The sequence below is a fragment of the Triticum aestivum genome, chromosome 4B (assembly GCF_018294505.1).
Source record: "Triticum aestivum cultivar Chinese Spring chromosome 4B, IWGSC CS RefSeq v2.1, whole genome shotgun sequence".
Classification (NCBI taxonomy): Eukaryota; Viridiplantae; Streptophyta; class Magnoliopsida; order Poales; family Poaceae; genus Triticum; species Triticum aestivum.
This window is the reverse complement of record NC_057804.1, coordinates 184335080-184407168: the sequence shown is the minus strand read 5'-3', so window position 1 is coordinate 184407168 and position 72089 is coordinate 184335080. Positions and strand designations below refer to the sequence as shown.

The window sequence follows — 72089 nt, the reverse complement described above, 5'->3', positions numbered from 1 at the left end:
TATTCTTGATGGCTTGCCAATCATCGGGCAAGTCAACCAAAGTCCATACTTTGTTCTCATACATGGATCCCATCTTAGATTTCATGGCCTCAAGCTATTTTGCGGAATCTGGGCTCATCATCGTTTCCTCATAGTTCGTAGGTTTGCCATGGTAAAGTAACATGCCTTCCAGAATAGGATTACCGTACCACTCTGGAGCAGATCTTACTCTGGATAACCTACGAGGTTCTGTAATAACTTGATCTGAAGTTTCATGATCAATATCATTAGCTTCCTCACTGATTGGTGTAATTGTCACAGGAACCGGTTTCTATGATGAACTACTTTCCAATAAGGGAGCAGGTATAGTTACCTCATCAAGTTCTACTTTCCTCCCACTCACTTCTTTCGAGAGAAACTCTTTTTCTAGAAAGGATCCGAATTTAGCAAAAAAGTCTTGCCTTCAGATCTGTGATAGAAGGTGTACCCAATAGTCTCTTTTGGGTATCCTATGAAGACACATTTCTCCGATTTGGGTTCGAGCTTATCTGGTTGAAGTTTCTTCACATAAGCATCGCAGCCCCAAACTTTAAGAAACGACAACTTTGGTTTCTTGCCAAATCGCAGTTCATAAGGCGTCATCTCAACGGATTTTGATGGTGCCCTATTTAACGTGAATGCGACCGTCTCCAAAGCATAACCCCAAAACGATAGCGGTAAATCAGTAAGAGACATCATAGATCGCACCATATCTAGTAAAGTATGATTACGACGTTCGGACACACCATTTCGTTGTGGTGTTCCGGGTGGCGTGAGTTGTGAGACTATTCCGCATTGTTTCAAATGTAAACCAAACTCGTAACTCAAATATTCTCCTCCACGATCAGATCGTAGAAACTTTATTTTCTTGTTACGATGATTTTCCACTTCACTCTGAAATTCTTTGAACTTTTCAAATGTTTCAGACTTGTGTTTCATTAAGTAGATATACCCATATCTGCTCAAATCATCTGTGAAGGTGAGAAAATAATGATACCCGCCGCGAGCCTCAATATTCATTGGACCACACACATCAGTATGTATGATTTCCAATAAATCAGTTGCTCGCTCCATAGTTCCGGAGAATGGCGTTTTAGTCATCTTGCCCATAAGGCACGGTTCGCAAGTACCAAGTGATTCATAATCAAGTGATTCAAGAAGTCCATCAGTATGGAGTTTCTTCATGCGCTTTACACCAATATGACCCAAACGGCAGTGCCACAAATAAGTTGCACTATCATTATCAACTCTGCATCTTTTGGCTTCAACATTATGAATATGTGTATCACTACTATCGAGATTTAATAAAAATAGACCACTCTTCAAGGGTGCATGACCATAAAAGATATTGCTCATATAAATAGAACACCCATTATTCTCTGATTTGAATGAATAACCATCTGGCATCAAACAAGATCCAGATATAATGTTCATGTTTAGCGCTGGCACCAAATAACAATTATTCATGTCTGAAACTAATCCCGAAGGTAGATGTAGAGGTAGCGTGCCGACCGCGATCACATCGACTTTGGAACCATTTCCCACGCGCATCGTCACCTCGTCCTTAGCCAATATTCGCTTAATCCGTAGTCCCTGTTTCGAGTTGCAAATATTAGCAAGAGAACCAGTATCAAATACCCGGGTGCTACTGCGAGCATTAGTAAGGTACACATCAATAACATGTATATCACATATACCTTTGTTCACCTTGCCATCCTTCTTATCCGCCAAATACTTGGGGCAGTTCCGCTTCCAGTGACCAGTCTGTTTGTAGTAGAAGCACTCAGTCTCAGGCTTAGGTCCAGATTTGGGTTTCTTCTCTTGAGCAGCAACTTGTTTGGTGTTCTTCTTGAAGTTTCCCTTCTTCTTCCCTTTACCCTTTTTCTTGAAACTGGTGGTCTTATTGACCATCAACACTTGATGCTCCTTCTTGATTTCTACCTCCGCAGCCTTTAGCATTGCGAAGAGCTCGGGAATAGTCTTGTCCATCCCTTGCATGTTATAGTTCATCACGAAGCTCTTGTAGCTTGGTGGCAGTGATTGAAGAATTCTATCAATGACACTATCATTAGGAAGATTAACTCCCAGTTGAATCAAGTGATTATTATACCCAGACATTTTGAGTATATGTTCACTGACAGAACTATTCTCTTCCATCTTGCAGCTATAGAACTTATTGGAGACTTCATATCTCTCAATCCGGGCATTTGCTTGAAATATTAACCTCAACTCCTGGAACATCTCATATGCTCCATGACATTCAAAATGTCATTGAAGTCCTGGTTCTAAGACGTAAAGCATGGCACTGAACTATCGAGCAGTCATTAGCTTTGCTCTGCCAGACTTTCTTAACATCGTCAGTTGCATCTACAGCAAGCCTGGCACCCAGCGGTGCTTCCAGGACGTAATTCTTCTGTCCAGCAATGAGGATAATCCTCAAGTTACGGACCCAGTCCGTGTAATTGCTACCATCATCTTTCAACTTAGCTTTCTCAAGGAACACATCAAAATTCAATGGAACAACAGCACGAGCCATCTATCTACAACAAACATAGACAAGCAAAATTCTATCAGGTACTAAGTTCATGTTAAGTTTAAGTTCAATTTATCATATTACTAAAGAACTCCCACTTAGACAGACATCTCTCTAGTCATCTAAGTGATCACGTGATCCAAATCAACTAAACCATGTCCGATCATCACGTGAGATGGAGTAGTTTTCAATGGTGAACATCACTATGTTGATCATATCTACTATATGATTCACATTCGACCTTTCGGTCTCCATGTTCCGAGGCCATATCTGTATATGCTAGGCTCGTCAAGTTTAACCTGAGTATTCCACGTGTGCAACTATTTTGCACCCGTTGTATTTGAACATAGAGCCTATCACACCCGATCATCACGTGGTATCTCAGCACGAAGAACTTTCGCAATGGTGCATACTCAGGGAGAACACTTCTTGATAATTAGTGAGAGATCATCTTATAATGCTACTGTTAATCAAAGCAAAATAAGATGCATAAAGGATAAACATCACATGCGATCAATATAAGTGATATGATATGGCCATCATCATCTTGTGCTTGTGATCTCCATCTCCGAAGCACCGTCGTGATCACCATCATCACCGTCGTGACACCTTGATCTCCATCGTAGCATCATTGTCGTTTCGCCATCTATTGCTTCTACGACTATCGCTACCGCTTAGTGATAAAGTAAAGCAATTACAGGGCGCTTGCATTTCATACAATAAAGCGACAACCATATGGCTCCTGCCAGTTGCCGATAACTCGGTTACAAAACATGATCATCTCATACAATAAAATATAGCATCACTTCTTGACCATATCACATCACAACATGCCCTGCAAAAACAAGTTAGATGTCCTCTACTTTGTTGTTGCAAATTTTACATGGCTGCTACGGGCTGAGCAAGAACCGTTCTTACCTACGCATCAAAACCACAACGATAGTTCGTCAAGTTAGTGTTGTTTTAACCTTTTCAAGGACCGGGCTTAGCCACACTCGGTTCAACTAAAGTTGGAGAAACTGACACCCGCCAGCCACCTGTGTGCAAAGCACGTCAGTAGAACCAGTCTCGCGTAAGCGTACGCGTAATGTTGGTCCGGGCCGCTTCATCCAACAATACCACCGAACCAAAGTATGACATGCTGGTAAGCAGTATGACTTGTATCGCCCACAACTCACTTGTGTTCTACTCGTGCATATAACATCTACGCATAAAACCAGGCTCGGATGCCACTGTTGGGGAACGTAGTAGTTTCAAAAAAAATCCTACGCACACGCAAGATCATGGTGATGCATAGCAACGAGAGGGGAGACTGTCGTCCATGTACCCTCATAGAACAAAAGCAGAAGCGTTAGAACAATGTGGTTGATGTAGTCGTACGTCTTCAAGGCCCGACCGATCAAGCACCGAAACTATGGCACCTCCGAGTTCTAGCACACGTTGAGCTCGATGACGTCCCTCGAACTCCGATCAAGCTGAGTGTCGAGGGAGAGTTCCGTCAGCATGATGGCATGGTGACGATCTTGATGTTCTACCGTCACAGGGATTCGCCTAAGCACCGCTACAATATTATCAAGGAGGACTATGGTGGAGGGGGGGCACCGCACACGGCTAAGAGATCAAGAGATCAATTGTTGTGTCTAGAAGTGCCCCCTGCCCCTGTATATAAAGGAGCAAGGGGGGAGGGGGTGGCCGGCCAGGGAGGAGGCGCGCCAAGGGGAGTCCTACTCCCACTGGGAGTAGGACTCCCTCCTTCCTTGTTGGACTTGGAGAAGGGGGGAAAGAGGAGGGAGAGAGAGGAAGGAAAGGGGGGGCGCCGCCCCCCTCTCCTTGTCCTATTCGGACTAGGGGGGAGGGGCACGTGGCCCTGCCCTGGCCTCCTCTCCTCTTCTCCACTAAGGCCCACTATGGCCCATTAAGCCCCCGGGGGGTTCCGGTAACCTCCCGGTACTCCAGTAAAATCCCGCTTTCACCCGGAACACTTCCGATATCCAAATATAGGCTTCCAATATATCAATCTTCATGTCTCGACCGTTTCGAGACTCCTCGTCATGTCCGTAATCATATCCGGGACTCCGAACAACCTTCGGTACATCAAAACTCATAAACTCATAATATAACTGTCATCGAAACCTTAAGCGTGCGGACCCTACGGGTTCGAGAACTATGTAGACATGACCGAGACACGTTTCTGGTCAATAACCAATAGCGGAACTTGGATGCTCATAGTGGCTCCTACATATTCTACGAAGATCTTTATCAGTCAAACCACATAACAACATACGTTGTTCCCTTCGTCATTAGTATGTTACTTGCACGAGATTCGATCGTCGGTATCTCAATACCTAGTTCAATCTCGTTACCGGCAAGTCTCTTTACTCCTTATGTAATGCATCGTTCCTTAACTAACTCATTAGTCACATTGCTTGCAAGGCTTATTGTGATGTGCATTACCGAGAGAGCCCAGAGATACCTTTCCGACAATCGGAGTGACAAAACCTAATCTCGAAATATGCCAACTCAACATGTACCTTTGAAGACACATGTAGAGCTCCTTTATAATCACCCAGTTATGTTGTGACGTTTGGTAGCACACAAAGTGTTCCTCCGGTAAACGGGAGTTGCATAATCTCATAGTTGTAGGAACATGTATAAGTCATGAAGAAAGCAATAGCAACATACTAAACGATCAAGTGCTAAGCTAACGGAATGGGTCATGTCAATCACATCATTCTACTAATGATGTGATCCCGTTAATCAAATGACAACTCATGTCTATGGTTAGGAAACATAACCATCTTTGATTAATGAGCTAGTCAAGTAGAGGCATACTAGTGACATTAAGTTTGTCTATGTATTCACACATGTATTATGTTTCCAGTTAATACAATTCTAGCATGAATAAAAAACATTTATCATGATATAAGGAAATAAATAATAACTTTATTATTGCCTCTAAGGCATATTTCCTTCACTAACATAGTTGCATCATATGATTATCCCTCATAGTGCGATGAAGAATCACTCCAAAGTCCCTATCTAGCGGAGAACATAAGAATAAATTGTTTGTAGGGTATGAGACCACCTCAAGGCTATTTTTTCTGTTTGATCTATTCAAGAGCTCGTAATAAAATAACACAAAGCTATTCTTTCCGTTCGATCTATCCTAGAGTTCATACTAAAATAACACCAAAGCAAATTCATATTCATAATACTCAATCCAACAGAAGGAACTTCAAAGAGAGCCCCAAGATTTCTACTGGAGAAACAAAAGACGAGAATGTGCATCAACCCCTATGCATAGATTACCCAAATGTCACCGCGGGAATCCGCGATTTGAGTGCCAAAACATATATCAAGTGAATCAATATGATACCCCATTGTCACCTTGAGTATTCAATTGCAAGACATATATCAAGTGTTCTCAAATCCATATAAGTATTCAATCCGATAACAACGAAATCTCAACAGGAGAAACTCAATTCATCACAACAAGATAGAGAGGGGAAAACACCATATGATCCAACTATATTAACAAAGCCCGTGACACATCAAGATCGTAACATCTCAAGAACACGAGAGAGATAGATTAAACACATAGCTACTGGTACAAACCTTCAGCCCCGAGGGTGGACTACTCCCTCCTCATCATGGTGGCCGCCGGGATGATGAAGATGGCCCCCTGTGATGATTCCCCCCTCCGGTAGGGTGCCGGAATGGGGTCTAGATTGGAACTCGTGGATACAGAGGCATTGCAGCGGCGGAACTTCTGATCTAGGGCTACCCCGAAGGGTTTTGGAATATTTGGGATTTTATAGGGGGAAGAAGGGGTGCGGGAGGCCACCGAGGTGGGCACAACCCACGTAGGTGCGCCTGGGGGCCCAGGCGCGCCCTGGTGGGTTGTGCCCCCCTCAGGGCACCCCCAGGTGCTGCTCTGGCCCATCCTGGGTGTTCTGGTCCATCAAAATTCTCCAAGGAGTTTCGTGGTGTTTGGACTCCATTTGATATTGGTGTCATGCGATGTGAAAAATGAGCAAAAAACAGCAACTAGCACTGGGCACTGGGTCAATAGGTTAGTCCCAAAAAATGATATAAAGTTGCTATAAATTGATTGTAAAACATCCAAGAATGATAGTATAATTGCATGAATACTTCATAAATTATAGATACATTGGAGACGTATCATAAAGAAAATTACTAATTTAAGTACTGTTGCAAACACATTCATATTTTATTTTTGAATTATAACTACTGTACACTAACTTAACCATGGCTTATATCACCGATACAATCCATAGATTCATCAAAACACACATAACAATGCATCAAAAACAGAATCTTCCAAAAATAGAATAGTCTGTAGCAATCTGAACATTAACCATACTTTTGTAACTCCAATTTTTTTTGAAGAATTAGGACAAAATAAACAATTTTAAAACTAGTACTATGTAAAAATTTCAGAAACTTTTGACTTTCCAATAAAAAATGTAAATTCACGCACTACAGCCAAAGTTTCTGTTTTTGCACTGCACAAACCAAACAAGAAATTTAATCATCCTAAAGGCAAATCTTGGCACATTATTTTTTATAATGCAATGAATTTGTACAAGGGGATAATTATTTTTGTTGAAACTTTTCTGTAATCAAGGTTCACAAAGTTTCCAGGGGCACGAACAAAGTTCAAGGCTAGCTCCCACTCTATATTTTCTTTTTGTTTTTGAACTTTATAAAAGCACTCAACAGAATAAAATGACTCTCTAAAACTTCCAGGTTGTCTCCCCGGCAGCGCTTTCTTTAAAGCCATTAAGCTAGGCATGAAGTGCTCAAGTAATTGATCCACCCAAATCCCAAGGTATATCAAAGCCAATTTTAATTAACAATGATTTGTAATTTAGTATTGAGCACAAAGCAACATATATCATGCAATAACAAAGTCTAACTCTCTTCTTATGCATCGGCATGTCAAAAAAAGAACAATTCATGCACATCAAGTAAGGGTCAATACATAGCATAAACACTTTCTTGCAATTTTATAGTATTGGAAACGTAGAGAGGCAGAGATGTAGTTCCTCTCTCATAATAATTGCAAGTAGGAGCAGCAAGCACATGCATATTATATTCATCAAAGTCATCATGTGTAATGGTAGAACGCAACCCATCAATGTAATCCTTAATAAGAGCAAACTTCTCCAATATAGTGTAGTTGGGAGAATTCAAAAAGATAATAGGACTATCATGTGTGGGTGCAATAGCAACAATTTCTTTCATAACGTAAGGAACTATAGCAAGTTCATCTCCATAAGCATCATTCATATTGGCATCATGGCCACAAGCATAGCAAGCATCAATTTAATCAAAAAGGGATATTTCAAATGAATCCAACGGATCATAGCAATCACCATAGCATTCATCCTTCGATAAGCATGAAGGAAAATTAAACAATGTATGAGTTGAAGAGTTACTCTCATTAGAAGGTGGGCACGGGTAGCTAATTCGGTCTTCCTCCTTTCGTTCTTCGCTCTACTCGTCATCTTTTTCATCCAATGAGCTCATAGTGTCATCAATTTCTTCTTCCATAGATTCCTGCAAAATATTAGTCTCTTCTAGGACAATGGAGACTTTCTCAATAAACTCATTAATATCGACATTATATTCATAGTTCTCATAGCAATATTTAAGTATAGCATAATTTTCAGGTCTATAAGCAGCATCATCATAATTTTCACACTTTTCAAAGAAAGATTCAATTTCATAAGCACCCTTAAAAGCAACAAATTATTCTATTCGTTCCACATCATAGTAATCATATATGCCATTATCATAAGAAGCCAAGGTTTCATTATCAGTAAATTTACATGAAAAGGGACGTTGTGGATCCTTCATCCTAGAGTAACAAGTATAATCATATCTCAAGCATAAATTCCAAGCATACCAACGCGAAATTTCAATTTGATCCCATAACAGTTTCCCTTTTTGAGTCAAGCAATAATCCCTAAAGTATTCACGTTAATCCAACGTGTCTCCCATTATTAAGTTGAATCGGGTTTTCTCAGGATAATCAAAGTAGTCTTTAATATTTTTCACATAATGAGCATCGAGGGTTTTAGGAGGTTCCCCATCTCCATGAGTAGCAAGTACAACTATTTTTTTTGGTATTTCGTGTTCCATATCCATAACTAAAGATATAAAACAACTTAGAACAAAAAATAAAATCTACTTAGTGATACAGCAAACAAGCACACACGAGAATATTCACCCCATGCTATTGCTCCCCGGCAACGGCGCCAGAAAAAGGTCTTGATAACCCGCAAGTATAGGGTATCAATTGTATCCTTTCTCGACAAGTAAGAGTGTGGAACCCAACGAGGAGCTAAAGGTAGAACAAATATTCCCTCAAGTTCTATCGACCACCAATACAACTCTATGCACACTTTACATTCGCTTTACCTAGAACAAGTACGAAAGTAGAAGTACTTTGTAGGTGTAATAAGATAGATTTGAAACATAATAAAGAACACGTAAATAAAAGCTAGGGGCTGTTTAGATAAAGAAACAACTTAGTTAGTTTTAGTAGAGAGCTTTTTGTCACAAGAAAGTTATTTGTCCCCAGGCAATTTGTTGGTGCAATATTTGCCTACCTTGTGTTTTCGAGACTGTTGATAGAAACATGCATGAAATGATTTGTTTGCTAGTGCATACAGAGAGAAAAATTCCATACACAACAAAAGATAATGCTGCCTCTCGTGCTGAGTTTGAGGAACTTCACCGAAGTATATCTGCGTTGTAGAGAAGAATGAGATGTAATTGTTGAAGCAATAGAGTCAAGAAGATTGATGTGAAGAAATTGACCCCTCGAAAGTTCTCTGCTCAAGCAAAGCTTTTGATAAGGCACTTTCGTCCAAAGAAATTGACTACAGCGATGGAAGTCAAAGGCAAAGTGAAGATGTAGTATTAATTTTGTTGTTCTTCTTTCATTCATTTGAGTCATAGGGCGTCCGTACTATTAAGAGAGGTATTGGTTCTCGATGCTTAGATCTATTGTGATGCTTAGCCATAACCTATGACATACGCGAGAGAAATCTCTTTGTGCTCCGAGAAAATAATTGCCAGCAAGAGACTGTGATCTTCTTTGTTGTGAGAGATTTCGCTCAGACCAAGGAGTTAGCATTTTTACCGTTGTGCTCAAATGCTCAAATCCGACAGTTGGACCCGTGTAATTCGGCCATTGGCTGAACCCGATGTCTAATTTGGTCTTTTCCCATCAGGGATGGTAGTGGCTATAAATAGCCAGCCAGCTCCAACTTTGTCCGTTGTCCGCTCCGCTTGAGATTTTCCGAAGACTGATTTGAGCAACCCCTCTCCGAGTGATTTGAGTTTAAGATCTACCAAGAGAAAACCAAGAGCCCAAACTTAGACAGTGGTTTAGCATCACAGTAGTTCTGAGTGAGAGTCCTTGTACCTATTACTCTTGAGAGCTGTCCACTCTCTAGATGGATAAGTTTTAGCCTCGAGTGTTGAATAGTTGTTGTCTTCTCCGAGCCAGATCTTCAGCAACCAAGAGTGATTGTGGTTCGCGAAGGTCGATCGAAGGTTTGGAGATCGCCGACAAGGATCAACCACGAGTGAAATCAACCTGAGTCTGATCAGCTCTGTGTTGAAGGAGAATAGGGTGAAGAGAGTTTATCTTCTGTGTTAAGTCACAGCCCCTCCAACCAGATGTAGCCCTTTGGCAGAAGGGTGAACTGGTCTACCAAATCTCTCTGTCGCCATCAAGCACCACTGGTTCTATTTACTCTACTGCATTTCCTTTAGTAGTTTATATTCATGCTCTGTGACAATAGTTTACTTGATCATATCGTTCAGTTTGTTATCAACTTGTGTTTCAGTGTTCACCCTATTTCATTGTCTTCATTTGTATTCATTCGTTACCATCTTTTCCCTAGGATTCACCCGTGAAATCTTTTCATAGTTTTTGTATCAGTGCGTACCATGCTATGTCTCATTATACTACATCTGTTTGCATGTTGCATTACTCTCATCGTAGTTAAACCTGTGATTCATCAAGCTCGTAGTGTTGTCAATGCTTTCATCGATGAATATGCTTCTAACGAAGAAGATTGATTAAGTTTATTTCCTTTGATACTACTTTCACTGTTGTGAGTGGGATAAGTTTCAAAGCTTTCGAAAGAAAATTTGAATCTCCCATTCACCTCCCTCTGGTCAATATACTCTCGATCCTAACAATTGGTATCAGAGATGGTACTCCCTATCTCTGTTTATTAAAGGTTTAACGCCCTTGGAGTTTTGAGTATGTCGTATGCAGCTAGATCCTCGCACTCTGAAATATTTCCTATCTTCAATGGAAATGACTATTTGTACTGGAAGGAACGAATGAGAATCGGAATTCAAGCTATCAACTATGATCTGTGGTAGATTGTGGAAGATGGTTATACCATTCAGCAACAAAATGATCTGACTTCCGATGATAAAGAAAATCTGCAGTTGGATGCTCAAGCAAAAGATATCATTTGTGGTAGTCTATCAAAATACATTTTCTTTCGGTTCCAAAGGCTCAATACTGCAAAGCAAATTTGGGATGCTATCAACAACGCTCATGAAGAATTTGTTGCCAGATCAAATCCTCACATTCAAATGCTTTATGCCATGTTCAGTGGATTTAGAAGCCTTCGTAAAGAAAGTGCCATGGAACTCATTGATCCATTGACAAACATTGTCGAAAGACTACATCAGCAAGGAGTAACTGGTATCACCGATAGACATGTAGTCAACAAGCTTCTGAGTGCACTTGATGAATCTTTCAATACTATTGTAGCTGAAATCAAACAAAGACCTGACTGTGAAGAGCTTCACTATGTTGAAGTCATGACACTACTGTCAATTCATGAATAAAAGATGGAACTGGAAAATGCCAATCAAGAATCTTCTTCGGAAAGTGAAGAAGAAATTCTCTCAAACTATGGAAGTTCGGAAGATGAAGAAGATGTCGAGAATCAACACACCATCACCAGAGAACTTGAAATGCTCACACAAAGGCTAAGTGATCTAATGTAACACCCCAAGACCAATGCGCCAGGTGTCATCCAATTTTCGCCGTTGTTGCCATGTCATTCGCTTGTGTGTTGCATCTTGCCAAGTCATCATGTGCATTTCATCTGCATGTTTTTCAAAACTTGCATCTGTCCGGGTCCTCCCAGTTATCTCTGTTGTCCGTTCGGAGTCCAAACACACCCTCTCGCGCCCGCGGCACCTCCAAAATATTATTTTATAAGTGGCCAAACAATATTCTCGGAATGGGGTGAAAGTTGGTGTGCGGTCTTATTATAGTGCAGGTAGACCGCTAATCAAATTTCGTCGCATTCGGAGTCCGTTTGATAGCCCAACCGTTAAACATACAGCCGCAATATAGGCGGTATAAACGTCGGATGTTTTCGGTCTCCAAAAACCATTGTCGGGCTGCAGTTCATCTCTCTCCCCTCAGCCCAACCCCTCTTCATAGCCCATCTAGCCCCCTTTTCCTATTTAAACCCCCTCCCCTTGCCATTTTGGGCATCCCTAGCCTAACCCTAGTTCCCCCTAACCTCCAGCCGCCTCCCTCCTCGGAATCCGCGCCGATCCACCCAGCCTCCGCCACTTAGCGCCGCCTAAGCGGCCAGCACCGCCGCCCTCCTCCAACTGGGCGCTGCCACGTGGCCTCCATGCCTCTCCCTTCGCCGCGGCCCGCCCAAGCCCGCACGCAGCCCGCGCAAGCCCATCGGGGCCCAACCGCGTCGCTGCACGCATGCTGCCTCGCTCCCAAGCTCTAGATCGGGAGAGGAGCTCCCGACCCAGAGCCCCGCTGCCTTAGCCCCACCGCCGGCGAGCGAAACTCGTCGGAGATGGGTGCTCCGCCGCCCCTGCTCCTCCTTCCCTCCTCTACCTCTCCTTCCATATCCCTCTTTGTCATGGTCTTGCTTCCTCCCGTCCTTGCAGGGAACCGCCGCCGCCGCCTTGGTCTTCCCCGACCACGCCGCCATGGATGCCCGCCTCTGGTTGGATCCGGCCGAGAACGGAGCCCCGCCGACCTCCCGTGACCAGATCCGCCTGCTCCCGAACCCACCGACCTCTCCCCGTCGCCGGCGTCGTGTCGCCCTTGCCGGCCGCCGCCGTCGTCCTGCTTCGAGGAGGAGCACGCCCCGCTCAACCCTCTGCGCCGTTGACCGTGCTGCCATTTGGGCCTCGCTCGTGACCCAGCAGGCCCACCCATCTGCATCCGGCTTCCCCCGGCCTGCTTCCTTGTCCTGGGCCGAGCCCACATGGTGAGCGCCCGCCCAATCCCGCCCGTGCGCTTTTTAGCTAAATCACGCTCATCCTCTGTTTTTTTCAAAATATGGCTAAGTCCCTGAGAAAAACATCAGCATGTATGCATGTTTGTGTGGCTGTAACTTTGTGGATGTGGCCAAATGTCAAAATGTTCATCTCAGAGTGCTCTTCATGATGGAGTAGTTTGCATTCATGATATTGTTCATATTGATGCCCTAATCTTCGCTGCAAAACTGATGATATAAACTGTTGAAATCTGTTGCCTGTCAACATTATGTATGCATCTTGCGAGTGGTGTAACTTTGTGCGTATTGATCCTATGATGATGTTCTTCATATGCAAATTTTCTGTTCTTCACGATCTGCATGTTGGGGTGCTTTGCATTCATGTTAGGTTGCATTTTGACATGTTAATCCCTATTGTAGAAGTGCTTGCTGATATTAAATGCTGAAAACTGTTATAACTTGCCTATTTGTCTTTTTTATATCTTTTTGTGTGATTTTCTTTTGAGCATCATGTCAACATGTTTTAGGAGCATAATTATTCCATCTTTGCGGTGGTGAAATCCATGTATTTTTATATGCCCTGTAGTGAGTGCATCAAACTTGTGAAGTGGGCTACTTGCTGTTAATGTTCTGTCAAGTCTGAATCTGTTATACTGTGATGCCATGTTTGCTTGATGCTACCATCAAATCCATGCATAATCTGGAGATGCTTAGTTGAAATGTTTTGTTTTGCATGTTATTATCTATCATTCCATGCGTTTTGATGCCCCATATATGTCCTTTAGCATATGTTTTGATTGCCATGAACTTTCCTAAATGGTGTTCCAGATTTTTGTTAACTTCATGATGCCATGTTGTGAGGTTGATAGTAATTAATCTATGTCTCTTTTGAAGATGCTCCAATTACATGATTTGAAGTATGCCAAGATTTATCTGCTCAGATGCCATGTTTGATAATTTTGGACTTCATATGACCCCTGGTCCATGCTTGTAAACATGCTATGATAATGTTGCTGTTTTACACTTGCTGAAACTGTTTCAACTTTCAATCTTGTCATGTTGATTCCCACTAATCCATTAGTCATATGCATATGACGCCTTGATGTTATTTTCTATTTGTCATGTGTGCTTTGGTTCCATGCCCTTTCTTGCTATGTATAGTTCCTGTAGCATGTTGTTTTGATGATTGCAAAGTGCCTAGTTGCTGTTTTGGGCAGATTGTTGTTATAACTTGTTTGGAGTGTGTGTTGCACTGTTGCTCCGTTTTGAGCATGCTCTATCTGAAACTTGCTTAGAATTGAATGTAGTTTCATATTATCTTGTTGAATCCTTGTTTTGAGCATGTGTGCTTCATATTTGAATGTATTTTGCATCAATGCCATGTTTAACTTGTGTTGCTCATATCTTCTAGGCCATAGCTCCGAATTAAATGAACTTTACATGTAACTTGACTAGAATCTCGTGTAGATCATCATGGTGAATCTTGACTTGATATTTAACAACTTGAACATAATGTGTTATTCAGATCTGGACCAATTTCAAAATTTGCATATGGGGACTTACCGAATTTGTTATATGTTGTTTCCGGCGTCATCTAAACTTGCTTTGATGTGTTGTTCTTGTATGCATCATCCCTTGCCATTAGTAGCATCATGTAGCCTTGTCATGCATTATACTTGGTTGTGCATCATGCCTTGTTTATGTGTTGTGTGTTTACCATGTTGTTTGCTTCTTTCCGGTCGTGCTCCTTCTTGATAGTTCCTGTTTCGTTGCGATCGTGAGGATTCGTTCGACTACGCTTGGTTCATCTACGCCCGTTCGTCTTCTTCATGGACTCATTCTTCTTCCTAGAGGGACTTCAGGCAAAGATGATCGTCACCTTAGATCTCACTACTATCATTGCTATGCTAGTTGTCTTAATGCTATCGCTATGTCGCGCTTCCTACCACTTGTTTATCAAGCCTCCCAAATTGCCATGATAGCCTCTAACCTTTTTCACCATCCCAGCAAACCATTGTTTGGCTATGTTAACGCTTTGCTCAGCCCCTCTTATAGCGTTGCTAGTTGCAGGTGCAGTTGCAGGTTGTTCCATGTTGGGACATGGATATCTTGGGATATCACAATATCTCTTATATTTAATTAATGCACATATATACTTGGTAAAGGGTGGAAGGCTCGGCCTTATGCCTGGTGTTTTGTTCCACTCTTGCCGCCCTAGTTTCCGTTATACCGGTGTTATGTTCCTTGATTTTGCGGCCCTAACACGATGAGGGTTTATGGGCCCCTCTTGACAGTTCGCTTTGAATAAAACTCTTCCAGCAAGGCCCAACATTGGTTTTACATCTGCCATAATAATAATTGAACTAAATAATTAATTGGCATAGGGCGTCATGAACCCGAGGATTCTTTTCCACATATAGGGGGGCCAGTGCTGATGGTGCTGGTCCAAACTAGAGCAGTGTGCAGGGCCGCCCCGGGGCAACCTGGGTTATTTTGGCACCTGTACGCGTAGCTCATCCGTCGTGGCCTGAGACGAGATACGCGCGGCTACTATCAAGGTGTCGGCACGTCGGGAGGTCTTCCTGGATTAGTTTTACCATTGTCGAAATGTCTTGTGCACCGGGATCCCGAGTCTGATCAGATGTCCCGCGATGGAGGATTGTCTCCGCGGATCGTGAGCTTGTCATGGGCTAAGTTGGGACACCCCTGCAGGGTTTAAAGTTTCAAGAGTCGTGCCTGTGGTTATGTGGCGGATGGGAATTTTTAATGTGCGATTGTAGAAAACTTGACACTAGATTTGAATTAAAATACACCAACCGCGTGTGTAACCGTGATGGTCTCTTTTCGGGTGAGTTCAAGAAGAGAACACGATGGGGTTATGTTTGAACATAAGTAGTTCAGGATCACTTCTTGATCATTACTAGTTTGCGACCATTCGCGTAGCTTCTCATCTTATTCTTGTACTCGTAAGTTAGCCACCATACATTGCTTAGTCGCTTGCTGCAACCTCACCACTTATCCATTCCTTACCCATTAAGCTTTGCTAGTCTTGATACCCATGGTAATGGGATTGCTGAGTCCTCGTGGCTCATAGATTACTACAACATCAGTTGCAGGTACAGTTAATGCGATGATCTGATGTGAGAGCGGCGTTTGCTTGTTCGGAGTTCTTCTTCTTCTTCTTCTTTGCTCAGGGAATAGGTTCCTGGTCGGCATCCTGGGCTAGCAGGGTGGATGTCATTTGAGTTTCTGTTTATGTTTCATCCGTAGTCGGATGTTGCTCTCATGAATGATGTTGTTGTATTCATGTGGCATTGTATGCCTTTTGGTTGTATCCCATCTATTATGTAATGGTATGATGTAATGATATCCACCTTGCAAAAGTGTTTCAATATGCAGCTCTATCCTCGGTGGGACCTTCGAGTTCCTCTCGGATAGGATCACATATTGGGCGTGACAAGTTGGTATCAGAGCCTCGACCGACCATAGGAGCCCCTTGTTTGATCGTATAATTTGGCCGTTGTCAAGTCTAGAAAAAAAACTTCTTCGAAGTTTAGTTATATCAGAGAGTAGGAATTCTTTTTACTCCTCAGCCCCTTCGTCGCTCAGGTGAGGAATCTTGACATAGGTGTTTTGAATTACTCCTCTTCCCCTTCAAATTTTCTTTAGGATCACGCAGGTGTTTTTGTTCGATGTCTATCCTTTGTTCAACCGGTGCATTTCTCGTCAAGTTGATTCAATCCTTCTTCATCTTTGCAAGATCAATCCTCAATTCTTTCTCAATTTTGTTCTCAGTTGTCTTCTTTTTCCCACCCTCCCACCATTTTTCTTCTCGGAGCCGGAGTTGTAATTGAGTATCCATCCTACTCATGTGAAGCCTTTGCATTGTTTCCTCAATTATTCCAACCGATGTTTTCCTCTTCAAGTTATTTGCCGGTTCCCCGTTCCAAGTTGTAAGTGCATCTAGTTCCCCTTAGTGATTTTGGTGTATTGAAGACTTATAGGTTAAGGGACTAATATGTTTGTGAGTGTACACAAGTTCTATAAGTCAATGAGGAGTTTGATATTTACAGTGAAAGTCGACCCCTAAAAATGAATGTCTTTGGCTGAAGACTTTGGTTCTCCTGAAGACTTTGAAAGTGAAGAAATTGGTGTGACCGTGAAGACTTGGATATTCATGCAAGGACTATGAAGCATGAAGACTTTTGTTTTCGCAGTTTCATTTTCTTCTTCTTGAGTCATAGGAAACACCGTACTATTAAAGGGGGTCGAGGTAATACTAAGGAAACTGATTTCCAAGTGATGCTCATCTCAAAATCCTACACCTACCCAATCCTTCGAGTGAAGCCATTGGAAATCTCATATCAGTTCAGTCAATTTCTTCTGTGACAGAGACAAAGATCTTCTGGTCTCTGAGGAATTTGTTCTGACTGAGGAGTTAGGAATTTGCTAGTGCGAACTGCCTACACAGTGAGGAACATGATAGCCCTTAGGAATTCGAACCTCAAATCCGACCGTTGTTGTGCCACGCGCCATCTGTCCAAAGTATCCTACCACCTAACGGTCATATCATTGAAGGCATTTATGTCTTATCATGTCGGGTTGCTCCCTAGGCTATAAATAGCCGCCCGCTACAACCACTAGCTAGTTGGCTGCTCTAAGAGAAACTGACACTTGTCATTTGAGAGTATCCCCTCCGAGGACTTTGAGCGAAAATCATCAAGTGAGGAAAACCCAAATCCCAAACCCAAACCTACTAACCCAAAGTGATTGAGCATCACTGAAGAGATTGTTCCTGTGTGGAACCGACGCTTGTTACCTTTGAGGATTATGTATCCTCCAAACGGTTAGGCGTCATGGTCTGAGTATCCAAGAGGAATTGTGGATCGCCGAGTGACCGAGTCTGTGAAGGTTTGGAAGTCACCTATGAAGACTTACCACTACTGTTGGGCGAGGTCTCTGTTATCTTAGCTAAAGGAGAATACGGTGAGGACTGTGTGTCCGGGACTGTGTGTCCTCGAGTTTAAATACTCAGTCGCTCCAACCAGACATACAATTGTCACAGCAGTTGGAACTGGTCTACCAAATCATTGTCTTCACAAAGCCTACTGGTTCTATTTTCTCAACCCTTTCATTTCCTCAGTTATGTGTTGATGAACCTGATCATTACTATTTGAAGACTTTGACTGAAGACTCTCTCTAATTCCTCAATCCTATTTCTTCAGTCAGTTTGTCTTCATCCTGCTTATCCTGTGTTTATGCTTTCTGTACTCTGCGTTTGTCTTTCATTTCATCATGATGACTATGTTGTTGCTCTGTTATGCTTATACATGAGTACTTATTCCGCTACAAGTAGTTCTTTGCTTAGGAATTTCCTCACCCTGAAATTCCTCAGTGAAGAATTCATAAAAATCGTCTATTCACCCCCCCCCCTCTAGTCGACATAATGCACTTTCACAACTTGCCTTTGTTCTTCCCGCCCTCCCACCCCTTTTCTTCCGAAGTCTACATGTCTGACTGAGGAGTTAGGAATTCGCTAGTGCGGATTACCTACACAGTGAGGAACATGATAGCCCTGAGGAATTCGAACCTCAAATCCGATGTTGCTGTGCCACGCACCAGCTGTCCAAAATAGCCTACCACCTAACGGTCATATCATTGAAATGCATTTATGTCTTATCATGTCGGGTTGCTCCCTAGGCTATAAATAGCCGCCCCCTACAACCACTAGCTGGTTGGCTGCTCCGAGAGAAACTGACACTTGTCATTTGAGAGCATCCCATCCTCCGAGGACTTTGAGCGAAAATCATCAAGTGAGGAAAACTGAAACCTACAAACCCAAAGTGATTGAGCATCACTGAAGAGATTGTTCCTGTGTGGAACCGATGCTTGTTACCTTTGATGACTGTGTATCCTCCAAACGGTTAGGCGTCATGGTCTGAGCATCCAAGAGGAATTGTGGATTGCCGAGTGACCGAGTCTGTGAAGGTCTGGAAGTCACTTGTGAAGACTTACCACTACTGTTGGGCGAGGTCTGTGTGATCTTAGCTCAAGGAGAATACGGTGAGGCTTTGTGTCTGGGACTGTGTGTCCTCGAGTTTAAATACTCAGCCACTCCAACCAGACGTACAACTGTCACAGCAGTTGGAACTGGTCTACCAAATCATTGTCTTCACCAAGCCTACTGGTTCTATTTCCTCAACCCTTTCATTTCCCCAGTTATGTGTTGATGAACCTGATCATTACTATTTGAAGACTTTGACTGAAGACTCTCTCTAATTCCTCAATCCTATTTCTTCAGTCAGCTTGTCTTCATCCTGTTAATCCTGTGTTTACGCTTTCTGTACTCTGCGTTTGTCTTTCATTTCATCATGATGACTATGCTATTTCTTTGTTATGCTTATACCTGAGTACTTATTCTACTGCAAGTAGTTCTTCGCTTAGGAATTTCCTCACCCTGAAATTCCTCAGTGAAGAATTCATAAAACTCGACTATTCACCCCCCCCCCTCTAGTCGATGTAACGCACTTTCAATTGGTATCAAAGCAAGGTACTCCCTTGTTCTATGTGACTTTGGTTTAACCACCTGGAGTTTTAGTTATGTCGACTGCAGGTATGATCAAGGTCTCGGCTGGGTTTCCTACCTTTGATGGGATGGACTACCCCTACTGGAAGAACAAGATGCACATGCATCTTGAGGCGATTGATAACGATCTCTGGTATGTTGTGGAAAATGGCGTTCCCTCTGTCACTCCGTCTGTGAATGTTGCTGATGTGAAGAGATTCAAGCAACTCGATTCTCAAGTGAAGAATATCATATGTGGTCATATGAGGAAAGGACAGTACGGCAGAGTGAGTGCTCTGGAAACTGCCAAGCTCATTTGGGAGAGGCTCTCTAAGGTCAACAAAGGAGTCTCAACTCAACATGACTCCCGAGTTGATGTTCTTTCGCAATCTCTTCAACCGCTTCAAAAGACTCGACAATGAAAATGTTTAGCAAACCTTCGATCGCCTCACTGGCATCTCAAATGAGCTTCAAGCACTCGGTGCCACTGACATCACCGACCATGAGGTGTTGAAGAAATTGTTGAGATCACTTGATTCTTCATTCGACACCCTTGCATTGATGATTCAAGAGCGAGCTGATTATAAGTCACTAGATCCTGCTGATATCCTCGAGAGGCTAAATACTCATGAGTTCCAGCTTGCTGAGAAGAGAGATCTCTATGGACCGAGCTACAGAAGACCACGTGCACTGAAGGCCAAGGCAGTATCTAAGTCTGAAGCTGAAGACTCTGGTAGCAGCCTTGGTGATCCTGAAGAACTGAGCCAGGAGCTAGCAATGCTCGTGAGGAAATTCCATAAGTTCTCTCGCCGCGGTTGCTTTGGAAAGTCTTCAAGAAATGATGATTCCTCGTCTCGTGACTACAAAAAGAGAACTTGCCACAAATGCAAGAAACCTGGTCACTACATGTCTGATTGTCCTCTGTGGGAAAAGGAATCAAAGAAGAAGAAGTACAAAGATGACGATTCTGATAACTCAAAGAAGAAGAACAAGAAGAAATCTTCAAAGTCTTCATCATCAAAATCTTCAAAGTCTTCATCTCACAAGAAGAGCAGTTCCAAGAAGGCCCAAGCATTCATTGGCAAGGAAATGGACTCTGAAGCTGAATCTGAGGACAATGGCCATATTTCTTTTACTACTCACTTTGCATAAATTATTTATTATGCAACATTTTTTTAATTCCTATTATTACTATTATCCCCGGTCTCCACTATTTTTTGTGCACAGGAAAATGATCCAGCCGGACTATATCCTTTGACGTCACCTCGGCTGGACGGGGGGCTTCGTCAACACTTCATTACCCCATGCCGGGGACTTCGGCATCACTCTGCCGTCCTGCATTGACCGTGCTATGTCACCACTTCGGAGTGCCGAGCTCCTTGCTCCGCCACCTCGGGACCGGCTTGGGGGATGGAACCTTGTCCCGCATCAAGCTCGGGCCGCGTCATCAATACCGAACACATTAACCAGCTAAGTTGCCTTCATGCTCAAAGTTTTAAATTTCTAACTTGTGTTCGGTTCGACCAAGAATTATACTTTTTTGTAAAAAAATTGCTTGTAAAAATTTTCCTTGTTGATACTTTGTTCGCACACACTTGACGTGCTACCCGCGCTCATTATACCTGGGGGCTTCTTTAACAGAAGCTTATTAATACGGGCTTTATGCCCAACACATGTGTCACACTTCTGCATGTACCTTTTATTCACCATTATATGCATCGATATGACTTAAGTTTTGGCCAAGCTGGGTTGCCTGGCTCCTGTGCTTACCCCTACGTTCCCGATTGTTCGGCTAGGTGGTAAAGGGAGCACCTCTGCGATTGTTACTGCCGGGTCAGCCGGATGTGTACCTCAGACTGGGTGAAGCCGAAAGCTAGCGTTCTTAAGGGAATACTCGGTCGGTGAACTAAAAGATGATTTCTTACCTATTTATTTACCTGCCCCCAGATGTTTTTCTGCTCTTTTCGCAGTCCGGACATGCACTTTAGGGCATGCCTCCCAGGGAAAGGAACCCCTAACGGAACTGTTCTCCCTGGAAGATGTTTCTTACTAACCATGTAATATAACATAACTAGTTGGGCACTTGTCTGATAAAGCACTAATGACCCCTACGCCTGGTCTCCACGCATGCCCCGGTTTTTATAACCGCGAGGGTATTCGGACACACTCCGGACTATTGGGTCCAGAGGTTGAAGCGAAAAGGTCCGCTACGACAAACGATCTACAATCCGGCTAGAAGGCATTCTACATGTCACCTTACATTTTATAGTGAACTTTTACCCAAGCCACTTGGGGGCTCTTATGTTTATTTGAGCCGTTTCATACTAAGTGTTTTTCTTCTTAGTCGTTGCAAAGTTAAAGCACGGCAGAAGCACTTTTTTTCTAAAGTCCAATTTTCGGATTGGCACCGAACACTTGATCTTGTTTGGACGTCATGTTTTTACTGACGTTTTTTGGTTTTCCAAGCTTTTGGCACTTTTAACTATTTGTGTGTTTTCAGCACAAGTCTCGCAGTGCAACGCCGGACACCTTTAGAGATTCGGCAAAAACATTCTCGCATATTGCTATATATGCATCAGCTTCGAATTGTGTCTTCGATCAATAGTTGGGTTGCCCGGCTCCCGCGCTTGCCTCCTACGTTCCGCTTTGTTCGGCTAGGTGTGCAAAGGGAGAACCACTGCGATTGTGTTTCCAGCTCGCATGGTCAAGCACCTCAGTGGAGAAAGCCGAAAACTGACTGTCACAATAGGTGTAAACTGGTCAGCAATTCGATGACTATATTAAATGACAGGCCATTCATAACATTGGCCGAAGTGTTTCCGGCTTGACCTCGACTGTCGCCGAACACTACCGGGGGATATTAACTGGCCTCCCAAACTAAATCCTCGATCTTTTGCTCTTACATTGGAGCTGAGGTTTCATGATCATGCTTAGCATGACAACCCAAAGAAAGGAACCGATAGCGGGACTATTTTCTTTGGAAGACATTTCTTCTGTTAAACAGCAATATAACATATCTCTCTGCGTACCTTTGTTTAGAAAGCCGTATGACCAGATTGCCTTGTTTGTCGTAAAGCTTTGCCCTCATAAAGGCTTTATAAAGTAGGACAAACACTCCTCGGCTACCGGCCGAGGAGGTTGAAGCCCATGGTCGGTCAACAAAGTTTTGTACAATGCGGATCCGAGCATTAATGACATAAAGTACTTGAATACATTGAGTCATTACACATAATTTGTGATTTTACTATGGATATTGATCCTTAATTCGGCCACCCGTGCCCACATTAAGGCTCGGGGGCTACTGGGCTTCGGGCTTATTATTTACAAATATGAAAGGGGCACATTGATCCCCTGATCTGGTGTTGCCACCCGACCAGTGTCTCGGGGGCTACTGCATTGCTTGTTCTATGCAGAAAATCTTAAGTGCAATACAGTTTCCGAGGAGATTTTGATCCTTAGGTTGGTCGGCCGCACCCAACCTGAGTCTCGAGGACTGAACACGCCGCTTTTTGTGTCCCGAAGTATTCTGCCGAGCTAGGACTTGATCCTCAGACCGATTTTGCAAATCAACCTGAGTCTCAGCGGCTACGGGGATCAGCGGTCTTATGTCATCCTTCAGGTGCATCTCGGGTTTTAGACCGATACATACCTTGAGGGCTACTGGCTATATATCTCGTCGGAGAATAAATTACATCAATAAAAAACATTGACCAAAAATCAGCCCATGACCGAGGTGCTTAACCACCTCGGAAGCAGTTCGACATATAGCTCGAATGCAAGTGGCTGGCTCCTTAGAGGGCATTTCCGGCATTAAGCTCGGTTAAACTCCTTCAAACTTCTTTGAACCAAGGTGATTTATGACACCTTGGATAAAGTCCGGCGTTGGAGCTCGGATACATAGTCCGGCATTGGAGCTCGGATACAGTCCGGCGTTGGAGCTCGGATACATAGTCCGGCGTTAGAGTTGTGAAGCAGTCCGGCATTGGTGCTCGGCTGCAAAAGATACCTCGAATGCAGTTCGGCGTTGGAGCTCGGACGCAAGAGGATGTTGCCACACGGGAACAACTTCAAACCCGAGGGATGGCATAAAAATAACAAGGCATTGATAAAGGCTGTAAACTTAAAGGGGCTCCTCGGATACCCAACGCATAAACTCATCGAATGCATTTCGGCGATCCTCAAGATAGAAGATGAGAAGATTTGTTGAACCAGTTTTCAAGACCGGCAACCGAAGATGAAGAACAGTTCGGAAGAATCGAGGAACGTCCCTAACTTGAAGACCGGTTCAGGGGGCTACTAATGGTGTCCTGGACTAGGGGGTACTCAACGCGTCGTCTCCCGATCAGTTGGATTGGGCCGAGGACCCCCATGGTCGTATACTCATGGGCCAGTCCGGACAGCTGCCGCATACAAGGAAGAATCAACAAGACTTGGCGATCAAGACAAGGACTCCTCCCCCACCGGCGTATTCGGCTAGGACTCTTGTTATCCTAGGCCTCTGGTGCATTATATAAACCGGGGCCAGGCTAGTCGATAGACATATACAACAATCATACCATAGGCTAGCTTCTAGGGTTTAGCCTCCTTGATCTCGTGGTAGATCCACTCTTGTAACACACATCATCAATATTAATCAAGCAGGACATAGGGTTTTACCTCCATCGAGAGGGCCCGAACCTGGGTAAACATTGTGTCCCTTGCCTCCTGTTACCATTGATCCTAAGACGCACTGCTTGGGACCCCCTACCCGATATCCGCCGGTTTTGACACCGATAATGAGGAATCTGAGGAATCAGACTCTGGTGTGGCAAGCCTAGCCCTTGCTACCGCTTACTCAGCAAGTCCATCTTCAACACTGAAGAAAATGACCTCCCCAACTCTGTTGACAAAAGCTTCGATGACTATGCTCCCACCTACTGCTTCATGGCAAAAGGTGCCAAGGTACTCAAACATTCCCCCTCTGACTCTAGTGAGGATGAATCTGATGACAATATCAAGCCTAGCTACTCGAAACTTGCTAAAATTGATGTTAAACAACAGAAGGCTTTAGAAAAGATTCAAAATCAACTAGACAGAAGCGATGACCTGTTGGGTGAGGAATTGAATCACACCAAGACTCTGACAGATAACCTTCAGAGACTTCAAACTAAGTTTGACAACCTTCAAAATCATCATAACACTCTCTTAACTGATCATGAGAAGCTTTCTTATGATTTTTTTTCAGAGAAAGCAAGATCTTGAGAAGTTAAAAATGAGTTATGAAGATCTTCAGAAGGAAAATGATTCATTGCTTGCTCAACAGATCAGTTCCGCTCAGGAAGAATTTATGCCACCATGTCTAAAATGCATTGAGCATGAATCTGCTAATTCATCACCTGAATGTTCAAATGCTTCTATTGCTGCAAATTCTTCAACTGTCTTTGTGGTCACAAATTCCTCATCTGAGGATACCACATGTATCACTGACGATAATGCAGGGCTGAAGGAATTGTATGGGATAGGCATTTACAAAAGCCTCAAAGGGCATCAGACTCTTTGTGATGTGCTCAAAAAGCAGATCTTGAACAGGAACCCTAGGAAAGAGGGTATTGCCTTTAAGAGGAAAGTCAATGCTGATGGGACCTACTGGAAACCTAAGCGGTATCCCAAAACCTCATGGGTTGCTGCGCACGGACCCTGTAGATCCATGCACTTTATCTGGCTTTACCTATGATTCTTCATATTCCTCTAATGAGTCATTTGACTCCAACTATAAATTGTTTAAGAATCAGAACGGTGAAGTATTTGCTTGATATGTTGGACCGAACTGCAGGAACGGTCCCCCTATGAAGAAAATCTGGGTTCCTAAAAGATGTCTTGAAAATCTTCAGGTGAATGTCATCATGACACCACTCATCAAGAATAGGAACCCTAGATCAAATCCTTCATATGGATCAAATTCCTCACGTGGATCAAAATCCTCATATGAACATCATCATGCTAACACTTCTGTTTTGCAGGGAAAGTCTAAAGGCTATGAATATGTGCATTATTCTTCAAACCATTATGTTCATAAGTCCTCGAAGAATTTCTCTGCTTATTCATATGCTTATCCTAACCACTCTTCTACGAAATGAAGTGCACTGGCTTCTATGCCATCTTTTTCTTATGGGGCTCGCAGAATGATGAACTCTTTGCCACCCCTCCATATGTAGGTGGTGAAGAAAATGAACTAATCTCTTGTGCAGGGTCAGGTCTCCAGACGAACTTGATCGTCTGAAGAATTTGCTGGAGACCTGAATGTGCTTGAAAGGATGCAAGCTAATCATGAAGAAATGAATCATTCATTTCTCACGTCCTCATACTTCTATATCTGTTACTGTTGATGAAATTGATATCATATTCTTCACTTATGAAGTATATGGGTTCATAAGTTGCACTAATTCATCTGCAGGATGAACAACCCAAAGCTACTGAGTGGGTCCTTGACAGTGGATGTACAAATCACATGACCAGTGACAGGAACTTGTTGATGGATACTGATTTGTCACCATCTCATCTGAAGCATATCACCTACGCTGACAAAGGCAAAAGCAATTCTTCAAAGGCTTTAGGAAAGGAGACTTGTATATTGTTGATTTCTCTGCAGGACTACAGCCTGCCACATGTCTACTTGCAAAAGCTTCAGAATGATGGCTATGGCATCGACGACTTGGTCATGCTAGGATGAGGAACTTGCATACACTCGCGAAGAAGAAGCATGTCATTGGCATCGAGGGTGTCAAATTCCTCAAAGATCATCTTTGTGGGGCTTGTGAGGCTGGAAAGATCACGAGAGCCAAGCATCCCTCGAAGACTATCATGACCAGTTCTTGTCCCTTTGAATTACTTCATATGGATCTCTTTGGCCTTACTCATTATGCCATGTTCTCTAGTTCGGCATCATTATATGGCTTTGTCATAGTTGATGACTATTCTCGTTACACATGGGTGCATATCATCACTTACAAAAATGAAGTGCAGGAAGTCTTCAGACGACTTTCCTCAAGGGCTTCCACTAACTTCGGTGTGAAGATCAAGCATATCAGGAGTGATAATGGAACTGAGTTCAAGAACACTGGCGTCGATGAATATCTTGATATACTTGGTATTACTCACGAGTTATCTGCTCCTTATACTCCTCAGCAGAATGGCGTCGTGGAGCGCAAGAACAAAACTCTCGTTGAGATGGCTCACACTATGCTTGATGAATACAAGACACCTCAGCGCTTTTGGCTGAAGCAATTGATAATGCGTGCCACATCATCAACAGGGTATATCTTCACAAATTCTTCAAAAATACCTCATATGAACTCCTCACTGACAAGAAACCCAATGTAAGTTATTTCAAAGTCTTCGGTGCTAAATGTTGGATTATAGATCCTCACCATCGCTCTAAATTTGCACCAAAAGCACATGAGGGTTTTATGCTTGGTTACGGAAAGGACTCACACACCTATAGGGTCTTCAACATCAATCATCACAAGATTGTTGAAACTGGAGATGTGCGGTTCGATGAAACTAATGGCTCGCAAAGAGAGCACCTACCTCCTATGCTAGATGAAATGCCACCTGAGGAATCCATCAAGGTCAAAGCTACTGAGGATATCATCCCTACCGAAGAATCTGCTGAAGAAGTCATTCTGGATCGCGAAGAAAATCACGCCGGTGCTGCTGAAGAAACTGGTCTTGAAGAAATTGCTAGGCCTAAGCAAAGTCATCAACCCACACATCCTCGCGTTGCAAACGAAGTGTAGATCAAGAAGATCATCGATGACATCAACACACCAGGTCCTCTCACGTGCTCAAAAGCTTCACATTTATCTAACTTTTGTGGGCATTTTGCTTTTGTCTCTATCACAGAGCCCACTAAAGTTGATGAAGCATTCATGGAATCTGAGTGGATTCAAGCCATGCAAGATGAATTGCATCAACTCGAGCTCAACAATGTGTGGGAGCTTGTCAAGCGACCAGACCCACGCAAGCACAACATCATCGGTACCAAATGGATCTACCACAACAAACAAGATGAAAATGGCCTTGTGGTGAGGAATAAGGCTCGTCTTGTAGCTCAAGGCTACACACAGGTTGAAGGAATTGATTTCGATGAAACTTTTGCACCAGTTGCTAGACTTGAGGCTATTCGCATATTGCTTGCTTATGCTAACCATCATAATATCATCTTACATCAAATGGATGTGAAAAGTGCATTCCTCAATGATAAGCTTGAGGAAGAAGTATATGTTACTCAACCACCAGGTTTTGAGGATCCAAAATTTCCAGATCACGTCTACAGACTCAACAAGGACCTCTATGGCCTCAAGCAAGCACCTCGGGCGTGGTATGACACACTGAAGGAATTCCTCATGAAGAAAGGCTTCAAACCCGGTTCACTTGACCCAACTCTTTTCACCAAAGCATATGATGATGAATTATTTGTGTACCAAAAATATGTTGATGATATTATCTTTGGCTGTACTAACCAACGTTACAGTGATGAATTTGCTTATATGATGAGTGAAGAATATCAAATGGCTATGATGGGAGAATTGAAATTCTTCTTAGGTCTTCAAATTTGTCAACAATACAATGGCATATTCATATCTCAGGAGAAATACCTCAAGGATGTGTTGAGGAAATTCGGCATGCAAGATTGCAAAGGCGTCCCTATGCCCACTAATGGCCATCTATGCACTGATGAAAATGGTAAAGACTTCGATCAAAAGGTATACCACTCCATGATTGGCTCTTTATTGTACCTATGTGCATCTAGGCCGGATATTATGCTTAGTGTTTGCATGTGTGCCTGATTTCAAGCTACACCGAAGGAATCACACCATAAGGTTGTGAAGCATATTCTTCGATATCTAGCTCACACACCAACACTTGGATTATGGTATCCCAAGGGCTCTTCCTTTGATCTTATTGGATATTCAGACTCTGACTATGCTGGTGACCGGGTGGACCGCAAGTCAACGTCAGGCACATGTCATTTCCTCGGATGATCCTTGGTATGTTGGTCCTCGAAGAAGCAGAACTGTGTATCACTCTCCACTACAGAAGCTGAGTACATTGCTGCTGGATCTTGTTGTGCTCAATTGCTATGGATGAAGCAAACCCTCAAGGACTATGGCATCAATGTGAAGAATGTGCCACTCTACTGCGACAATGAGTGTGCTATCAAGATTGCTCACAACCCAGTTCAGCACTCGAAGACAAAGCACATCCAGATTCACCATCATTTTCTTCTTGACCATGTGTTGAAGGGCGACATCTCCATCGACTATGCTAATACTGAAGACCAGCTGGCCGATATCTTCACAAAGCCCTTGGATGAGAAGAGATTTAGCAAGTTGCGATGTGAGCTAAATATCCTAAAATCTTTGAATGTTCTTTGAAAAGGACACACATCCTAACACTTATGCTGACTTGATGACTTAGATGTGCAACACACGAAGTAACATTTTTCTTCAAGCAATGAAGACTAACCCTCTAAGTGTGAAGAAATTAATGAAGAAATTGATTCTCAAAACCCTACGACAATTGTACGCGGTGTCTGAAATCATCATTCTTATACGGCGGGTTACGCCACCAAACAAAGTTGAAAATCTTCAATTTGAGTTTTTCTTCGTTTTAAAATTCCTCGGTTTTTCAAATTCTTCAACTTTGCATTATCTTCACTCATTTCGTCGTTGTTCTTCATTGACTATATATATATATATATATATATATATATATATATATATATATATATATACTTGAGTTTTATGTCCTCTACAGCATTCACTTATTGCTAATTCTTCAAGTTGACTTTTCTGCTACGTGAATGTGATTGGACCCTTCCCCCTCTATGCTAAACTCAACCCAGTCTATTCACAAATTCTTCATGTGCGTTATATTTGAAACTCGTTCAAAATCTTCACTATGTACTTGTCAGCTGAAGAAATTGCGAACGAAACTTTAAAAATATTCTTATCTGAATTTTCGGCTTTTGCCGCTCAAACCGTTACACATCCCACGATAAAACTTATTTATTCACTCACGATCTTACACGATCTCCACCACACTGTACCTGGGTGACACATGTCGCTAGGATGAGAAGGGTTAGGGGCATGTTTGTCCATCTTCCTTGGGCGAACGATTTTTCACTGTGGCTATAAATACCCCTCACCCTCATTAGACTGCATTTACCCCGCTCGATCTCACTCCCCTCGCTCGAGCTCTCAATCCCTAGCGCCGCCGCTACCTTCATCATCACCGGTGAGGAAGAGCTTCACTGCCTCGACCTCGTCATCGTCGTACTCGCGCCGGCCGCGGAGGTCTTCTCTCCGCCGCCGTCGTAGCCGTCTTCCTCTGCCAAGTTAGGGCGTGGAAGATCTGGGCAGACAAACTTCTCAATCTACACTTCCAGTTTGTCGTGTTCTTCGTCAAGGGTAATGAAAAGTTAATTTTACTACCTTTGTTACTACTGATGATTTTCATCAAATCTTCAAAAGGTGTTTATTCTTCAACTTCCACACTCTAAACATCTAGCACAATCTACTGCTTTTTATATGTTTCTCTAAGTGAAGTTTTTCTTCATGATTCCTCAATTGTGTGAATCTCACAATCCGCACAACTCTGGAACCTAAGTCAACTAACGCTTAGTGAAATTCCTCAAGACACAACCGGTCAATTTCCTCAAACTTGTTCCGTTTTGCAAAAACTTCTGAGAATGCATATGACCTCTCCAAATTCTCCGCACCTATACTCTATTCATAGGTACACATGTCTACTGCTGAATCACTAGGTTCTCGTCAACTTAACTCATTTGCGGCGTTCCTCGAAGAAAAGCTACACACTTCCTCAAAGAACTCTATTGTTCAAATTGCTCAGCTGAAGAAAATGGCAGATGGTAAAAGACCTCAGAAAGGAGGAAAGAAGCTTGAAGTCAACACTGCCTTTGAGATCCCTAATGACATTTACGCAGGGTACTGCAGGCCTGATGAGGCAACTCACGGGAAAGAAACCAAGAATGAGCGTAAAGTGCGCATATAGAGAATTGAACGAAGATGGGCACGAGAATGGAGGGAGTACAGATATGTCACTCCTAAATATATGAAGAAATTCGCTCTTCACCCTCCATGCTCAAGACCTCCGTTGGCACCTGGTCAAAGAGCTGATCCAACAAGCCTTAAACATGGTGAGGATTATGCTGATGAATGGGCCAGGCGACAAGCTAAGTTGGCCAAGCAGGCCAAAGAAGCAGTGAAGAAATTCAATGAAGATTCTGCTGCTACCGCTGCTGAGGCCACCACAAGCAAGAAGGCTATGCCTAAGAAGCCTGCTCGAAAACCAACTTCCTCAGCAATGCCCTCACGACCAAGCTCCTCTGTGCCATCAAGGCAAATTCCTCAAGCTGCCCCAATTCCTCAAGCTACACTAGTTCCTCGAGTTTCAAAACCCTTAGATCCTCCGTCAAATTCCTCAGCACATGTGCATCTTGCCACTTGCCAAAGGACCACAGGCATCTCAATTGCCTTAGGAGCTTCTGCAAGTTCTTCAGTTCCTCATATGTCTTCAAACAGCCCAACTTTGCTGAAGACCAAGGCCACTGCAGGACGAGGCACTAGACCAAGTCCTCACAAGAAACAAGTTGCCATTCAAGTGTCTTCTGATGATGATGAGGCTGATGATGATGAATTAGCTGATATCATCAAAGATAGACAACAAAGGGCCGCTAGAGCCAAAGGAAGTGTTGTGCCTCTTCTATTGGATCCGAAGAAGATCCTGGATTTCATTGACTTCTGGCACAAAGATCCGAACACTCCATTGCCTGGACTAGACCTCACTCCTGGACAAAGTCACATGTTGATGGTGTTCATTGCTGAAGAAAAGTGGAAATATGATCAAGCCAGAGTTGCTAAGAAAGCCCAGTACAAGAAGCGACACTATCTGAAGGATAACGTTCTAAGGTTATCGCATGAGCAACTCATTGCACTCGGGACCTCCTGCTCCGGAGACATTGGAGGACTGACCAAGATGAGAATTTATGTGTTCTTTGTCCTACCCGTTTGCATGAAGACAGGTTTCATCTTTTCTTCACCTGCAATTTTAGTCAACGAGTATGGTCTTATCTGCAGATTGATTGGTTGGGGGACAGGATGTGACCACCTGTTTATTGCATGCCAAGAAGAATTTTGGGCACCCTTTCTTCTTTGAGGTTATGCTAACTGCAGCCTGGTGCATTTGGACTACAAGGAATGGGAAGATTTTCATATCTGAGAGGGCTTCGTTTGGCGTTTGGAGATGTAATTTGTACATGATATCAACTTGTTGTACCATAAAGTGAGGGAGAGTGTTAAACCTGCTTTCTTATCTTGGGTTAATAATCTTCCTTAGCCTTTTGTATATTGTAACATAGGTAAGTAGGTAAGATTTTCCCCTACTTAACACCTCTTTAGTTTGTAATTAGGTGGACCTCTATTTTTTATCACTGAAATAAAAGACCGTGGAGTTGTTGCTTCACAGTAAATAGTCAAAAAATCTGATATCAAGAAGCTCAGTGATGAATTTGACGCCTATAAGGTAGAATGGTTGGGAGCCAAGGCCAGATTCGTCAAAATGGCGAAGAAATTCACCACCAATGTTGCTGATCCATCGCACATTGAGATTCCCTCGGCTGAAGCGTCTGCTCAGCTGACTGAAGAACATGCCAGCACCTTTGATGAAAATTAGGCTACTGATGAAACTGCTAGCACTAGGTCTGATGAAATACCAGCCGCTGAAGAAATTGCCAGGGCAACCACTAGTGTTGCACCTGAAGAACAAGTCAGGACAGCTGAAGAATCTGGAGCTGTGCCTGAAAAAATTGCACAAGACAGGCCAACTGCATCAGTTGTGCCTGAAGAAATTGATCCAATTTCCTATGCTCCGCCTACACCAACACCAAGTCCAATTCTTCCTTCTGCTCTGGAAGTGAAGAAAACAAAAGCTGCGGAGCGAGCCACTCTGAAGAAAAGGAAAGCATCTATTTCCTCAGAATCTTCTGCACCCAAGAAGGCGAAGATTTTGACAAGCTCTATTGAGAATCCTATCGATGTTGTTCCTCTCTCAAGCATGCCATCAAAGGAACTCGTTCCTTTTGGTGAAGATTATGAGATTCCTGATGAATCTGCTGAAGAAAATCCCTCTGCTGCTTCCATAGAGCAGATGGATGAAGAAATTGAAGTGGATGCTATCACTTCAACTCCCCAGGTATCATCGCCAACGCCTCAGTTCACAGCTGAAGAGGCCGACGTTGAAGAAATGGAAGAGGATGGGGATGTGGACATTGGGAGCACCACACATGTGATGAACGATGACTTTTGGGATAGTCAGCACCCCAACTCTCCTATGTTCACACCACTTCAACAAATTCCTCAGTCCCCAGTCTCCACTGAAGTTCAGATGGGTTCTGATGAAATTCATACTGCCCCTTCCATTCATGAAGAGATTCCGGCCACTAGTGTTGATGACCAAGCCGATGAAGAAATGGTGGCCCGGGCTGCTACTGAAGCAGAAGCTGAAATTCCTCAGCCTGCGGCTCCGGAGATTGAGATTCCTGAGGTTGTGCTTCAACTGACTGATACTCCTCAGCCAAAGCCAAAGAATCTCTTCTCCAAGACTCCAAAATTCAAGGTTGATGTCTTCTTCAATGAGCATGTGTTCTTCACTGATTACAATCCTTATGACTCTGCTCGTCTGAGAAGGAAGCGTTTCTAGACTGCCAGCCAGGCAAACTTCTATTCTTCAGTGCTTTTCAACAAAGACAAAGTCTTCGACCATGAGCATATTCCTCATGTGGATATGGAATCACGGCCATGCTTCGCACCAGTCCACAGTGCTATTCATGATGCTGGATTGCTAAATTTCTGCATTGACATCTGTGATTGGAATGAAGAACCCATTCTCCAGTTCTATGCAACGCTGCACATCACTAGAAATGTTGAAGATGTGAACTCTTGGGTGTTGGACTGGATGATAGAAAATACTCACTTTAAAGCACCGGCCACTGAATTGCTTCATGCCATGCCTGTCAATCCTTCCCCAAAAGGTGTGTGTCTTATCTACAATGAAACTAAACTGTCTGATCATTTCATGCAAGTCCTGATGAAGCCTTTGAAGCCTGTTCAAGCCTCAAGGACAAAGTTCCTTGTGAAGGAATTGCAATATGTGCCTCGGACTGTATACCGCATTCTAACCAAGACTCTGAGTCCTATCAAAGGCCACAACTCGAATGATGAAGAAGTTCTTGGCATCATGAAGAATTTGCTATTCAATATCATGCATGGTATTCGAGTGAACTACCATGACTTCTTCATGAGGACTTTGACAAACGTTGCAATGTCTCCCTTTGAGTTGAAGCCTTATGCTCCTTGGATTATGAAATTCCTCAGATCAAGGTCTTCACTCAACTACAAAGCTGACACACTCAACCATGGCAGTTACTTGCCCCCTATTGAAGTCCTCAAGCGGACATTTTCCTCAGCTGATGAAAAGGGCAAGGCCACTGCAATTATTGATGAGGGCAATCGTCCATTGGATGGATAGTTCCGCAAAGTTGTCTCATACTCCACCAATGATGACTCTGCTACTCATGACTCTACCGCCAAAGCCTCAAAGCAAAGTCCTCAAGCTACAACTCCAAGGGTGATGACTGATCGTGAGCTTCTCCTCAGTCTTCATCAGAAGGTGGATCGCAATCATAAATGGGCCAAACATCAGTTTGGTGCTATTCTTCACAACATGACTGCCACATACAATTCAGTGAAGAAGAACCACTACTACCTCAATGAAGTTCTTGATCGCACCTGGGTTGTTCTGACTCATCTCTACAGTGATGAAGATCTCAAGCAGATGGGCTTCAAGCAGGACTTCAGCTGGTCTAAGCCTCCGACGAAGAAATTCAAGAAGGTTGAAGTTCCTCCTTTGGTGCCCAGCTCATATTCCTCATCCTGCGAGACAGATGAAAATGAAGACTTGGACGACACTGCGGCAGGCCCTACTCCAACAACCGACCCCAACAACACTGACGCTCCTCCATCGATTTCGTGATGAAATTCTTCAGGGGCGTTAGTCCTCATTTTTTCGTCCCTTTTGGTCATTTGATGACAAAGGGGGAGAAATTTGAGTTAGTCTTAAAGTGGGTCTATCTATATGGGCGTTTTTTTGTTAAGTTGCAACTCTCGCTCTTCTGAAGTGTTTGTTGATTGAGTTGTAAACTTAAGTCCGATGGTGACCTGATACTTTTGCTTTGCTTTCTGCATGCTATTTCCTCATATATGCTATGCATGCATGCTGAATTACATCAGTCACCATATTTCATCATGCATTTCAAATTCTTTATTAGATATGTTAAATGCGTGTATGAATTACAATATATAGAAGGAGATCTCCATGATTCTACTCTTCAAATGTGCAATTCTTCAAAAGCAACTTCCTCACTATGCACATCTTCAGGGGGGGGGGGTTCTTCTATATCTTGCAATCAAATTCCTCAATATTGAGCACTTTAAATTCATATGTTTATTCCCGTTGAAAACTTAACCTATAGTGTCATCAATCACCAAAAAGGGGGAGATTGTAAGTGCACCTAGTGCCCCTTAGTGATTTTGGTGTATTGAAGACTTATAGGTTAAGGGACTAATATGTTTGTGAGTGTACACAAGTTCTATAAGTCAATGAGGAGTTTGATATTTACAGTGAAAGTCGACCCCTAAAAATGAATGTCTTTGGCTGAAGACTTTGGTTCTCCTGAAGACTTTGAAAGTGAAGAAATTGGTGTGACCGTGAAGACTTGGATATTCATGCAAGGACTATGAAGCATGAAGACTTTTGTTTTCCCAGTTTCATTTTCTTCTTCTTGAGTCATAGGAAACACCGTACTATTAAAGGGGGTCGAGGTAATACTAAGGAAACTGATTTCCAAGTGATGCTCATCTCAAAATCCTACACCTACCCAATCCTTCGAGTGAAGCCATTGGAAATCTCATATCAGTTCAGTCAATTTCTTCTGTGACAGAGACAAAGATCTTCTGGTCTCTGAGGAATTTGTTCTGACTGAGGAGTTAGGAATTTGCTAGTGCGGACTGCCTACACAGTGAGGAACATGATAGCCCTTAGGAATTCGAACCTCAAATCCGACCGTTGTTGTGCCACGCGCCATCTGTCCAAAGTATCCTACCACCTAACGGTCATATCATTGAAGGCATTTATGTCTTATCATGTCGGGTTGCTCCCTAGGCTATAAATAGCCGCCCCCTACAACCACTAGCTAGTTGGCTGCTCTAAGAGAAACTGACACTTGTCATTTGAGAGTATCCCCTCCGAGGACTTTGAGCGAAAATCATCAAGTGAGGAAAACCCAAATCCCAAACCCAAACCTACTAACCCAAAGTGATTGAGCATCACTGAAGAGATTGTTCCTGTGTGGAACCGACGCTTGTTACCTTTGAGGATTATGTATCCTCCAAACGGTTAGGCGTCATGGTCTGAGTATCCAAGAGGAATTGTGGATCACCGAGTGACCGAGTCTATGAAGGTTTGGAAGTCACCTGTGAAGACTTACCACTACTGTTGGGCGAGGTCTCTGTGATCTTAGCTAAAGGAGAATACGGTGAGGACTGTGTGTCCGGGACTGTGTGTCCTCGAGTTTAAATACTCAGTCGCTCCAACCAGACATACAATTGTCACAGCAGTTGGAACTGGTCTACCAAATCATTGTCTTCACAAAGCCTACTGGTTCTATTTTCTCAACCCTTTCATTTCCTCAGTTATGTGTTGATGAACCTGATCATTACTATTTGAAGACTTTGACTGAAGACTCTCTCTAATTCCTCAATCCTATTTCTTCAGTCAGTTTGTCTTCATCCTGCTTATCCTGTGTTTATGCTTTCTGTACTCTGCGTTTGTCTTTCATTTCATCATGATGACTATGTTGTTGCTCTGTTATGCTTATACATGAGTACTTATTCCGCTACAAGTAGTTCTTTGCTTAGGAATTTCCTCACCCTGAAATTCCTCAGTGAAGAATTCATAAAAATCGTCTATTCACCCCCCCTCTAGTCGACATAACGCACTTTCACAACTTGCCTTTGTTCTTCCCGCCCTCCCACCCCTTTTCTTCCGAAGTCTACATGTCTATTCGAGCATCAATTTCATTCGTGCGGAGCCTCTTCAGTCTTTCCTCAGTCATTCAACCAGTGAATTCAAGTCAAGTTCATCATTGATTCGTCTTGTTTTCTTTTCCAGTGGACTTAATTCAAGTATTCAGTGTTGATCATATTCTTTCCCTCGGCTCAAATGTTTCCCCTTGCTCGTTCGCCTCATGCCAGTTTATCCTTCCAGAGTGCTCAAGACATCTCAGAAGATTCATGTTTGCCTTCAATTAATTCGAGGTTGTCACCTCATTCGAGTCTTTCTATTGTTTCAGTGCATCAGTTCTCATTCAACAATCCCTTCCAACGGTATTTCTTTTCAGTGGGCCCTAACCCACAGGTCTTTTCCCAGGATCTTACCTGACTTCTAATTCTTCCGGAGTTATTCTCAAATTCTTTTCAAAATGTGATGTAAGAATGGATTCCATCAGTCATATGCCTTCTCCAAGATCGCTTTCAAATCATTTTCATTTTTTGATCAACCTTTACTCTTTTCATTCTTCCGGAGTGTCGCAACAATTTGGTGGTGTTTCTCGTCGTCATTCTCTACATTTGAAGACCGAAGAAGAGTTTTCCTCTGAATCTTATCTGTTCTCCCGAAGATTCATGGTTCTAGTTTCTTGCTATCCTCTCAAATTTTTTCCAATCATGCAATTCTTTTCATACCCATCCGGAGCATTTCAGGAGTTCCCTCTCGATCATCCGGAGGCCACCATTTCAGAAGAATTCTTCACTCTCAACTTTCAGTTCTCGTTCTCCAATTCTTCTGGTGCTTTGATCAGGTAGTCTTTAGTCAACTCGTGATCTCTTCGTTCTTTGGTTTCTGTATTCCCTCAAGCATATTTGTTCTTCTAATTCTTCCCGATGATTTATCCTATTTTCTTCATTCTTTTCCAAATTCTTACGGCGGTTTGTTCAGCATTCCTCTTCCTTTGTTGTCATATCAATTCATTCATTCTTTCCAATCCTACTCGTGGTTCGTTGAAGACCTTCCTCAAGGTTGTGCCATATCCCCCTTAATCCTTTTCCAATAAGAATAAGTAGTATGCAAAATCCATTGCTTGTCATAAATTTAATTTCATGAAGGATAAGCATACAATAAATCTTATTCTTTTCTCGAAGTGATTAATCCCTTCCTTCGCAGTTTGTTCATGATGAATAAATTCTAGTCCCAAGTGTTTTCGTGTTTTCGTGTTTTCTTTTCCAGAGTTCAAGTTTCCTCGGCCATCTCGTCGGAACCTCCATCTAAATCACTGCAAGGCTTTAATCCTATTCTTTTCATCCTTTGTTCCTTTCTCAGCATCCTTTTGTTACCGGAGTTTGTCATGGTGGTTCATCAGGATTTAATTCATTCTTCAAATGTTCATCAAGATTCTTGTTGGAGGAGTCCAAGTATCTTTTCTTCTCGCGTCTCGAAGTGCAATTAATTCTCCGTATTCTTTTGAAGTGGAGTTTTGCATTTCTTCCTTCTTCTCAGCTACTCAAGCATTTGGTTGTGGCATAATTTCACCTCAAGTTTTGAGATGTTTTTCCATAAGTCCACAACAAGCTTATTCTTTTGTTGTTGATTTTCTCAACAACTCCATTCAATCCTTCCTTCTAAGATGCCATCAAATTCATTCGTGGTGGAAGTTGTTCTTCTCTTATCCATTCTTTTCATTTCACTATTTCAAATCTTTCGGAGTGAGGCCGAAATTCTTCCGTTCTTATTATTTTTCTACCTTGTCTAACCGGAGTGGTTTCAGAGTCTATCTTAATCCTTGAGATTTTGATTCTCGTCATAATCGTTGTTCCTCTTCTCTACCCGAGTGATCTCGACCTTGTTCATCTTCTCTCTTTGAGCTCTTGCTTCACCTCATCCTCTTTGTCTTCCGTCTCGTTCCTAAGATCTCGGGACGAGATCCTCTGTTAGTGGAGGAGAGTTGTAATGCCTCGAGACCGATGCGCCAGGTGTCATCCAGTTTTCGCCGTCGTTCCCATGTCATTCTCTTGCGTGTTGCATCTTGCCATGTCATCATGTGCATTTCATCTACATGTTTTTCAAAACTTGCATCCATTCGGGTCCTCCCAGTTCTCTCCGTTGTCCGTTCGGAGTCCAAACACACACGCACGCGCCCGCGGCAGCTCTGAAATATTATTTTATAAGTGGCTGAAAAATATTCTCTGAATGGGGTGGAAGTTGGCGTGCGGTCTTATTATAGTGCATGTAGACCGCCAGTCAAATTTCGTCACATTCGGAATCCGTTTGATAGCCCAACCGTTAAACATACAGCCGCAATATAGCCAGTATAAACGTCGGATGTTTTCGGTCTCCGAAAACCATTGTCGGGCTGCAATTCATCTCTCTCCCCTCAGCCCAACCCCTCTTCACAGCCCATCTAGCCCCCCTACACTACCCCTCCGCTCCGGACCGTCCGATGGCGATCGTACGGTCCGAAAACGGACTAAAACCCCCGGCCCTAGCCCCCTTTTCCTATTTAAACCCCCTCCCCTTGCCATTTTGGGCGTCCCTAGCCTAACCCTAGTTCCCCCTAACCTCCATACGCCTTCCTCCTCGGAATCCACGCCGATCCACCCCGCCTCTGACACTTGGTGCTGCCTGAGCGGCCAGCAACGCCGCAGCCGCCGCCCTCCTCCAACCGGGTGCTGCCACGTGGCCTCCCTGCCTCTCCCTTCGCCGCGGCCCGTGCAAGCCCATCGGGGCCCGACCGCGTCGCTGCCCGCATGATGCCTCGCTCCCGAGTTCCAGATCGGGAGAGGAGCTCCCGATCCAGAGCCCCGCCGCCAGTGACCGGAACTCGCCGTAGATGGGTGCTCGGTCGCCCCTGCTCCTCCTTCCCTCCTCTGCCTCGCCTTCCATCTCCCTCTCACTCAAGGTCTTGCTTCCTCCCGTCCTCGCAGGGAACCGCCGCCACCGCCTTGGTCTTCCCCGACCGCGCCGCCATGGATGCCCGTCTCCGCCTCTGGTTGGATCCGGCCGAGAACGGAGCCCCGCCGACCTCCCGTGGCCAGATCCGCCTGCTCCCGAACCCGCCGACCTCTCCCCGTTGCCAGCGTCGTGTCGCCCTCGCCGGACGCCGCCGTTGTCCTGCTTCGAGGAGGAGCACGCCCCACTCAACCCTCTGCGTCGTTGACCGTGCCGCCAGGTGGGCCTCGCCCGCGGCCCAGCAGACCCACCCGTCCGCATCGGGCCTCCCTCAGCCTGCTTCCTCGTCATGGGCCGAGCCAACATGGTGAGCGCCCGCCAAATCCCGCACGTGCGCTTTTTAGCTAAATCGCGCTCATCCTCTGGGTTTTTTTTCGAAATACTAGATGACCAGTTGCGCCAAATGGCGCAAAGACCCGTTTAAAAGCATGTTCGTGTTGAAAATATTTGCATTTTTTCAATAACTGTATATTTAAGTACATTTGGTAAGAACTTATACCCCTGTATATACAGAAAATTAAATGCAAATATTTTCTTAAGGTAATAATGCCACAAATTAGATCATCGATAGGTCAAGATAGTTGAGTCTACAATTAGGAGGCTGCAGGCAGTGTAATCCGAGCAGAAAGCAAATCGTTGGCCTAGGAAAAGAAAGGAATAGTCAGGAAAAAAATATAACTTCTACTTACTGCAATGGAAAAGAAGGAAACTATTGTTAGTATAACATCAGTATATAGGTTATTAGTACATAGGTGTTTTTGCATTATCCAAAAAATCTAATAAACAACAGCAAAATGATCTTCCTAGCCTCTGTAACACATGCCTCGACCTTATGAGGCATCACACGAGACCAAGTCTCTATAACTAAAACAGAAACACACATCATAGTCCTTCCCAAGGTTTCTAATTATTCAACTGCGATGATCCAATCAGATTCATATGCCACGACCAAACAGAGCAAGCACATAGTATGTTACTTGGTCCTTGTTAACTTCAAGCAGTTTAAATCAAATACCTATTACTTTTTTTCCACTATCCACCGTGGAGCAAAAGCCCCATGGTCCTTTATTTCAATCGAAGCAAATATATACAGACAGAGAATAACAGTCCAAGAGGAAGGAAAGAAAGAGAAAAGAAAATGTACCTAAGAGAGCACATCCAAAAACCTAACGGAGGCTCTGGATCCAAAATGCATGAACTGAGAAGTAGGTGATCTAAAATGCATTTGTGTAAACTAAGCCAACAATAATAACACATTAGATTTTAATCTGGATCCTTCATGTAAAGAAATAAGATGAAAAGAATCAAGAATTTCTCAATTTATTCAACAAAGAGAGTGAAAGTGAAACATAGCAGGCACACCAAATAAATGTGGGCACATATAGAAACATTCCTCACATTCTCACACATAAAAAAGCAGCTAACCACCCGTTGCGCCGATGGTGCAAAGGGCGACAGCAAACCAAGCATTCAAATCATGCACGTAAGATTTGTTTAAGGACTGATAATAAGATCCTTAAAGTATAAAGAAATAGATACTTAGGTAGCATGTTAATACATAGTGATATATGTTACAGGGCATGCTAGCATGATAGCCCAAAACAAAGTCGTCGGTTGTTCATGATAGGAAAGCAAAGCTATACAGGTAGCCTGAACCATGATTGGACTTGGTCCAGTGGGGTTTGTATAAACAGCATGCCCAACATTTACAAAAGCATTAGCCTTCAAAATAAAAAAGCTATCAAAATACTTAAACCTTGTGAATCACTTGTGTGATAGTGACATAGTATAAAAATGCATACAGGAGATGGCCCCATTCTAAGCATCATCATTGTCCATCCAAGCTCAAAAAGCATAGCCCCCAGATGTTGTATTGCTACTCCCAACTCTGTCGACTCATTCTGGATCTGGCTTCGCACAGATGTATCACCAGTTGCAGCATCTCTCTGAATGGAGGTAAGTCTACACAAAAGTACGCATTTAGCTCTTCCGTTGTCTAGTAAATTATTTGAGAGTAAAAAATAATTTAGAAGACACAAAGCTACATCATAGCACTGCATCATCAGTTGCCGACAAAGAAAGCATGAAATTCTAACAACAGAAAAGCATCAACAGTCCTATGAGAATTGTGTTCAGAGAGTAAGATGTGTTATCAGGAAAAAAACACATAAAAGTGAAAGAGGCATGGTTGTATATAGATAGATCGATATAACCTTGTACAGTCGGTCTTCAACTACAACGCAGGTTCACTACAATTACAATGCCTCACATGAAACCAATGATGAAAAGTATACCATCAACTGCTAAGCTATCCAGATTGCCTTGGAGATAAGATCTGCCTACGTTGTCCAGAATGACATCAAGGTCTGGTAGAGATATTCCACATATTACAGTCAGAATGTATATGAAATTGACGGGTATAACTTGGTAAAGCCAAATAATTTTATTTACTTTTGCATCAGGGCATCAAGTGTCACAAGAGGATGGCACGATAATACCATTTCCATTAGTTTCTTCTTCGATACGTGCTACAAAGGTTTTGTAGTTTTTGCATATATCCACACCTTAAACGTCGCAAGCGACTAGTTTCTCTTTAGATTTCTCGAGCGGCATAACAGATTTTCTTTCGGAAAACATCTTTGTACCATATATATTGTATTTATCTGAACCAATAAACCTGCAGTGAAAAAAACCTTGATTCCAAGGCGCTTCGCAATCTGTATAGCAAATGTGCCAATTCTGCTTGATCCACTGTGAATCTGCATACGACTGGAGATAGGTCGACAAGAAAAAACAAAGGCATGAAAATTCTGTTCCAGTTCAATTCTCACAACACCAAATTGTGAACCTATTTTTGCATAGAAGTGATTACTAAATCATTTCATACTCCATTAGAGTAGCACCATTCAATACTTTGTTATTTTTCAGTTAGTCAGAGCATGTCAATTTGGTGATGACTAAGGAAGATTCACATTCTGCAATCCTAACGAACAAATTAGCCAGAGAGATTTTCTTAAAGGGAAGGGACTCAACTGGGGAGATGGCTGGTCATGAAGACGTGCAGGCCACCTCGGGCAAGCCGGCGGCATCGGTCAGCGACACCCTCTCTAACATCGGGAGCAACAGCCTCAGCGGCACCATCACCTTCTCCGTGTACCTGCGTAAGCAACGAGAGCAGCTGCATGACCTCAAGCCAATACACAATATTTCATGAAATCAATCAATCAATCAGTACACAATATTCTCTTAGTTGTCCCAATCAATCAGGAATTGTGTACCTTTTGAACAGTTGTAGAAAAATCCTTTTCTAGCCACTTTGTATCTTTGATGACTTCTTTTACTGGCCTCTCATCAATTTTGGCATTCAAGAAATTAGGAACCTACTCAAGTGGAAATCATCAAATCAATACTCCAAAGCACTGCCAGCAGAGTAGCCATGTTTGTAATCATATATTCACCTGAGTTGTTGAATGGTTTCCCAAAATAGTCATATTTGTCACTCTATCATAAAACACACCAGCTTTTAGTGCTAGCTGCAAAAACACTATCAATGACAGATTAGTCTTGTCTTCTGTTGAAATAAAATAACTGAAACATATCAGAAATAATTAAGATTCATTGAGAGTATAACAGATTAGTCTTGTCTTCTGTTGAAATAAAATAACTGAAACATATCAGAAATAATTAAGATTCATTGAGAGTATAACACGTCAAGTAAATGGTCGTGCCTGGTCCTTTCAACTGTAAACTGGTCTACTATTTTTTTACTGACGACAGAAGTCATAAGTTTCTTTTGCAGCTAGATGAACATACACAAGTTATCTGATGGCCTACATACGACAAAAAAATTAACATATGGAAGAAAAATTAACATTATGACCAAGGCAGAATAAAAGGACTGGAACTTGTAGTTTTGGGAACCTGGCTGGCAAAGACTAATGCAAACTTTATCCATGACCGCAGGATAAAGTTGGCAGTGGATAAGTTCAAGAGATAACAGAGTCTTTGCATGGCAGCTCAGAAGCAGGTATACACCATTAACTTGTCCGTGGAAATTGATAAGTGTATGATTATTTGAAACAAGTGTATGATCATTGGTCACATAGCTGACACAAATTTGATTTTGCAAAAATGGAGGGATATTAGGAGATAAAGTTTCAGTTTTTTTGTCACACCTAACCTTCTAATTGAGCCAGAGCAAGAGCAGAGCATGAGAGACCTTGAAGAGTCGGAGAGGAGCGGCGCTCTTGTCGTGTAGGTGGTGCTGACCTCCATTTCCAGATCCAGCAATCTCCTCTCTCGTCTCCTCACTGAAGAAACCAACATGGCCATGTAAATGCTTCAGTTTTGAGAATCAGTGCACATGAACTGTACATGTTCGCTTGCATACTGAAACTGAACAAAAGGGGGGGGGGGGGGGGGGGGGGGGTGCTACCTGCAGCAGGGAAGGGAGCAGGGACCTTGTGCGGGACATAAGAGTATTGAATATTGTGCTGAAATATGGAACATTGGATAATCTGATGTTAACATTGCATGGCAAAGACGAACCACACAGTTTTAGTGGTACAACACTAAATTTCTACTTCTGAGTATTGACGGTACAATATACTCAGAAGTTTAATTTCTGCTACTGAATATTGACAGTACACCAGTATTCAGTTTATATAAACAACAATATATTCTTTGATGTTTTAGTTGCTTTCTTCAGTCAATCTTACCCGATGCAGTCAAAATTTTCAGTTTTGACAAGTCTTGCGATAATTCTAGCAAATTAATTGTCAAGATTGATGGCATTCCTTACCATCTCTCTTGGGAGCACATTGTCTTCTGCTTCCTTTGCAGTTTTTTTCAGATATACCCACCGGCGTTGACGAACAGGACACATTCATCTTCATGAGAGCAGGCACTGAAAGGGCAATAAGAAAATGTTCAGACAGAGCTAACAAAAGCTTTATAAGATGAAGGTTTCTTAGCAGGGAGCAGTACACAAAAATGAACCTGAATCAGGGGAACCTGAATCGGAGGTAACAAAAATGAAGGCTTTTTAGCAGGGAACAAAAACTTCAGCCATAGCGTGTGAAATAGCCTAAGAAAGGTTAACTCTAAACCTAAATCAGGGCCATTTTCAAGCAGGGGAGCAGCCAAGGCTAACTCTGAACCAACTCAAGGATTTGGGGGCTGCACGATTCCTGGTGCTTATCAATCCGAGCCAACTCAAGGATTCCTATCCAGATTCTTATCAATCCGACCTTATGAATCCACTTGTCAACTCACGGACCACAACACTGCACCACATACTGCGTCTTTGCACAAACTAATTAACTAAAGTCCAGCTTAAAACATCCCATATGGTTCACTATAGTAGCACACATGTTTATAGAACATGGAGTATTTCAGTTTACCTATGCCAAATTTACTTGCTACTCTTACGGTTGCAGATTCTTATGAAAAATTTGGAAACCAAATAAAGTTGTAGTCCTTCCTGGCTCCTGGTCAGGAACATGCCGCCCTTCTTTCTGTTGAAGAACCAGTCCGGCTCCTTGAACTCTCCAGCCCTACACTCCCCCATAGAACACAAGAGCATGGATCAGCACCACACCCAATCCACCCACTACGACAAGATCTGATGAGAACGGAGAAGTATTTTCTCTCCTATTGTTCATGTCGATGCACCACTTCTTGCAGGCGATGTTGGAGAAGAAGCAGCCCACAGAGGTCAACACGAACATGATGTTCTGGTTGAACATCCATGGCTTCGTCACCGGATTCGGGACCCTCCGCCTCACCTACCTCCCTGCCGCCGGCGTCCCACCTCCGGTCCTTTCCCGAACGTCCCTCGATGATGAAGGAGCAACCAACCGGCACCTGCATCGGGTGGGGAGAAGAGGGGGGCGCACCGGTCGCCCTGCTCTAGGCGACAGGAGGAGCACCGGCGGCGGCTCGAGGCACGGGCGGACGGGGAGGTGCTTGGGCGGCCGTCACCAGCATCGGGTGGGGAGAAGTGGGGGGTGCACCGGCCGCCCTGCTCTGGGGGAGAGGGAGAAGGCGGAGGCCGTCCGGGAGGGGGCGGCTGGGTGGAGAGGGACAAGTCAAGGGGGTCCATGAGGCAATGACAAGGTAGGGGGCGCCCCCCACCCTTGTGGTTACCCCGGGACTCCCCTCTAGTATCTTTTCGCTCTAGTATTTTTTATATTTTCCAAAAATATTCTCCGTAAATTTTCAGCCCATTTTGAGAACTTTTATTTCTGCACAAAAAATGACACCACGGTAGTTCTGCTGAAAACAACGTCAGTCTGGGTTAGTTCTAATCAAATCATACCAAAACCATATAGAATTGTTATAAACATGGCATGAATACTTCATAAAGTATAGATACGTCGAAGACGTATCATCCTACCCAGATTGAGGTTGACCCTACTCCTGGTTCTTTGGCTTCACAGCCAGAACAGGAAGAGAAGAAGTTGGAAGAGCCCATGGCTCACGAAGAAAGAGATCAAGCAGTTGTACCACCAGTGTTGCCACGACAGGTTGAAGGTGAACAAGTTGTGACTCAAGAGTTTGAAGAAGTTGTCATGCCACCCACTATTGAGAACTCTCCGAAAGAAATGGCCCTAGTGCCTGAGATTGAGAAAGCCACTGAAGAGTTCCAGCGAAGGAAATTGAAGGTCAAACCAGTGCCCCCATGCTATAAACTCCAAAGACAGTTATAAGGCCACTCGCTCCATTAAAGCCCATCGATGAAAATGTGCCAGCCTCTTTTCAGTCGATGGAAATTTGCGAGGAAGAAAATCGGAAAAATCCTCAAGAATCATTTCCACTATTTCTAGCTGAATATGGCCCCAATGGCCCTCATTCAATGAACAACTCCATTCATCGAAGCTTGCATTCTTTGGGGTCAGCCCTTACGAAGGAGAAAGAACTTCATTATCACTAAGGTTTTGGACTAAAGAACAAGCTGTCTATTATGCTCGGATCTTGTTTGGCAAGCACAGAATTTTCAATCATAAGATATTGAACTTCGTTGAACTTGAGAAAATGTCATGTTTTCATCATGAAATTGAGCATATTGAACATGCACTACTGAAGGGGTTCATGCGATTTAATCATGGCTAGAACAAGGAAGTTATTCTTCAATTTTATACCACACTATATATCTTAGGAGATCTAGCAAATACTTCATCCTGGACGCTTGAATGGATGATTGGCAGAGAGAGAATCAAATGCTTGGCAGACCATTTTCTGGCCCTGATAAATTTGCCTCGATGTGAATTTGAGAATGACAAAGGGCACAAACTACATTTCTGGGAAGTGTCGGAAGCACAACTCCACGTCCTGATGGATCCCATCATGGTGGGCGACGAATGCATTAATGTTGATCCAAAGAAGTTGGCTTATGATAACAAAGTATTATTTCACATTATGTGCAATACCATCACGCCAACAAACATGCCAAACTCCATCAAAGGCACCATGTGAAATGCACTTGTGTCAATATCTCAACGAATCAAATTTGACATTCCTGACCTTTTCATTTGAAACCTTGCATGTGCAGCGGGTAGCCCTCAGTCATTGAAACCTTATGCTCCATGGATCATGTTCGCAATCGATCAGCTCACAAATGAGAAATTCTTCTGGTCTTACACACCAAAAGTTTTTATGCCACCATTTCATGACACTCTGCGCATTGTGAAGGATAACTCCAAAGGGAAGGAACCTGTTGATACTGTTGCAACTACCTCTGCATCTGAAAATGCACCGAAGGTTAAGGAAGCCAGGATTGAAATCCCTCTATGAGATTTGTGTTCGCACGCAGCAGACTCTGGAAAGACACATCAAGATGGATAGAAAAGAAAAGGTGGAATTGATGACTGAGCTGAATCTGATTCATAATCACACTCATCAAATTCTTCTGCATGATAAGAATGCAAGGAATTGCTCATGGAACTTGTTGAGAAAGAACTATTCTCACAAGGATTTAGCTAAAAAGGGCCTCCTCAAGGAGTATGACTACCTGGACTTGCTTGCTGTTCCGCACATCCGAAGACAAACTCCAGTGCTCCCATAATGTTTTGCTTCAACAGATCTATTGTTTGTCAATCATGATGATAAAATTGTAGATACAGCTGGTACTCTTGTCTACAAGCCAAATGATCATCGCTCCAAGTCTTCCAAGGCCCAGGCTTCTACTCCTGCTGCCGCCTCGACCATTCCGCTTCTTCTGACACTGATTCGTCGAGTGGTTTTAATTTGGATTCGGAAGACACTCCCATGGAGTAGTTCCTCGTATGTCTTCTCTTTCCTTTTTGACACTTGTTGACAAAAGGGGGGAGAATTACATCGAGTGATAGTTTATCGGGGTTTGCAGGGTGTTTTTCATTCGCTATTTGGTTTTCCCTCGAACAATTTGCTTCATGAACTTATCACACTACATGTGGTGCCGAAACACTTAGACGTCATGTAACATTAATAACCCCTGCCTACAATATCATTTGCTTCGCACTATTTGTCTGCAGGTACCATCGAATGTGTTTTCCCTGTGAATGATTATCTTCGACAATTATTTATCTTACAAGGATACATATCTGCTTCTCGAAGAAGAACAGAGAATCATCATGTGATGATACCATTTTGGAGAAGTACTTCAAGCTCTAGATGAACTAACTGTTGTCGTTGGATATGTGCCAATTATTATATCTTATTATCTAACCGTGGAGGAAGAGAATGTCAGTTTAAGATTTTATGCAAAGTGTTTTCCCTCGCTATTATCTCTCTATGACTATGATAGGGAAACCACATCAGAAGCATATCCACTCCGAGCAATAGAGTCTTACCTTTTTCTTGCTCTAAATGTATCAATCGTGCAGGAAATTTATATCTCATGTGGATTCAAATTGTATTCTGAGAAAATCTTCATGATGTATCCTTGTCACAAATCACTCATCACTTATCTTACATCTAACTTTCTTTGAAGGTTTTGTGACAGGAACCACCTCAGACACCATCGAGTGCTTTGAAAGAACTCAAGTATAAGATCTCTTGTCAATGACACTCATACGAAGAATAATATTGTTTCTCTGGTTTCTCATGATCTAAAGCATAATTTGAGGGGGAGAATATTTTATCTTCGTAATTATTTTCCGTCTTTCATTACTCTTCGCATTACATTCCATTCATTATCTATCATTTGATGTGATCTGTTTTGTCAACAATCGTCGAAAAGGGGGGAGATTGTTGGTGCAATATTTGCCTACCTTGTGTTTTGGAGATTGTTGACAGAAACAGGTATGGACTAATTTGTTTTCTAGTGCATACAGAGAGAAAAAGTCCATACACAACCGAAGATAATGCTATCTCTGGTGCTGATTCGGGGAACTTCACCGAAGTATATCTACGTTGCAGAGAAGAATGAGCTATAATTGTTGAAGCAATAGAGTCGAGAAGATTAATGTGAAGAAATTGACCCCTCGAAATTTTTCTGCTGAAGCAAAGCTTTTGATACGACACTGTCGTCTGAAGAAATTGACTTCGGTGATGGAAGTCGAAGGCAAAGTGAAGACGTAATATTCATTTCGTTGTTCTTCTTTTATTCTTTCGAGTCATAGGACCTCTATACTATTCAGACGGTATAGGTTCTCGATGCTTAGATCTATTCTGATGCTTAGCCATAACCTATGACAGATGCGAGAGAAATCTCTTTGTGCTCCAAGCAAATACTTGCCAGCAAGAGACTGTGATCTTCTTCGTTGTGAGAGATTTGGCTCAAACCGAGGAGTTACCATTGTGCTCAAATCTGACCGTTGGACTCGTGCCATTCGGTCATTGGCTGAACCCGATGTCTAATTTGGTGTTTTCCCATTAGGGAGGCTGCGGCTATAAATAGCCACCCCGCTCCAACTTTGTCTGTTGGCTGCTCCGCTTGAGATTTCTGCGAAGATTGATTTGACCACCCCCTCTCCGAGTGATTTAAGTTTAAGATCCACCGAGAGAAAACCAAGATCCCGATCTTAGACAGTGGTTTAGCATCACAGTAGTTCTTAGTGAGAGTTCTTCTACCTATTACTCTTGAGAGTTGTGCACTCTCTAGACGGATAGGTTTCGGCCTCGAGTGTTGAAGAGTTTTTTGTCGGCGTTCTGGAAACAGGGGTCTTCAGACTTTCCTGCCTGCGGCCTGCAGCGTGGCTCAGCGAGTGGCCCAGTACGGCCCGTCTTCATCAACCAACGCTCAAGACCATCGCGAGGGGCCAAGCCTCGCGGGGCGGACGATACAAGGCCTCCTCAGGGGCGGCCTCACCAGGCCTGCTCGCGAGGAGGCGGAGAGATCAAGGCGAGGGGTACCTCGTGAGGTGCACATGACGCAAGCCATGACGATTAAGACCAGGCGGGCGCCAGGCGGGTGCCAGCCTGCGCATTGTCCTCATTTCCTCTTTGGTGCAAAGGGGGCAAGCGCAGGCGCGGAGTACCGAGGCATCAGGCAAAGGTTTCCATATAAGTGCAACGAGACCAAGACCAGCAGGACGGAGGTCACCGTAGAGCCCAAGACAGCGTCATCGCCAGTGCCTTTGGCAGTCGAAGACCACCTTTAGTCAGGATAGCTTGTACTAGCTGTCCCCTTTCAAAATGGCAGTTGTTGGCTCCCTTCCCACTCAATTTTGGGAAGAGGACCAGGGCCTCTATAAATAGGGCCAGCCACCACAGTAGAGAACAATTTGATCCAGACCTAGCTCATCCACACACCACCACAAGAACACCTCCCCTCGCGAGGCTGTTCTTCCTCTGTATTGTTCATCATCAGCCCAAGAGGCAATCCACCACACCACACAATGGATTAGGGTATTACACCAAAACGGTGGCCCGAACTAGTATAAACCTTATGTCTCTTGTGGTGTTCATCGTGCTAGCTTAGAAACCACGGCGAGGTTGTGGGCATGTTTCGGTAGGGAGAAGATCTTCATGCGCACTCCAGAGTTTGAACCTTAAGGGTTTTGCTAGAACCCGATATCCGACATTTGGCGTGCCAGGTAGGGGTGCGCCAAAATCTTTTCTCCGCTGATATGCGTCCCATCGCTTCGTCGCATCCATGGCAGATGCTCGCCGAGCCCGCGCCGAGCGCCGGGCTGCTCTCGTCGCCCAGACGGCCCCCGTTGGTGGGCCTCCTCGTCGTTCTCCGTCGCCTGCCACCAACGCTGCCACCGACCCTGCAGGGAACGAGCAGCAAGCATCTTCGCTGCACCCCTCGGTGCGGCGGGAAGGTCGCACCGCCACTCCGTCGCTGACCCCAGCTGGTTCATCGTCTCACGCTTGTCGCGCCCCCACGAACGCGCAGGCCGTGTTGCTCATGGCACGTGAGCTCCTGCACTACCGCCCCGTCGACGACCTTTACGAAGAGTGGCTCGCTCGCATCACCGAGCTCGTCAGCGCCGCAAGGGGCTCTCCTGCGCCGTCTCTCTCGCTGCCTCGCCCTCCATCATGCATGGGCAACGCGGCTCAGGGAGTGCCTCCGCCACCTCTTCCCCAAGAAGGTGCCCTGGCTCCAAGGCGCGCGGCCCCTGGACGTGACCCACCGCGTCCAGCGCCCGCACGACAAGAAAGAAGCTGCCAAGAAATCCCTCAGCCTCAAGAAGGTGCTCACGTGCTCCAGGCACCAGCACGACAAGACCGCATCCCTACACCAGTGCGTCAAGACCCCGTGCTGCCCCTGGCGGTGGCACGCGAGAATCATCAGGAGCAGGCCCCGCGTCTGCAAAGGGCTCCAATGGCTACGGCAGGTTGCCGCGCCTTCACTACCGAGCTGCATAGCATCGCCTGGTCGGGCAAGTTCAAGCCGGACTTGCCTCCTCGCTATGATGGTACGGCCGACCCCGCGGAGTTCCTGCAGCTCTACGAGCTGGGCATCGAAGCGGCCAACGGAGACGAGAAGGTCATGGCGAACTAGTTTCCCATGGCACTCAAGGACGGTGCCCGCACTGGCTCCTGAACTTGCCTCCGGGCTCGATCTCCTCCTGGGACAAGATGCGCAGCCGCTTCATCGCCAACTTCCAGGGCACTCGCGACCGCCCCCCGGCCGCGGGTGACCTGCGCCGCATCAAGCAGCAGCCTGGAGAGACCCTGCAGAAATACATCCAGCGCTTCAACAGCACCCGCCTCAAGATCCCCAAGGTGACGGACGAGGCCATCATCTCAGCGTTCTCTGATGGCGTCCGTGGCGTCAAGATGAAGGAGGAGCTCGCCATCCACGAGGATCTGTGCACATCTCTGGAGTTGTTCAACCTGGCGACCAAGTGCACAAGGGATGAGGAAGGACGCCTCTCCCTCCTCAAGCTTCCAGCTGCTGATCCAGAAGAGAAGAAGGCCAAGGCTAAGGACGTGAAGCGCAAAGGAGCAGTCGTGCTCGCAGCAGAGCCAGACACGACGCATGGCAGGGACCAGCCAGAGTCATCCAAGGGAAGCCGACCATTCTGCGCCTACCACAACCTCCACACCCACAACACTAATGAATGTCAGGAGCTCAGGGCCGTTCGAGAAGGACGCTTCGGTCAATGCTCCGAGCGCAACAACCGGGGCTACCGCCGAGGAGGAGGACGAGGCGGAGGATTATGGGATAACCGAGGCCCTCGCCAGGAGTGGCGTGACCGACCTCGTGAGGATCGCTGGCAGGACCAGCCTCGCGAGGGAGCCTGGAGGGATCAGCCTCGTGAGGACCGGCTGCAGGGCAACGCGGGCCTTCCTACTCTGCCACCGCCGCCAAGAAGGAATGATGACCACCACCAAGACGAGGGGGCGGGGGGCTTCCAGGAGCCACATGCTATCACTTGCATCTTGGGCGGCGCCCAGGCCCCAGCTTCTCAGTGTTGGGGAACGTAGTAATTTCAAAAAAATTCCTACGTACACGCAAGATCATGGTGATGGCATGGCAACGAGAGGGGAGAGTGTTGTCCACGTACCCTCGTAGACCGTAAGCGGAAGCGTTATGACAACGCGGTTGATGTAGTCATACGTCCTCACGATCCGACCGATCCAAGTACCGAACGTACGGCACCTCCGAGTTCAGCACACGTTCAGCTCGATGACGATCCCCGGGCTCCGATCCAGCAAAGCTTCGGGGATGAGTTCCGTCAGCACGACGGCGTGGTGACGATGATGATGCTCTACCGGCGCAGGGCTTCGCCTAAACTCCGCGATGATATGACCGAGGTGGAATATGGTGGAGGGGGGCACCGCACACGGCTAAGGAACGATCCGTAGATCAACTTGTGTGTTATGGGGTGCCCCCCTGCCCCCGTATATAAAGGAGCAAGGGGGGGAGGCCGGCCGGCCCCTTGGGCGCGCCAAGGGAGGAGGAATCCTCCTCCTAGTAGTAGGACTCCTCCTTTCCTACTCCTACTAGGAGGGGGAAGGAAGGGGGAGAGGGGGAAGGAAAGAGGGGGGGGGCGCCGCCCCCCCTCCTTGTCCAATTCGGACCAGAGGGGGGAGGGGGCGCGCGGCCCATGCTGGCCGCCCCTCTCTCCTTTCCCCTAAGGCCCATAAGGCCCAATACTCTCCCGGGGGGTTCCGGTAACCCTCCCGGCACTCCAGTTTTCTCCGAAATCACCCGGAACACTTCCGGTGTCCGAATATAGTCGTCCAATATATCAATCCTTATGTCTCGACCATTTCGAGACTCCTCGTCATGTCCGTGATCACATCCGGGACTCCGAACAAACTTTGGTACATCAAAACTTATAAACTCATAATAAAACTGTCATCGTAACGTTAAGCGTGCGGACCCTACGGGTTCGAGAACTATGTAGACATGACCTAGAACTATTCTCGGTCAATAACCAATAGCGGAACCTGGATGCCCATATTGGTTCCTACATATTCTACAAAGATCTTTATCGGTCAAACCGCATAACAACATACGTTGTTCCCTTTATCATCGGTATGTTACTTGCCCGAGATTTGATCGTCGGTATCCAATACCTAGTTCAATCTCGTTACCGGCAAGTCTCTTTACTCGTTCCATAATGCATCATCCCGTAACCTACTCATTTGGTCACATTGCTTGCAAGGCTTATAATGATGTGCATTACCGAGAGGGCCCAGAGATACCTCTCCGACAATCGGAGTGACAAAACCTAATCTCGAAATACGCCAACTCAACATGTACCTTCGGAGACACCTGTAGTACTCCTTTATAATCACCTAGTTACGTTGTGACGTTTGGTAGTACCCAAAGTGTTCCTCCAGTAAACGGGAGTTGCATAATTCTCATAGTTACAGGAACATGTATAAGTCATGAAGAAAGCAATAGCAGTATACTAAACGATCAAGTGCTAGGCTAACGGAATGGGTCATGTCAATCACATCATTCTTCTAATGATGTGATCCCATTAATCAAATGACAACACATGTCTATGGTTAGGAAACATAACCATCTTTGATTAATGAGCTAGTCAAGTAGAGGCATACTAGTGACTATATGTTTGTCTATGTATTCACACATGTATCATGTTTCCGGTTAATACAATTCTAGCATGAATAATAAACATTTATCATGGTATGAGGAAATAAATAATAACTTTATTATTGCCTCTAGGGCATATTTCCTTCAGTCTCCCACTTGCACTAGAGTCAATATTCTAGATTACATAGTAATGATTCTAACACCCATGGAGTATTGGTGTTGATCATGTTTTGCTCGTGAGAGAGGCTTAGTCAACGGGTCTGCAACATTCAGATCCGTATGTATTTTGCAAATCTCTGTCTCCCACTTGGACTTGGTCCCGAATGGAATTGAAGCGTCCCTTGATGTGCTTGGTCCTCTTGTGAAATCTGGATTCCTTTGCCAAAGAAATTGCAGCAGTATTGTCACAGAAGATCTTCATTGGTCCCGATGCACTAGGTATGACACCTAGATCGGTAATGAACTCCTTCATCCAGACTCCTTCATTTGCTGCTTCAGAAGCAGCTATGTACTCCGCTTCACATGTAGATCCCGCCACGATGCTTTGTTTAGAACTGCACCAACTTACAGCTCCACCGTTTAATAAAAACATGTATCTGGTTTGCGATTTAGAATCGTCCGGATCAGTGTCAAAGCTTGCATCAACGTAACCATTTACGACTAGCTCTTTGTCACCTCCATATACGAGAAACATATCCTTAGTCCTTTTCAGGTATTTCAGGATGTTCTTGACCGCTGTCCAGTGATCCACTCCTGGATTACTTTGGTACCTTCCTGCCAAGCTTATTGCTAAGCATACGTCAGGTCTAGTACACAGCATTGCATACATGATAGAGCCTATGGCTGAAGCATAGGGAACATCTTTCATTTTCTCTCTATCTTCTGTTGTGGTCGGGCATTGAGTTTGACTCAACTTCACACCTTGTCGCACAGGCAAGAAACCTTTCTTTGCCTGATCCATTTTGAACTTTTTCAAAATTTTGTCAAGGTATGTGCTTTGTGAAAGTCCTATTAAGCATCTTGATCTATCTCTATAGATCTTGATGCCCAATATGTAAGCAGCTTCACCGAGATCTTTCATTGAAAAACTTTTATTCAAGTATCCCTTTATGCTATCCAGAAATTCTATATCATTGCCAATTAATAATATGTCATCTACATATAAAATCAGAAATGCTACAGAGCTCCCACTCACTTTCTTGTAAATACAGGCTTCTCCAAAAGTCTGTATAAAACCATATGCTTTGATCACACTATCAAAACGTTTATTCCAACTCCGAGATGCTTGCACCAGTCCATAAATGGATCGCTGGAGCTTGCACACTTTGTTAGCACCTTTTGGATCAACAAAACCTTCTGGTTGCATCATATACAACTCTTCTTCCAGAAATCCATTCAAGAATGCAGTTTTGACATACATTTGCCAAATTTCATAATCATGAAATGCAGCAATAGCTAACATGATTCGCACAGACTTAAGCATCGCTACGGGTGAGAAAGTCTCATCGTAGTCAACCCCTTGAACTTGTCGAAAACCTTTCGCAACAAGTTGAGCTTTATAGACAGTTACATTACCATCAGCGTCAGTCTTCTTCTTAAAGATCCATTTATTCTCAATGGCTTGCCGATCATCGGGCAAGTCAACCAAAGTCCATACTTTGTTTTCATACATGGATCCTATCTCAGATTTCATGGCCTCTAGCCATTTTGCGGAATCTGGGCTCATCATCGCTTCCTCATAGTTTGTAGGTTCATCATGGTCAAGTAACATGACTTCCAGAATAGGATTACCATACCACTCTGGTGCAGATCTTACTCTGGTAGACCTACGAGGTTCAGTACAAACTTGATCTGAAGTTTCATGATCAATATCATTAGCTTCCTCACTAGTTGGTGTAGTTGTCACAGGAACCGGTTCTTGTGATGAACTACTTTCCAACGAGGGAGTAGATACAGTTATCTCATCAAGTTCTACTTTCCTCCCACTCACTTCTTTCGAGAGAAACTCCTTCTCTAGAAAGGATCCGATTTTAGCAACAAAAATCTTGCCCTCAGATCTGTGATAGAAGGTGTACCCAATAGTCTCTTTTGGGTATCCTATGAAGACACATTTCTCTGATTTGGGTTCGAGCTTATCTGGTTGAAGTTTCTTCACATAAGCATCGCAGCCCCAAACTTTAAGAAACGACAACTTTGGTTTCTTGCCAAACCACAGTTCATAAGGCGTCGTCTCAACGGATTTTAATGGTGCCCTATTTAACGTGAATGCGGCCGTCTCTAAAGCATAACCCCAAAACGATAGCGGTAAATTAGTAAGAGACATCATAGATCGCACCATATCTAGTAAAGTACGATTACGACGTTCGGACACACCATTTCGTTGTAGTGTTCCGGGTGGCGTGAGTTGCGAAACTATTCCGCATTGTTTCAAGTGTAGACCAAACTCGTAACCCAAATATTCTCCTCCACGATCAGATCGTAGAAACTTTATTTTCTTGTTACGATGATTTTCCACTTCACTCTGAAATTCTTTGAACTTTTCAAATGTTTCAGACTTGTGTTTCATTAAGTAGATATACCCATATCTGCTTCAAATCATCTGTGAAGGTGAGAAAATAACGATACCCGCCGCGAGCCTCAACATTCATTGGACCACAAACATCAGTATGTATGATCTCCAACAAATCAGTTGCTCGCTCCATAGTTCCGAAGAACGGCGTTTTAGTCATCTTGCCCATGAGGCACGGTTCGCAAGTACCAAGTGATTCATAATCAAGTGATTCCAAAAGCCCATCAGTATGGAGTTTCTTCATGCGCTTTACACCGATATGACCTAAACGGCAGGGCCACAAATAAGTTGCACCATCGTTATCAACTCTGCATCTCTTGGTTTCAACACTATGAATATGTGTATCACTACTATCGAGATTCAATAAAAATAGACCACTCTTCAAGGGTGCATGACCATAAAAGATATTACTCATATAAATAGAACAACCATTATTCTCTGATTTAAATGAATAACCGTCTCGCATCAAACAAGATCCAGATATAATGTTCATGCTCAACGCTGGCACCAAATAACAATTATTTAGGTCTAAAACTAATCCCGATGGTAGATGTAGAGGTAGCGTGCCGACCGCGATCACATCGACTTTGGAACCATTTCCCACGCGCATCGTCACCTCGTCCTTAGCCAATCTTCGCTTAATCCGTAGTCCCTGTTTCGAGTTGCAAATATTAGCAACAGAACCAGTATCAAATACCCAGGTGCTACTGCGAGCATTAGTAAGGTACACATCAATAACATGTATATCACATATACCTTTGTTCACTTTGCCATCCTTCTTATCCGCCAAATACTTGGGGCAGTTCCGCTTCCAGTGACCAGTCTGCTTGCAGTAGAAGCACCCAGTTTCAGGCTTAGGTCCAGACTTGGGTTTCTTCTCTTGAGCAGCAACTTGCTTGCCGTTCTTTTGAAGTTCCCCTTCTTCTTCCCTTTGCCCTTTTTCTTGAAACTGGTGGTCTTGTTGACCATCAACACTTGATGCTCCTTTTTGATTTCTACCTCCGCAGCCTTTAGCATTGCGAAGAGCTCGGGAATAGTCTTGTTTATCCCTTGCATATTATAGTTCATCACAAAGCTCTTGTAGCTTGGTGGCAGTGATTGGAGAATTCTGTCAATGACACTATCATCAGGAAGATTAACTCCCAGTTGAATCAAGTGATTATTATACCCAGACATTTTGAGTACGTGTTCACTAACAGAACTATTCTCCTCCATCTTGCAGCTATAGAACTTATTGGAGACTTCATATTTCTCAATCCGGGCATTTGCTTGAAATATTAACTTCAACTCCTGAAACATCTCATATGCTCCATGACGTTCAAAACATCGTTGAAGACCCGGTCCTAAGCCGTAAAGCATGGCACACTGAACTATCGAGTAGTCATCAGCTTTGCTCTGCCAGACGTTCTTAACATCGTCAGTTGCATCAGCAGCAGGCCTGGCACCCAGCGGTGCTTCCAGGACGTAACTTTTCTGTGCTGCAATGAGGATAATCCTCAGGTTACGGACCCAGTCCGTGTAATTGCTACCATCATCTTTCAACTTTGCTTTCTTAAGGAACACATTAAAATTCAACGGGACAACAGCACGAGCCATCTATCTACAAACAAACATAGATAAGAAAAATACTATCAGGTACCAAGTTCATGATAAATTTAAGTTCAATTAATCATATTACTTAAGAACTCCCACTTAGACAGACATCTCTCTAGTCATCCAAGTGATCACGTGATCCAAATCAACTAAACCATGTCCGATCATCACGTGAGATGGAGTAGTTTCAATGGTGAACATCACTATGTTGATCATATCTACTATATGATTCACGTTCGACCTTTCGGTCTCCGTGTTTCGAGGCCATATCTGTATATGCTAGGCTCGTCAAGTATGACCTGAGTATTCCATGTGTGCAACTGTTTTGCACCCGTTGTATTTGAACGTAGAGCCTATCACACCCGATCATCACGTGGTGTCTCAGCACGAAGAACTTTCGCAACGGTGCATACTCAGGGAGAACACTTCTTGATTATTAAGTGAGAGATCATCTTAAAATGCTACCGTCAATCAAAGCAAGATAAGATGCATAAAGGATAAACATCACATGCAATCAATATAAGTGATATGATATGGCCATCATCATCTTGTGCTTGTGATCTCCATCTTCGAAGCACCATCGTGATCACCATCGTCACCGGCGCGACACCTTGATCTCCATCGTAGCATCGTTGTCGTTACGCCATCTATTGCTTCTACGACTATCGCTACCGCTTAGTGATAAAGTAAAGCAATTACAGGGCGTTTGCATTTCATACAATAAAGCGACAACCATATGGCTCCTACCAGTTGCCGATAACTTCGGTTACAAAACATGATCATCTCATACAATAAAATATAGCATCACGTCTTGACCATATCACATCACAACATGCCCTGCAAAAACAAGTTAGACGTCCTCTACTTTGTTGTTGCAAATTTTACGTGGCTGCTACGGGCTTAGCAAGAACCGTTCTTACCTACGCATCAAAACCACAACGATAGTTCGTCAAGTTAGTGTTGTTTTAACCTTCGCAAGGACCGGGCGTAGCCACACTCGATTCAGCTAAAGTGAGAGAGACAGACACCCGCCAGCTACCTTTACGCACGAGTGCTCGTAACGGTGAAACCAGTCTCGCGTAAGCGTACGCGTAATGTCGGTCCAGGCCGCTTCATCTCACAATACCGCCGAACCAAAGTATGACATGCTGGTAAGCAGTATGACTTGTATCGCCCACAACTCACTTGTGTTCTACTCGTGCATATAACATCAACGCATAAATCCTAGGCTCTGATGCCACTGTTGGGGAATGTAGTAATTTCAAAAAAATTCCTACGTACACGCAAGATCATGGTGATGACATAGCAACGAGAGGGGAGAGTGTTGTCCACGTACCCTCGTAGACCGTAAGCGGAAGCGTTATGACAACGCGGTTGATGTAGTCGTACGTCTTCACGATCCGACCGATCCAAGTACCGAACGTACGACACCTTCGAGTTCAGCACACGTTCAGCTCGATGACGATCCCCGGGCTCCGATCCAGCAAAGCTTCGGGGATGAGTTCCGTCAGCACGACGGCATGGTGACGATGATGATGCTCTACCGGCGCAGGGCTTCGCCTAAACTCCACGACGATATGACCGAGGTGGAATATGGTGGAGGGGGCACCGCACACGGCTAAGGAATGATCCGTAGATCAACTTGTGTGTTATGGGGTGCCCCCTTGCCCCCGTATATAAAGGAGCAAGGGGGGAGGCCGGCTGGCCCCTTGGGCGCGCCAAGGGAGGAGGAATCCTCCTCCTAGTAGGAGTAGGGCTCCTCCTTTCCTACTCCTACTAGGAGGGGGAAGGAAGGGGGAGAGGGGGAAGGAAAGAGGGGGGGCGCCGCCCCCCCTCCTAGTCCAATTCGGACCAGAGGGGGGAGGGAGCGTGCGGCCCATGCTGGCCGCCCCTCTCTCCTTTCCCCTAAGGCCCATAAGGCCCAATACTCTCCCGGGGGGTTTCGGTAACCCTCCCGCCACTCCAGTTTTCTCCGAAATCACCCGGAACACTTCCGGTGTCCGAATATAGTCGTCCAATATATCAATCTTTATGTCTCGACCATTTCGAGACTCCTCGTCATGTCCGTGATCACATCCGGGACTCCGAGCAAACTTCGGTACATCAAAACTTATAAACTCATAATAAAACTGTCATCGTAACGTTAAGCGTGCGGACCCTACGGGTTCGAGAACTATGTAGACATGACCTAGAACTATTCTCGGTCAATAACCAATAGCGGAACCTGGATGCCCATATTGGTTCCTACATATTCTACGAAGATCTTTATCGGTCAAACCGCATAATAACATACGTTGTTCCCTTTGTCATCGGTATGTTACTTGCCCGAGATTTGATCGTCGGTATCCAATACCTAGTTCAATCTCGTTATCGGCAAGTCCCTTTACTCGTTCTGTAATGCATCATCCCGTAACCAACTCATTTGGTCACATTGCTTGCAAGGCTTATAATGATGTGCATTACCGAGAGGGCCCAGAGATACCTCTCCGACAATACGCCAACTCAACATGTACCTTCGGAGACACCTGTAGTACTCCTTTATAATCACCCAGTTACGTTGTGACGTTTGGTAGTACCCAAAGTGTTCCTCCGGTAAACGGGAGTTGCATAATTCTCATAGTTACAGGAACATGTATAAGTCATGAAGAAAGCAATAGCAGTATACTAAACGATCAAGTGCTAGGCTAACGGAATGGGTCATGTCAATCACATCATTCTTCTAATGATGTAATCCCATTAATCAAATGACAACACATGTCTATAGTTAGGAAACATAACCATCTTTGATTAATGAGCTAGTCAAGTAGAGGCATACTAGTGACTATATGTTTGTCTATGTATTCACACATGTATCATGTTTCCGGTTAATACAATTCTAGCATGAATAATAAACATTTATCATGATATGAGGAAATAAATAATAACTTTATTATTGCCTCTAGGGCATATTTCCTTCAGTCAGCACATCTTCAAGCAGTTTGCTCGCGAGGTGAATGCAGTCCTCCCCAAGCTCAAGGCCACACGCTTGCTCAGGTGGTCCAAGTGCGCCATCACTTTCAGCTCAGCAAATCAACTCAAGTGTGCGGGTACCGCTGGCGTCCTCCCGATGCTTTGTTCCCCAGTCATCAGCAACATGCCTGTTACCAGGACCCTCATCGATGGCGGTGCAGGGCTCAACGTCCTGTCCGTCGAGATGTTCAACAACCTTCAAGTGCCATATGATCGACTTTAGCCTACCAAGCCTTTCTTAGGAGTTACTGACGGTTCCACTACCCCGATAGGGCAGGTCCGCCTCCTTGTCACTTTCGTCCAACGCAACAACTACCACACCGAGATCATCGACTTCGACATCGCCCATATTCGCCTGCCATACAATGCCATCCTCGGGTATCCAGCCCTGGCCAAGTTCATGGCAGTGACCCACCATGGCTACAATGTCCTCAAGATGCCAGGAAGCGGCGGAATCATCACAGTCCCCTACGAAGAAAAAGATGCGGTGTTCTCCCTCGAGCGTGCCTTCTAGGCTGCATCAATCGAGGACCCGGATAGCAAGGGCAAGAACCCTTCTAAGGCAGTCCCTAAGAAGAAGAAGACATCGCCCAGCTCAAGGCCTCAGGAGGTTGGCATTTCAGGAGGTGCCGCGTCAGGATCCGTGCCCGTGCAAGGGGCGCCTCCTTCCATCACATAGGAAGGTGCGCCCGGCGCCCTCCTCGGGCAGGGCTCGGGGGATCTCTTCTGGAGGGCCTCAGACTTTGCCAAAATCACGAGGGAGGTGCTCGGGCACCACTTGGAGGCGTGCTTCACAACATGTTTCCTTCAGGAAGGCATAGGGTGTGGGAAGCCCAACCCTCAGGAGTTCATCACCAAGACCGCTCAGGAGCTGCAGGAAGCAAGAGCCATGCACGGAGATCGCCGTTTGCCTGGCGTAACCCCACATCCAGGCGAAGATGGCGGGCTGCACTTCTGCATTGATGTGCCAAGGCTCAACCGAGCTGCATCTCAGGAGCGCCTATGGCCTTCGCGCGTGGGACGTTGCGAGGGTCCGCCGCGCAGCTACGTTCGCATGCCTTTCAGCCTACCGAACGCGGCTGCTACTCACCAGTGCCATCTGTGGAGCATTCTGGTGGCTCAGGAAGCCAGGCATCACGCGGTCCTGGCAGAGATGGAGATGGTCCTCGAGGAACCGCCTGGACCCCCAGAGCCCCTCGCGGCTCAGGGCTCCGATGGCTCGTGAGGGTCGGCCTCTTCACCGCGCATCTTCAGCTACTCCAACACCCCTTCTAAAATGGCAATAGGTGACATCTTCCGAGTTCATTTCAGCTGGGAGCGCCCTCAGGGCTGCATCATTCCCAAGCCACGTGGGTCTGTCCCTATGGCATGTACCCCTTTTGCTTATGTCTTTAGTTTACCTTGCTGGGGGCGCCCCTCAGGCTGCATCATCCCCAAGCCGCTCGGGCCTGGCCCAGTGGCATGTATCCATTCTGCAATTATCTAAGCTGATTTGCCTGTCATGCTAAACCTGCCTATGACTATCATCAGCCGCCTGTCACGGGCCTCCTCTCCCTCATGCAAATCGCTTGCGCGTTAAAAGGGGGGCTCCTGAGCATCGCGACTCAGGAGCTCTTACTGGCTCTCCAGCCCTCACCCCCTGGCCTTGTCCACGACATCACGACCTGGCATACCAGCGGCGGATGAGCTCGCTCGACGGCCGGGACCTGAGGACGTAGAGCACTTGTATCTAACCATCTCGTAGGGACACACATCCATCCAAGGCTCAAGACCAGGCGCAACCCGCCTTGAGGTAGGGCCTCATGAGTCCCGCGCTGGCTCACGAGTGCCCAGATACACCTCGTCTAGCCATGTCATGCAAGCCACGTGTCAGGGCGGGGCTGTACACGCCCCAAAGGCTCCTCCCGGGGGGGGGGGCCTCCCACGTACTAGTAGAAGCACCATGCTCCGCGCTGGCTGACGACACTGCCGAGGAGCGGCTATGCCCGTACACATACGGAAGCACTATGCTCTACGCTGGTGATAAACAACTAAGGGCAGCCCACGGCCGTATCAACCTCAGGGAGCCCAGAGCTCAGTGTCTGGCCTCGTCGCAGCACCTCCCCTCGGGAGCATCGTGCGAGGGGGCTGGACACGGGGGTGACCCGGGCGCACGCCACCCAGCCAGGTCCCGCGGACCCGGTCTTCGCGCGCCCGTCCCCGAGTGGAGCCAAGGTATGAAGACCGTTTGAACGTCAAGGGGGACTCCTGAGCATCACGACTCAGGAGCCTAACTGGTCACGTAGCCCCTCACTCCTTAGTCCCGCGAGGCTAATGGCGGTTGAGGTATGCGCGGGGCTGGGCCCTGCCAACGTAGAACGCCAGATCTACTCCCACACTCCCTCCCTATTTGTTGTTTGTGCGTCAAGGGGGACTCCTGAGCATCGCGACTTAGGAGCCTAACTTATCATGTAGCCCCTCACTCCTTGGTCCCGTCCTGGTGATCCGGTCGGGGCTAATGGCAGTTGAGGTATGCACGGGGCCGGGCTCAGCCGACGTAAAACATAAAGCAAATAGGAAGGAAACCGCAAGATTTCGAAGCAAATCCAGAAGCAAATATTACAAACCATAATTGTCTTCGCAATACCAAATGCAAGTTTAAACGCCTCCACGAGGCACGGTGCACATTGCAGGAGTTAAAACAGGAAAGAGCCACGAGAAGATCACCCTTGGGCAACGCCGTTATTCGCCAGGAGCTCCACCTTCGTGGTGGTGTTACCTCCACCAGCTCCACCTCCAGAGGCCGCGGGATCAGCAGCACCCGAGGGCGCAGTGGCAAAGGCGCGGAACTTCGCTAGTAGGGCTTCCACCTGAACCTTCATAGCTTCAGCAGCAGGGCGAAGCGCTCGTCGTCCACGGGCTCCAGCAGCTTGTCGAGATTGGCACCAGGGTCGTGAAGGTAGATGTGGCTGAAGACGCACGTCAGCGCCGCAAAAGAAAGGACGCAAACTTCAACCTCGGTTATGGGGCCGACGCCGGCCACAACTTCCTCGAGCACCTCGACCAAGAAGGGAAGCAGCTGGGCGGGGCCGTCATTGGCACCAGCCAGCGACTTCTCCAAGCCGCTCTCTTAGAGCGTATTCAGTGCCTTGCGAGACCTCTCCTCAAGGCGCGTGAAGGCCACGCGGTCCTCGGCCAGGACCTTCGCCTTGGCGTCTAGACGGCCCTCTCTGCCTTCAGCTTCTGCTCCAGCGCCTCCAGCTGGCTGCGCTCAGCAGCCTGCGACTCCGACAGCTGCGTCAGCTCGGCATCGCGGTCCCTGAAGGCCTCCTCTTGAGCCTTCATCTCCTCCTCCTTCTCCCGGCGGTTGCGAGCCTCTTTGGCGTGCTCGTGGTGCAAGCCCTGCAGCTCGGCCTCTAGCGCCTTGCAACGGTCTTGGGTGACCGTGGCATCCTTCAGTGTCGCATCGCGGGTGGCTGCGGCCTGGGTGGCGGCTTGCTTCTCCTCCTCAGAAGCTGTCGCGGCCCGCCTCAGCGCCGCTCGGACAAAGATGTCAGAGTGAACCCAGCCAGAGATCAGCTCCAGGCGCCCGGCTACCAGGTGGGAGTCGGTTCCCTGGAGGTCTTCTCGCAGCTGACCCAACTCAAAAAGGGCACGGTCCAAGACAGCAGAGGAGGCATAAGAACCTGGAACCAGTGCTGCAGGAGGAGAAGGCGGCAGAATAACCACAGCTCGGGAGACTGGTGGCTCCTGAGCCTTGGTTACCTTAGCAACAGCATCAGGCGCTGGCACCTCCGGAGCCAGCAGGGCCATGGGGGCTAGCATCCCGCCAGAGCGCTCCTCCAAGCCTCGAGGACGATCGGGTAGGGGAGGTGCGAACTTCACTGCCTCCCCTTCCCGTGGATGAAGGAGCGGCCGCGGCAGATGAGTCTGCCCCAGACAGAGTCGTTGTGTCCTCCTTCTTCTTCGCCACAACCGGCGGCCTAACCAAGTGATGGAGAACGTCAAGCCCCAGCAGCAAAAATGAGAACAAGATGGGGTCCGAGCACTTACTGGTCAATCACGGTATAGGCCACCGACCTCTTGCCGAGCTTAAAACCCGAGAGCCTCTTGGTCCGGGGTGCAGCGTCGAGAGATCTAGGCGCGGAAGAGGGCGCAACAGAAGGGTTGGAGGCGGCTCCGAGCGGAGCTTGGGCACAGGCAGCCCCTCGGGAGATCAGCGCCGACCTGTCCTTCTTCAGGATCGCGGGTGGATCCTCTTCCTCCCGCGTGGCGTCGCCGTCATCGTCGTTTGGCAAGGTGTGGAGGATGCTGGCCCTGCGCCGGGGAGAGGTCTCCCTCGTCCCCTCTGTGGTTGACTCCGAGTCGCGCTCCTCATCTTCTTCGTCTTCCTCTCCTCCCCCGCGGGAGTCACCTGAAGACACTTCCACCGGCGTCGTCGCCCCCCGGGCCACAGGAGGCACCGCCGGCACCCGCCGCGCCCATCAAAGGTGGGCATGGCATCCACCACCTGTTTCCAGTCATCACGGAGGAACAGGGGGCAGGGGCACCCTCGAGACCTTCCTGGTCGTCCCTAACCAAGAGGCGGAGAGCTGTGGCCAGATCCTCGTCGGCCAAGGCTGCCGGGTTCAGGCGAAGATCATCGTCCGCGCCCCCAAGCGTCCACAACGGGCATGAGTGTGCATGGCACGGAGCCACCCGCTGCGTCAGGAACTCCCTCGGGAGCGTGGCCCCTGTCAGCTTTGCTGCCTTCGCGTTGCCCGGCCTCAAGTCGGCGTTCATCTTCTCCAGCACCAACTTCGCCCTGTCATCGGTAAGCTTCATGCGAGAACAACCTTCGTCAGACTGGGGTGGCTCCGTTGCAACGCCAACCGGGAGTGGATACATCCGGCATCCATCATGACCCACTTGCTCCGGAAGTTGTCGACCCTCTTCCCGGTCTTTGAGATCGTGTTGGCCTTGGAGTACGCGACGAAGTTGGTGCGCACCGAGGTGCGCTCGCCGTTGATTCAGAGGGAGAAGAAGTGGCACAGCAAGGCCACGGACGGCATCACCCCAACATGCGCCTTGCAGTAGTAGGCGAAAATTGACAAAAGGAGAACGGAGTTGGGATGGAGATGAAGGGCCTACAACCTGTAATGGCAGAGTACGGCGTAGAAGAACTCGGAGAAGGGAGGCACCAGGCCGGCGACGACGGCGTTCATGAAGAAGGGGTAGAAGGTGCTCCCCTTAGCCTCCGGCTCGGCGGAGCCAGCCCGGAGTTCGGTCTCCCCCATCTCGCTGCCCTCCACCGTCGTCATCAGGCGTGTAGCGGCGAGATTCTTCTCTGACATGTTGGGGGCGTCCAAGGCCGACGAATACCAAGCCGGCAGCGCATTGACCTTGGCCTTGCGGGGCAGCATTGCTCAGTGAAGGGGAAGGAATTGAACGGATCGAGAGATTTCGGAAGCAAGGGAGCAAGGAAGGGGATCTGGAGCAAGGAGAAAGAGAGCAATGAAGGCAAGCCTTGCCCAAGCCAGCCTTTTGTCAGTCGGGCAGTTGCCGAGGCAGCGTGGGGAAGTGGAGACGCCCACGTCCAATCAATCGCCACACGGCGATCAAGGTCGCAGGCTGTTGGGGCCCGCGGTGCTCCGCACTTGCCCTTTGGCTTCGCTGCTAAGCCAAGTCCGAGCGCGCCTTGGGCCCGGGGGCTACTGTCGGCGTTCTGGGAATGGGGGTCCCTAGACTTGCCTGCGTGTGGCCTGCAGCGTGGCTCAGCCAGTGGCCCAATACGACCCGTCTTCATCAACCAACGCTCAAGACCCTCGCGAGGGGCCAAGCCTCACGGGGCGGGCGACACAAGGCCTCCTCAGGGGCGGCCTCACCAGGCCGGCTCGCGAGGAGGCAGAGAGATCAAGGCGGGGGGGTACCTAGCAAGGTGCACATGACGCAAACCATGACGATCAAGACCAGGCGGGCACCAGGCAGGCGCCGGCCTACATAGTGTCCTCGTTTCCTCTTTGGTGCAAAGGGGGCAAGCGCAGGCGCGGAGTACCGAGGCATCAGGCAAAGGTTTCCATATTAGTGCAACGAGACCAAGACTAGCAGGACAGCAGGACAGAGGTCACCGTGGAGCCCAAGACAGCGTCATCACCAGCGCCTTTAGCAGTCGAAGACCACCTTTAGTCAGGATAGCTTGTACTAGTTGTCCCTTTCAAAATGGCCGTTGTTGGTTCCCTTCCCGCTCAATATTTGGGAAGAGGACCAGGGCCTCTATACATAGGGCCAGCCACCATAGTAGAGGACAATCTGATCCAGACCTAGCTCATCCACACACCACCACAAGAAAACCTCCCCTTGCGAGGCTGTTCTTCCTTTGTACTGTTCATCATCAGCCCAAGAGGCAATCCACCACACCACACACTGGATTAGGGTATTACACCACAACGATGGCCCGAACCAGTACAAACCTTGTGTCTCTTGTGTTGTTCATGGTGCTAGCTTAGAAACTGCGGCGAGGTTGTGGGCGTGTTTCGGTAGGGAGAAGATCTTCGTGCGCACCCCAAAGTTCGAACCTTAAGGGTCTTGCTGGAACCCGATATCCGACATTTTTGTCTTCTCTGAGCTAGATCTTCAGCAACCAAGAGTGATTATGGTTCGCGAAGGTCGACCGAAGGTTTGGAGATCACCTACAAGGATCTACCACAAGTGAAATCAACCTGACTCTGATCAGCTCTGCATTGAAGGAGAATAGGGTGAAGAGAGTTTATCTTCCGTGTTAAGTCACAACCCCTCCAACCAGACGTAGCCCTTTGGCAGAAGGGTGAGCTGGTGTACCAAATCTCTCTGTTGCTATTGAGCACCAGTGGTTCTATTTACTCTACTACATTTCCTTCAGTAGTTTATATTCGTGCTCTATTCTGATAGTTTACTTGATCATATCGTTCAGTTTGTTATCAACTTGTGTTTCAGTCTTCACCCTGTTTCATTGTCTTCGTCTGTATTCATTCGTTACCATATTTTCCATAGGATTTGTATCAGTGTGTACCATGCTATGTCTCATTCTACTACATCTGTTTGCATGTTGCATTACTTTCATCATAGTCAAACCTATGATTCATCAAGCTCATACTATTGTCAATGATTTCATCGATGAATATGCTTCTGACGAAGAAGATTGATTAAGTTTATTTCCTTCGAACTACTTCCGCTGCTGTGAGTGGGATAAGTTTCAAAGATTTCAAAAGAAAAATTGAATCTCCCATTCACCCCCCTCTGGTCGATATACTCTCGGTCCTAGCACAATTGATAACTAGACCGGTAATCATTATTGCAACTTTATATGAGGGAAATGCATGAGCTAACATACTTTCTCTACTTGGATCATGTGCACTTATGATTGGAACTCTACCAAGCATCCACAACTACTAAAGATCTAAGGTAAAACCCAAGCATAGCATTATAAGGTATCAGGTCCTCTTTACTCCCATACGCCACAACCTACTTACTCGGGTCTGTGCTTCTATCACTCACGCCACCCACCATAAGAGAATCATGAACATATTGCAAACCCTACAATGGGGATCCCTCATGCTTGCGCGACATGGATAAAACCATAGGACAACACCAATAATAAAACATACAACTCAAACCAATCATGATCGTCAATCAACCCATAGGACAAAATGGATCTAGTCAAACATCATAGGATAGCCATACATCATTAGGAAATAATATATAGCATCCAGCACCATGTTTAAGCAGATATTACAGTGGGTAAAAGAGATGTTACACCGCTGCATAGAGGGGAAGAGAGTTGATGATGACGGCGGCGAGGTTGTTGGTGTAGATCGTCGTCACGATGATGGCCCCGGTGGCGTTTCGACGCCACCAGGAGAGGGGGGGGGAGAGAGCCCCCCCTCCTTCTTCTTCTTTCTTGACCTCCCCCCCCCCTCCAAATGGGAGGAGGGTTTCTCCTCTAGTCCATGGTCTCCATGGAGGCGGAGGGGCGGAAGCCCCTCCGAGATTGGATCTACCTCTCTGTTTCTCTCTGTTTTCGTGTTCCTGTTTTCTGGCCTTTCACCATTTCTTAAATAACCGGAGATCCATAACTCCGATTGGGCTGAAATTTTTAACATGATTTTTTTTTCTGGATATAAGCTTCCTTGCGGCCGAAAGGACACCTCCAACCGACCAACGAGGTGGCCACAAGCCTGCCAGGCGTGCCCTGGGTAGGAGGGCACACCCCTAGGGCTCGTGGGCCCCTTGGGCATCGTCTCGCGTTGATTCCACTTTCCAAAAATCACATATATTCCAAAATAATTCACCGTAAATTTTTTATCGCGTTTGGACTTCGTTTGATATGGGTATTCTGCGAAACAAAAAACATGCAACAAACAGGAACTGGCACTGGGCACTGGATCAATATGTTAGTCCCAAAAATAATATAAAATGTTGCCAAAAGTATATGAAAGTTGTAGAATATTGGCATGAAAAAATAAAAAGTTATAGATATGACGGAGACATATCAGCCAACATGTGTTGCTTTTCCATTGATGGCATCCTCGTTCCCGGTGCCGTTGTTACTTCTGTCGCCGTTGCCAGTGCCCCCATTACGACGCCCCTTGTGTCGGCGCTTCGGATTTCCTCCTCCTCCATTCTTGGGGGGTGTCCGCCAAGTAGACATTGTAGGTGGAGATTAGGACCCATTTGCCAGCGTGATTGATGGTTGGTGGCAAGGCGGTGTCTGAAGTTTCACCGACATCTTCATCCATGTCGGTTGCCTCCTCGAAGGCACTGGCTAGAATGTTGATTAAGTCCTTGACGATAGCGACTAAGTAGGTGGTGGGTGGGCCAAAAATTCAGCCTCTCATGACTTCTCCTAGATTTGATCGTACACAGAGTTTCAATCATCCAAGATTGCGAGGTTCCGAATCTAATTTGGCATCTTGTTTAGGGGGAGCCTTATTGCCTTCACCCATGACCTGGTTCAAGGTTGGGCTCAGTTGGAGTCTGCCCGAGATCCAACCTGTCATGGTTTCAGGGTCATTGTCGGTCAAGCTAGATGCCTGATCCACGGGGGTGGTGCTCAGCTCCATTCTCAAGGCCAAATTCGAGGTATGGTCTATGGCATGGTCCTGAGTTGAGATCAAGTCCAATCTGGACGGGAGTATTAGTGTCGTCTTTAGTCTGGTATGACATCGAAAACGCGAGTTCGTCGCGGGAGTCCGCAACATATTCCAGGTTTCTGAATCTAATGATCCAAGGTGGCCAGTTGAATCAGCATGAAGCATAATGTTGCCGAAGACAAAGAGTTGTCCAGGCAGAAAATTCATGCCACAGCCGATGCTATCGTTAATCTGGACGTGAGCCATCGAGCCGCTTCGACTACACAGAGGGACATGTACGGGCCACCAATGACGGAGTTGAGTTCAGAAGATCTTGGGTTGGGGGTTGATACGTCTCCAACGTATCTATAATTTATGAAGTATTCATGCTATTATATTATCCATCTATGATGTTTTATATGCATTTATATGTCATTTTATATGATTTTTGGGACTAACCTATTAACCTAGAGCCCAGTGCCAGTTTCTGTTTTCTCCTTGTTTTTGTGTTTTACAGAAAAGGGATACCAAACAGAGTCCAATTGACGTGCCAATTTTTGAGGATTTTTTATGGACCAAAAGAAGACCACGGAGCATCAGAGTTGGGCCAGAAGAGTCACGGGCTGCCCACGAGAGTGGGGGGCGCCCCCCCTAGGGCACGCCCCCTATCTCGTGGACAGCCCGGAGACCCCCCCTGACGTGAAACCAACGCCAAAAATTCCTATAAATACAGAAACCTTCGGGAATTAACCTAGATCGGAAGTTCCGCCGCCGCAAGCCTCTGTAGCCACGAGAAATCAATCTAGGCCCTCTCTGGCACCCTGCCGGAGGGGGCCATCATCACCGGAGGCCATGGAGGAGGATCTCGGAGGGGACATCATCTCCATGAAGGCCAAGGACCAGAGGGGGAAAGCCATGGAGGAGGAAGCACAAGGGGGAGGACCTCTCCTCCTCTCTCTTGGTGGCACCGGAGTGCCATCGGGAGGGGAATCATCATCATCACCACCATCCTCATCTCTTTTACGTGGTCCACTCTCCCGCACCCCGCTGTAATCCCTACTTGAACATGGTACTTTATGCCACATATTATGATCCAATGATGTGTTGCCATCCTATGATGTTTTGAGTAGATATCTTTTGTCTTTGGGTTGATTGATGATCTAGATTGGTATGAGTTGTATGTTTTACTTTGATGTTGTCCTATGGTTCCCTCTGTGTCGCGCAAGCGTGAGGGATTCCCGCTGTAGGGTGTTGCAATACGTTCATGATTCGCTTATAGTGGGTTGGTGAGTGACTGAAACACAAACCCGAGTAAGGGGGTTGTTGCATATGGGAATAAAGGGGACTCGATGCTTTAATGCTATGGTTGGGTTTTACCTTAATGATCTTTAGTATTTGCGGACGCTTGCTAGAGTTCCAATCATAAGTACATATGATCCAAGTAGAGAAAGTATGTTAGCTTATGCCTCTCCCTCATATGAAATTGCAATAGTGATCACCGGTCTTGTTAACAATTGCCTAGGACAATTCCGCACACCGATCCACCATTATTCCACACTCGCTATTTATATTATTTAGTAATATATTCTAACTTTATGATAACAACACCTACTTTTATATTTTAGCTCTCCGATATCATACAAAGTTATCCTCTTTATACCCACAACACAGTTTTATTTCTTGTTTCTAGTTGGAAGCAAACGTTCGGTGCACGTAGAGTCGTATCAGTGGCAGATAGGGCTTGAGAGAATATTGATCTTACCTTCAGCTCCTTGTGCGTTCGACCTCCATACTTATCACTTCCACCTTTGGGAATTGCTACGATGATTCCCTGCACTTGGGGATTAT

The 72089-nt window shown here is 45.6% G+C and overlaps 1 protein-coding gene across 13 annotated transcripts; it reads left to right on the top strand.

Moving 5' to 3' along the window:
- The first annotated feature begins 39144 nt into the window (after positions 1 to 39144).
- Positions 39145 to 45831, top strand: LOC123091714 (uncharacterized). 13 transcript variants are annotated; one of them, XR_006443436.1, is made up of 4 exons: positions 39145 to 39869; positions 41367 to 42723; positions 43526 to 43589; positions 45248 to 45831. XR_006443436.1 is itself a non-coding variant. In XM_044513318.1 (4 exons), the coding sequence occupies exons 1-4, from the start codon at positions 39361 to 39363 to the stop codon at positions 42317 to 42319; spliced, it is 645 nt and encodes a 214-aa protein (XP_044369253.1). In that variant the 5' UTR covers positions 39145 to 39360; the 3' UTR covers positions 42320 to 44256. The 13 variants fall into 13 exon arrangements, 3 of the variants coding, with proteins under 3 accessions (XP_044369253.1, XP_044369252.1, XP_044369250.1); XR_006443433.1 differs by lacking the exon at positions 45248 to 45831 and having other exon boundaries at positions 41367 to 41926; positions 42025 to 42098; positions 42246 to 44256; XR_006443435.1 differs by lacking the exon at positions 45248 to 45831 and adding an exon at positions 43759 to 44256.
- Positions 45832 to 72089: the final 26258 nt, after the last annotated feature.

Excerpts from the sequence above, each read along its gene's own strand:
- LOC123091714 (XM_044513315.1), top strand. The coding sequence starts at position 39,361 with ATGATGCCTCGCTCCCGAGTTCCAGATCGGGAGAGGAGCTCCCGATCC. Across the intron at positions 39,870-41,366 it reads TCATGGGCCGAGCCAACATG|GAGATGGCCCCATTCTAAGC; the intron begins GTGAGCGCCCGC and ends AAATGCATACAG. Across the intron at positions 41,519-42,245 it reads CAGCATCTCTCTGAATGGAG|TGAAAAAAACCTTGATTCCA; the intron begins GTAAGTCTACAC and ends ATAAACCTGCAG.